This window comes from Eptesicus fuscus, chromosome 8 (assembly GCF_027574615.1).
Source record: "Eptesicus fuscus isolate TK198812 chromosome 8, DD_ASM_mEF_20220401, whole genome shotgun sequence".
NCBI lineage: Eukaryota > Metazoa > Chordata > Mammalia > Chiroptera > Vespertilionidae > Eptesicus > Eptesicus fuscus.
Genome location: NC_072480.1, coordinates 81,551,237 through 81,620,957, shown reverse-complemented (window position 1 = coordinate 81,620,957; position 69,721 = coordinate 81,551,237). Strand labels below are relative to the sequence as shown.

The window sequence follows — 69,721 nt, the reverse complement described above, 5'->3', positions numbered from 1 at the left end:
TTTTTTAAAAAAAATATTCAATCCTATATAATAAAGTGCACTGACGACCAGGGGGCAGTTGACCAGTGGCTATGACATACACTGACCACCAGGGGGAAGATGCTCTGACCGGTAGGTTGGCACGCTGCTGGGTTCCAGCCAATCGGGACTGAGCGAGATGGGCCGGACATGCCCTGGAGTCCTCCCATGGTCCCTCCCTGGTTTGATCGTGCACCCGTGGGGTTCCTCAGCCTGGCCTGCACCCTCTTGCAATCCAGGATCCCTCAGGGGGATGTCAGAGAGCTGGTTTCAGCCCGATCCCACAAGCCACTCCTCTTGGGAGGGTGCCAGATGCAGGGCTCATGGCTGGTGAGTGCTGCTACCGAAGCACGGAGCCTCTCCAGATTGGAACTGATTGGGCACGAGCCCAGGCAGGCACAGTGGGGCCAGAATGAGCAGGAGCTGCAGGTAGGAGCTGCACGCAGTGTTGGACTACGAATTCGTGCACCGGGCCTCTAATATTTATAAAAGACATGTTAAGGAAAACAGGCAGATTCTCCAAGACTAGAGAATAACAGTATGGGTGAAAAGAAACAGCTCTTACAGTGCGAAACAGCCTTGCCATTGAGTTTATGGGAAGCAGAGCAGAATTGAGAGGTATGGTGTCACCACTGATGAGCACCAAAGGGCTGAATGTTGGGAGGCCGAAAGGTACAGAGTGGAGGTATTCATCAGCCAACATCTTGGGTTTGCAAGCAGGACTATCCAAAAAGACCAAATAGCAGAGAGAAAAACAAAACAAAACAAACAAAACAAATAGAGAGAGAGTACAAGAAGACAAACATGTTAACCAGGATCCAGATGGACAGGGACCCCAAAGCCATTCCCCAAGCACAACAGGCCTCTCCAGGCCTGCTTGGGGCACCTTCATTCCAATCATATCAATTAACCTCGCAAAGCATTTCCTGCCAGGAGACCAGGCCTGCATGCCTGTGGGTGATGGAGAGCCAGGCTGCACGCAGTGATACTGCGAGTCCATCTGGAATGGAAACCAGAGCTCCAGAAGAAAGGCTCAGTCTATATCAGAGGCAGGAAGCAACGAACATCCCTTATCGCACAAGAAAGTACGGGAGCCTCCACAGGCCACTGGGGCCCTGGTGACAGGACTAATAGCTAATGTGAAGGACTCCCAAGGTTGAAGGGGGAAGACGGTCGGTCAACATCAGTAACATTAGGAAAGGATTAAAACACACACACCAGGTCACTTCTCTCCCGCTACCCCGCACCCCTCCACCCCCAGTCTCTACTTTAGTTAACTCAGTGAATCTGAAAGCAATGGCTCCTGCTACTTCCTTCCCAGGCCGCCACTCCTGGGGACCCTCTCATGGCACTTCTTCCCCACACAGGTCCAGCTCAGCTGTACTGAGACGAACACCAGAGAGGGCCAATGACTGCTTAGGGCTATTCTTAGACTGTGCCCGTGTGCCTGGTTGGCTACCCAGATACATTCCACTTAAAAATGATAAAAATCAGCCCCTTACCCCTCCCTGCCTACAGATCAAGTAGAACAAGATGGGATGGAAACTATTCACTCTGCATCCACGTCCTTATCTTTCTTCTGGAAAACATTCCTTCACTCTTTCTGCTTTTGTTCTGTGGACCTACAGCTACAAGTGCTAAAACAGCCAAAAGCTAAAAGATTTAACAGAGCCTTGAAAAGAAGACAGAAATAAGCGATTTTGGCTCTGGGCAGCTAAGCACTCAAAAGCATCATCAATGGCTTCCACATGCCATTGGTGCCACCAGTTATCTGTCTAAAAGGCAACTCTCATCGTGTACCTGCCTTATAGGAGCTGATATGTGCTTACGGACTTGACATGAATGAGTCCCTGCTCTATAAAGAGGTAGAAACCACCATAGACAAAAAGGCTGGACAGGAAACAATTCATTGGTGAGTTTGTCAAAGACATAAAATGTCACTGCTTCAAATCCATAAGTTTTGGCCATGCCAAAACCGGTTTGGCTCAGTGGATAGAGCGTCGGCCTGCGGACTGAAGGGTCCCAGGTTCGGTTCCGGTCAAGGGCATGTGCCCTGGTTGTAGGCACATCCTCAGTGGGGGGGTGCAGGAGGCAGCTGATCAATGTTTCTAACTCTCTATCCCTCTCCCTTCCTCTCTGTAAAAAATCAATAAAATATATTTTTTAAAAAATAAAATAAATTAAGTTTTGGCCAGTGTGGCTCAGTTGGTTGAGCATCTTCCCATGCACTAAAAAGGTCACAGTTCGATTCCAAGTCAGAGTGTTATAGGGACCTCTCACCGACACAAGAGAGGTGATACCAGACAGGACAGCCCTGAGTCAGTGGAGAGGGCTGTCCCCAACCTTGATCCTTGTCTTCTCATATAAACGAATTTATACAAGAAACCTTGACTGAGTTGTGAAAAGCCAATTAATTAAAGCATGCATTTTTGTTGAAAAAAGCAAAAGCAAAGCAAGCAAACCTGTATATCTGACTTACGAAGCACAGACGGGCTCTCAGCCAATCTGAAGAGCAAGTTGGGTCGAGGTCTGAGGCGTTATATACCCTCCTGTCTATAGGCCTCAAAATTTCTCTGCTGACTATTTTGGTATATAGACTAATTCTCAAGGTCCCTTTTTTAATTTTGTTGTGGTCTCCCAGAATTCATGAAAAGCACCTGTAACTTTATCTTGCCAAGCCTTGAGACTGCTGGCTTCTCTGCTTAGAAGGCACTTAAAACTGCCCTTTTTTTTTTTTTTCTTTCCCCTTTCCTCCTCCCTTTCTGCATTCTCTCATTAGGGAGGCTTTTTAACCGTTTGCTCTCTGTCCTTGGCTGGGGAAGATAATGGCTTGTTAGTTACAAGCTGGCTGCAAAGTGCCCACACTGTTTGGCCTTGTTTTAACTTTCCTGTCTCAGATTTCCTATTCCTCCTGCCCTGGAATCCTGTAGAAAGGGCACATGCCAAGGTTTTGGGCTCAATCCCTGGTCGGGGTGTGTCAGGGGTAAATTCAGGAGGCAGCCGATTGACTTATCTCTCTCACATCAATGTTTCTCCCTCCTTCTCCCTCTCTCTCAAAAATCAACAAAAACATTTTTAAAATGTAAAAAATCCAGTAAAATTTTAATTATGAAAGAAAAATAAATTGCCACTGCTGAGGGTTCTCCGACATCTTCAGATCCACCCTTCTCATCTGACAGAAGATGAAATTGAGGCCCACAAAGAGGAAGGGACTTGTCCAAGACGGAACAGCTACTTAGCAGCACCGCACCCCTCATCCCAGGCTATTGGAGCTTTTGAAGCAGGCCCCTTCCCAACAATCTCAGCCACCCAAACATGCCCACCCAACGGGGCACCCGAGCAAACCCCCTTTCAAAACAGGTCCTCCCAGGGGAGAATGGGCTACTTTGCTTTCAAGTGTGGGAAGAAAAAGACTGGCCCGGAAGGGAAGTGAGAGACTGTGTTCGAGTCCTGCCTCAGGCTTTTCACGGCTGTGTGTTCTTAGACAAACCCCTGCTCCTCTCTGGGCCTCCGTTTTTTTTTTGTTTTTGTTTATTTTTAATAAGATGGAGGTGAATATTGTCCTAGATGGCCTATAAGCACCTGGACCTGGAAAGAGCTAAAATTTGGCAATTCCATAGTTTTCTGGGAGGAAAGTTCTGGGAAGACCTATGGGATTGCTTTCATATCACCTCATTCTAGAGCTGCGCTTATCCAACAGAAATATATTACAAGCCATATGTATATAATATGTATATAATATTTCTTACAGTCCCACTAAAAGAACAGGTGAAATTAATTTTAATAATATATTTCACTTAATATAGTCAAAATACTATTTCAACATGTAATCAATATAAAACAAATTGTTGAGATAGTTTAATTATTTTTTCACACTAAGTCTTTGAAGTCTAGTGTGTATTTTACTGTTGTGAATGTGGACTAGCCATATGTCAAGTGCTTCCCAAACACATGTGGCCGGTGGCTACCTGACTAGATTTAGCTCAGGGGTGACCTGGGGCCTCACCCTCCTGCGGTCCATTCTAACTCCAAAGCCACCAATTTTCTTTATAAAAAAAACAACAACACTAGCCCTAACCGGTTTGGCTCAGTGGATAGAGCATTGGCCTGTGGACTGAGAGGTCCCAGGTTGGATTCCAGTCAAGGGCATGTACCTTGGTTGCCGGCACATCCCCAGTGGGAGGTGTGCAGGAGGCAGCTGATCAATGTTTCTCTCTCATCGATGTTTCTAACTCTCTATCCCTCTCCCTTCCTCTGTGTAAAAAAAATAAATAAAATATATTAAAGAAACAACAACAACACTAAATCATGTCGCTCCCCAGCTTAAAAGACCTCTGATATTTCAAGCCTTCATAGGACAAATTCTGAACACCCTGGCAAAATTGAAAAAGAACCTTCACAATCTGGCCCCAAATTTCCTTTTAAACTGTTCTCTTCCCTCCTTTTTCTTTCCAAGCTGTGGCCACAATGGCAGAAACTGTTCTCTCACCCAACAGGCTTTTCCATCCTCCTTGCATTTTTATCTCTCCACTTAGGGATCTCCTTGAAGAATCATTCCTTCCTTCAAGGAGTGCCTACTAAATGTCAGGCAGCCTGCGGGGCTTTGGACCCAACTCAAAGAGCTACAAGGAACCTTCTTGGATCAACTCTTACCCCTCCCCCTACTCCAGCCTCCACGATTGTCCAATCCCACCCCGCTCCACCCCGTCCTACTAGTAGGTTTTAGCCACATCGCCCAGCTGGGTGGTTTGTTCACGTGTCCTTCTCCCACCCTCTCCCCAATGCCTTGCAGCGAGCATTCCTGGCCATTTCTTCAGCGCCTGCCACCACGTGAATGCTCCATAAACCCAGGAGGGGTGAATGAGCAGTCAATCCCGACTTTCTCATCGGAGGAACTGAAGCCCATCCGGCCTGAAACCCTCGTGCAAGTCTTCCCAGCGAGGCGCGGGTCGCCTAGGACCCCCGGCGGAGCGAGGAGACACGCCCCCGACCCAGCGAGGCACTAACCCCAGCAAGCCTCTCGCCCCCCCCACGCCCCGTCCCCGCCAGCGTGGCCAGGACAGACCCAGGAGCGCAAGGGGCAGGAAAAAGGGGTAGTCGGGGGCACGTGCGCGCAGGAGCTGGTCAGTAGGGGGCCTCCCATCTTGGGACGCGGAGGAACCGACCTGCAAGGAGCCGCTCGGAGGCGGGAGGGGCGGCGGCACAGCCGGAACTACAAATCCCAGGGGCGGCGGAGAGACAGAGGCGGAAGGGACGGCCTGGGGCGGGGCGGGGCGGGGCGGGCTGGGCTGGATCGAGGCTGCAGCAGCAGGAGGGCCACGTTCTGGCTGCTGGCACTACGCGCGGAAGACCATGTCCGGGAGCAGCAGCTGCAGCCAGACCCCCAGCCGGGCCATCCCCGCCACTCACCGGGTAGTCCTCAGCGACGGCGTGCAGCTCCCCCCCGGGGACTACAGCACCACCCCCGGCGGCACGCTCTTCAGCACCACCCCGGGAGGTAGGCGCCGGCTCGCGGGGTCCGGGTGCGGGCGGGGGGGAGGACGGGCCGAGCGGAGCTTGGGGTCGACCCCCGCCCATTGGACGGGCGAGCCGACCCAGGGGCGCGGGGGGCTGGGAAACCTGGGTAAGGGGTTTCAGGGTAGCGGCGAGGGTCACGGAGATGACCACAGGGAGCGAGCGGGTGGCCGCGTCCCGTTGCCTGCTCTCTGGGTGCGTCCTCCGGAGCCGGGATTGCACACTGCCCCATGAGTTCCCTCCTTCTGGGAGATGGCTGAGCGCCCCCCACCCAAACAGATAGGCACGCGTCCAGGATTGCCACTTGCCGAGGCGTGCTGCACCTTGTGGGTGTTGGGGGGCCGTTCTCAGGCGTTGGGATCGGGGTGCCCACGGATCAAGGAGAGGACTGGCCTGGAGGTTGTTTTTGGCGGGGAGGTGGGAGGTTCTCTGTTGGGATAAATGCCTCGTGTAGAGAGTCCTTTTTCCTTCCCGAGGTACCCCCAGTTTTGCGTCGGGCAAGCACCCTCGGACGGAGGGAGGTTTGGGGCTGACTGAGGGTGCTCGCCTGCTCCAGCAGCCTCGCCGCCACCTGTGGCAGATTGCCCACTTACGTGTGTGGGAACTCCGCCGAGGGACCCGGGGTACGGGCAGGGCTGCGCAGAAAAACACGTCCCTCCCTCCGGGGGGAGGGGGGACCCGTGTGACCTCCCTAAGAGTGGATGAGGAAGAGGAAGCTGAGTTGGCACGGGTTGGTGCCAGCTTTGGGCTGCCCTCCGGAGCCAGGCATTCCCTCCCAGCCCCGGAGCCCCGGCGCAGAGGCGCTGATGAAACCTGCCCGCTTGTTTGCATAATGAAATCCTCCTCGTGGCTCACGTCCCTCCCATCCTCGTGCTGCCCTCACCTCTTTTGCCCTTCCTCCTCCTCCTCCCCCCTCTACTGTTCCTGCCCAGACTACTAGAAAACGGCCACAGATCCTGGCGCGGCGCTGAGACAAGGGTGCGGGCGGGGCGGCGTGCAGCCGCATCTGCCAGCGTTTGGGGCCACATGCTTATTTTTCCAGGCAGCTGTCCCTCCACCAGCGAGGTCTGGGGCTGTTGGATACAAAACATGCAAAGTTAGAATCGTTGGGGGATCTTAGATGTTCTCGTCCAGCCATGCCACCTTCTTCTACAGACCATGGCACCGAGGCCCCAAAGCTTAAGAACACGCGTCCATTGTCCAATTTTACACCTTTTCCCAAGCTGAGCAAGAAATAGCTGCCAAGCATAGTGGGAAAGCTGCTCGCTCTCTCTCTCTCTTTTTAAAAATGACCCCAGGAAAAGTTCCCAGGGACTCTTCCTGCCACTCGTGACTCAAATTCCCTTCCCAGCTGGCCTTTATGTATGTAGTCCATGCTGCTCTGCTTTTTCTGTGCCCCCATGTGTCTTTCAGGACCTTGCCCAACAGTTTGGGGCATTTCCTCAAGTGAGGGTGTGAATCTGCTGTTCAGGGTGGACACTGAGGCAGGCCTGAAGGCTCAGGAGGCCCTTTATTGCCAGATGGGGAAAGATCAGATTGGAAGCCATACCCAGCAGTCCTGTTTATAGGGAACTCTCCACTTCTACCTTGGACTGGGAAATGGGTGTTTTTTGGCAGACCACAGCAAACCCTCCTCCTTTCTTTGAGGGTCTTCAGTTGGGAGAGAGAGGACGAGGCTTCTGGTTCAGAGTGTAACCAGGAGAAAGCTAGCAGTGCCAGGAGAAAGACCAGTCTTTCTTGTCTGGGGTGTCCAGAGGCGCAGGCACAGCTCACAGTCCGTAACTGGAGAATCCTGGCTTGCCTCTGCCTCCGTTAGCCACGGTGTGAAATCTTCCTCCAAAACACACTTTACCCTAACCCTTTGCCAGGGCAGAGAAGCTTGAACTAATGAGAAAGGGTCATTCTGTTGCATGCTGTTTTCAGTCTTCCGGGCGCAGTTGAGTTACCGGGGACCTCATTTAAATGCAGATTCTGTAGGTTCTGGGGTAGGGTCTGAGATTCTGCATTTCTAATTAGCCCCCAGTGATTGCTTTAAACGCCACACCAAGCACAATAGTCCCTTACGTATCCGTGGTTTCACTTATCTTGGTTTCAGTTATCCATGGTCCAAAAAGATTTAGTGGAAAATTCCAGAAATAAAAAAGTAAGTTTTACATTGCACCTCATTCAGATCATGATGACATTTTATGGCATCCTTCTCTGTCCCGCCTGGGTAGTGAATCATCCCTTTGTCCAGCATATGCACGCTGAACATGCTATCCGCCTGTTCGTCACTTAGGGTTTGGTACTATCCGTGCTTTCAGGCTCCACTAGAGGTCTTGGAATGTCCCCCCCCCCCCCCCCCCAGCCTGGATAAGGGGAGGCTACTGTACTCAGAAATTAGTAAGACATGACTTCCCTCACCTTTTCACACCTTGGGGTCTGGCAAAAAAAATGATGCTTCTATCCAGGTAAACTTCTCTTGAGGTCGGGTTTGGCATCAATCTTTAAACCAGGGTCTGGAGAGAGAGCCTGGATGGGGGCCTGCACTCATTTACAGGAGATGCCAGGAGCTGTTGAAGTAAGTGTCCAGCAGTCACTCTTGCTGAATATGGTACTGCAGTGTTTGTCCCTGGAGGAAAAGGAATAGCCATCTTCATTCGAGTGACTCCAGTTTACTTTCCAGGGTCATTTATCACCACCATCAACACACACACACACACACACACACACACACACAAGCTGAGCCACTGATCTGAAGTTAAAATGTCTGGAGAACGTAAGAGGAATTTGCTGAAGGGAGTGTCGTTTATGAATACTTGAGCCCATGGAGTCTTGAAAATCTCCAGAGCACCACAAACCAGCAGAATGTTTGGAATGGGTCAGAAACCTTCCTCTGTCCCACCCCTCCTTAACTCCCCTCCATGTTCCCAGTTCCATGTTAGACATTGGACCCCAAAGCCCACAGGGGGTTGCTTGGGTAGTAGTCATTCTTAAGCCCTATACCTGGATAAACTTCATCAGAGGTCAGCAGGTAGGGCTACAGGTGTTAATGACACCTTGTTTGGTTAGACAAACTGTGTGCCCAGGAAGCTTACCTTGGAGCAGCTCCCAAGTGTTCGGCTATGGAACAGAGTGCCGGGAAGAGGGGGAGGTCACTGGGCACTGAAGCTAGAGTACCGGTGTCCCGAGGCCTTAGTCACATAGAGGAGACTACATCTCACTATTAAGGACAGGTTAAAAGTAGTTGGACATTAAGGCAGTGAGGGAAATACAATAAGCCTCTTTTCTTTTTTAATTTATTTTTTCCATTGATTAAAAAAAATTTTTTTTTAATTCTTTATTGTTGAAAGTATTACATGTCTCCTTTGCCCCCCATTGACCTCTCCCAGCCGGCTCCCGCCCCCCAGCACAGGATGGGCCTCTTTTCACACTGACCTGAGCTTCCTTTTAAAGCATTTAGAACATCCCACACTATGTCCTCATGAGAGACTTTGATGGGGTCTTAATTGTAGAGCACCCCAAACTCGCTCCGATACCCACGAACCTCCCCGTCTTTAAGACATTTACCACGTCCAGAATTGAAATTAGTCTTGACCTCAAGGGATTGTGTTTCTAGTTGAAGATGATGAAGACATACTTGAAGTAGAATTATAAGCATCCAAGTTGTATCTGTAGAATGAAGCAGTTAGACAGACACCCCCCACCCCGTGACCAGTAGAACTTGCATGATACTCAGGTGAGAATTGCCCACTCAGAGCAGTCACCCCGGTAAGCCTCACATTCTGACAGTGCAGACGTAGCTGTTGGGTTTTAATTGCATTCACAGGTTTACTTTTTTTTTTTTCAATATCCTCAAAGGTGGTGGGGCTTACTGTTTGTAAGAGGAGTTTGATTTTCTTTTTCCTGGAAGAGCAAAAAGTTTTATATTACCAAATTTGGTGAAAGGGCCAGCAGTGTGGCACCATCTTTATCCGTTGGTAGTGAGGCATTTTCTCCCAGGACAGTGGTCGGCAAACTCATTAGTCAACAGAGCCAAATATCGGCAGTACAACGATTGAAATTTCTTTTGAGAGCCAAATTTTTTAAACTTAAACTTCTTCTAACGCCACTTCTTCAAAATAGACTCACCCAGGCCGAGGTATTTTGTGGAAGAGCCACACTCAAGGGGCCAAAGAGCCGCGTGTGGCTCGCGAGCCGCAGTTTGCCGACCACAGTCGTAGGGGCTTTTATTCAGTGTCCTTCCAGAAGAGTTAAGAAAGGGATTGTATTGAAAAAAAGGATTGTTTCCCAAGGTGAAAGTGTTCAATGAAAGTGGTTCGTTTGTACACATGGATTCTTGCATGCTCAGGCAAATGAAAAACGTGTTACTTTCTGGTCTTACCTAGATCCATGCCAGTGTTTCTTCTCCATTATGATTCATCATAAATGAATCATGTGTATTTGTTTACGTGTTTGTGCCCTAGGTTGGCCAGAGAGCTCTTTCAGAGCTGTCTTACTCATCTCTGTATCTCCACAAGTGAGTGCCAGGTCTGGTGTTTAGGATGTGAAGAGTTGAGAAGAAGCCTGGAATGAAACTATTCTCAGACCCTGGCCAGTGTTTGAGTGTTGTCATGTGCACCAAAGGGGCGCCGGCTCAATTCCTGATCAGGGCACATACACAGGTTGCCACTTTGGTCCCTGGTCCGGGTATATGCCGGAGGCAACTGATCAATGTTTTTCTCTCACGTCAATGTTTCTCTCTCTCCCTCTCCCTCTCTTTCTCCCTTTCTGACTCAAATCAATAAAAAAATAAAGCATTATCAGGGTAACCTAGTTTCTTTACCACCAGGCCTGGGTCTGAGCTGGCTTAACAATAACATTTACAGGGTATAATTGTTTATCTTGGAATGTCCAAGGGGCAGAAACTCTCTGAACTTTCCCACTGATTTCAGTGTTACAGATAATAGTATTCCTGATATTACTTTCCTCTGTTATTATTGAAGAGAAAGTAGAAGGAAGTGACTTTATACTGAACACGTTAGTTTTGGGGCCAGGGTCTCAGACACTGGAATTGACGCTCCTTATTTACATGTTTGCAACCAGCATCACTGACTAGGCAGGAGCAGATGACATCTGCCGGTGGCATTTGTGTGCTGAAAGACATGGGCAGATGTCATCTCAAAAGGGGCCTTGTGATCCAATGTCTATGCCCATGAACACTCATGAGAGGCTCAGAGATCAGGCCTCGATCATCACCAGCTGCCCAGAGATACTTGTGTTGATGAGAATGTCCGTATCACTTGGCTATTGCTGTCTAACAAGCCATCACAAAGCTAGTAACTTCAACAACATTCCTTGACGATTTTGCCTACACTCACTCATGTGGCTGCATACAGTTGGCAGCTGAATTGCCCTTGGCTAGAAGGTCCAAGATGGCCTTACCCACATATCTGGGGCTTTGCTGGGGACAGTAGGAAGGCTGGGGGCTCTCTGTGTCTTCTTCAAGAGTCTAACCTGACTTATTTAGTTGGCAGTTTTCAAGGTCTCTTAGGGCTCAGGCTTAGAAGTCACATATCATCACTTACACTGTATTCTGTTGGTCTAAGCAAGACACAGGGCTAGCCCAGATTCAAAGAGAGGGGAGCCCTAGTCAGTTTGGCTCAGTGGATAGAGCGTCAGCCTGCAGACTGAAGGGTCCCAGGTAGGGGGTGTGCAGGAGGCAGCCAATCAATGATTCTCTCTCATCATTGATGTTTCTATCTCTCTCTCTCCCTCTCCCTTCCTCTCTGAAATCAATAAAGATATATATATATTTTTTTTTTAAAAAAGGGGGGGGGGAGGAATAACTGCCTTCGAATGAGGGAAGCCCCGTGTGTGAATAGGGATGGGAGGAGTTATGGGGGCCACGTTTTCAGACCATTTTCCATAAGAGCCAAAGCTCAAAAAATGGTCTTTGAGGGAACTTAACTGGCCAGCAGAGCCAAGGCCAGGGGTAGAAGCAAACCAGAATAACAAGCCTGTGAATCCGCTCTGGATTTGAGAACAGAGGGCACCTTCCAGAGAACACTGAGTCATCGATCCCATGCCCCATTTCCAGGGCCTTGTGTCCAGCTCCACAAAGCAAACCATACAGATGGGGCCATGATGCCAGACCACTGGGCAATGCATTCCACTTCCTGTCGTGCCTCCCCTTACTCACCACTACCTTCTCTTTCCCCTTCAAGTGGCCGGGCTTTGGGGACACTCTTCAGAGGAGCCCACACTTGCTCTGCCCTCCCATTTGAACATCCTTGATTTTCTGGCAATAGGATGGAGTCGAGTTTTTGAGCCCAGCAGTCTAAAAGAGGGTGGGAGTAAGAATACCAGGAGGTACAGGCGCGTTCTGAACTCCCTTTGGTTTCTTGGTGATACATATAGCATGGAAGTTAAGAACCAGGTCTCTTGTCTTAAAGAGAGTGTGTGTGTGAAAACGAATTTCTCTTCTCAGCTCTTCAGAGTAAAAGGGTAAAGCCGGCCTATGTTACTTTGCCAGAGCTGCCAGAACAAAATACCACAAACTGGATAGCTTAAACAGTAGAAATGTATTTTCTCACTGTTTTGGAGGCTGGAAGTCCAAGATCAAAGTGCAGGCAGGGTTGGTTTCTCCTGAGACCCCTGTCCTTGGCTTGCACACAGCCTCTCTCTTACCGCCTCTTCACATGGTTGTGGTTGTGGCCATGGTTTGTTCCTCTGCGGTCTCTCTCTCTCTCTCTCTCTCTCTCTCTCTCTTATAAGGACACCAGCATATTGAATTAAGGCCCCACCCCAATGGCTTCCTTTTAACTGAATGGCCTTTTGAAAGACCTTATCTCCAAGTACATTGAGGGACTAGAGGTTGGGACTTCAACCTGTGAATTCAGGGAGACACAATTCACACACAAAACAAGGCCCCTCCCCTTTCCATGTGTTTCTGTGTAACGGGAGGCATTTCAGAAGGGCACTCTCCCTGTTAGTAATGAATTTCTGGGGTCCCTTCACCCTGCTTTGGCGGCATTTTGAAGTGTTTGGGGGAATAAATAGTTATTTTAGCTATTTTGTTCTGAAAGTCTCTGTAAAAGCCTTGTTCTTCCTGTTTAATTTTCAAATAAACTGGCATTAATTCCCTCCAAGGGAATTCCTCAGAAGTGAGGGACTAACCAAGGGGCCTTTGCCACTCGATGATCACCCCTAGTTGGTGTTCTTGGGGCTTCCTGAGATGCCAGGCACCCGAGAAACGCCTGGGTCTGGGTTCTCTTTGCAGAGCTGGTGGGGGCAGAGGTGAAGAAAGATCTTGGACTGAGCACGCTATGCTTCTCTCACCAAGACTTTCTCTCCCTGGCAAGTCCGCTCCGCTTGCTAAACAGACAGCTCAGCCAGGAACGCTGCCCAGACACTTGGGGTTCCTGCCTGGTGGTCATGGTGGTGGGCGATCCCTGGTAGACCCTGGCACGTCTGTGCCCTGGCCTCCAGGTTGATCCAGAGCTGGTGAGAGCTGAATTTAAAATTGCCCGGATTATTTTGTCCTCGGGCTGCTGGCTGGCTTCTGAGCACAGGCATTCAAACCTCCCCTGACCCTGTTGTGAAATGCTCTCCCTTTCCCTGGAATGGGAACAGCAGTTCTAGGAATTCCATTCTTGTACTTTTGCTGGGCCTCATGTCCTGCTCGGGGGAGGCCCAGGGGGAAGTGAGGGATGAGCTCGTCTCAATTTACAGGAGTCGCATCCAGCAGCCTTTGGAACCCGTGCGGGTACTGTGGGGAGGTGGAGGAGGAATGAAGGCAGGTCTGTCTCTCCGGGAACATCCTGTTCTGGCCAAACACTCAGAAGAAGCAAAAGTCTGAAGACCCCTGTAGCTTTTCCAGTTGCCAGTGCGACGGCCTTGCTAACTTGAAACAGAGGTTTGTGTCTAGGACTGGAGATAAGACAGGCTAGACCTGCCTCTGGATGTCTGGGTGGCTGGTGGGGGGCAGCCTTTCTAAGTCTCAGTTTCCTGCCTATGGGTTGAGGGTAATGTATCTCCCTCTTTGGGGGACGCTGAGACCCAGCATGTCAGGCTGTGAGTGCAGGGTCTGGCCCACAGGCAGGCAGTGATGACTGGTGGTGATAGCTGTAGTCACTTCACCTGAAAATCTTAGCATTCATTTGTGCATTACTGTACCGGCTGCAGGGGCCGTCAGTAAATGCTCCTCGGCCTCCAAGCAGCTTCTGGCCTGCTTGTGTGTGCTCTCCTCGTTGATTTTCTTTTCATAGCAGTTGTGTGGTTTATTCTCACAAATGGTTTGTTCTCATAAAAGGAGTCAAGACATTCATTACCTTATTTCATCTTCATGATGCTCCTGTGAGGTGTGGATTTTGTTAGTAACCTCCTCTTAGAGCTGAGGAATGAGTCTGCCCTCGGCGTCAAGGGGCTGGTACATGGTGGGCCCCAGGTCTGAGCCCAGAACTTCTGCCTCCAGGCCTCGTGCAGTTTGTACCACTTTAAGCACCTGCCAACAAGGAGATCCTAAAAATAAATGGCAGCGTAACAGAGCTGGAACAGACCCTAGAGATTACCAGTAAAGCCTGGCCCGGGGTTCATGCTTTAAAAATAGCTCCATGAGCCTAATCCACAGCCCTTGTTTACAGGTGAGGAAACCAGACCCTGGGGGAATGTCTAAGTCACTATATACCTTCAAGCAAACTGTCCTCACCACCAAGGATGTCTTGGAAAACATGCCGTTCTTGTACTTGGTGCACATCTGGAGTTTCAAGTCCCAAAAGACACTGGTTACCAAACATGCCAAAGCCAGCGGTGGCTCTCGAGGCATGTCTCTTTGGGCCCAAAAGGGATGGCGGAGGCCTTCCCCTCCCCACAGGTCTCTTTCCAGGGTTGTTTTCCTCGCCCTTGATTTGTCCCAGTTTTGACCGTCTATTGGTCCCTGGTGTGCAGGGGACCAAATAAATGGTGAAATACGTCGCCTGAAGCCATACAGGTCATAATAGCCAGGGCAGTGGCCGGCAAACTCATTAGTCAGCAGAGCCAAATATCAACGGTACAACGATTGAAATTTCTTTTGAGAGCCAAATTCTTTAAACTTAAACTATATAGGTAGGTACATTGTTATTAACTTAATTAGGGTCCTCCTAAGCTGGCCTTTGCTTAAAAACTCAAGGGGCCAAAGGGCCGCATGTGGCTCGCGAGCCGCGGTTGGCCGACCACTGCCCTAGCTCTTATGACCTGTATGGCTTCAGGTGACATATTTCACCATTTTATTTGACATATTTCACCTATGAGGGGGTTTGTGTCTGCCACTGTTCTAATCCACACTATAACCCCCTGAAGTTGGCACTATCATCGTCGTCATCCCCATTCTACAGAAGAAGAAATGGAGGCACCACGAGATTGAGCAATAACTCGCCCAGAGTGGTGAGAGCTAGCACATAGGAGAGCTGGGTTTCTAACCACCAGGCTGCAGGAAGAGCAGCAAGTATTCATCCTGAGACGTTGCCCCCACCCCCTCTCTCCACGGGGCAGGGAACTCCTGCCGCCACTGAACTCGTATTTCCCCCACACAGGCTTGTACAGTGATTCATTTAAAAAGCCTTTCAGCCGAGAATGGTTTGGCTCAGTGGATAGAGCATTGGCCTGCGGACTCAAGGGTCCCAGGTTCGATTCCGGTCGGGGGCATGTACCTTGGTTGCGGGCGCATCCCCGGTGGGGGGTGTGCAGGAGGCAGCTGATCGATGTTTCTCTCTCATCGATGTTTCTGGCTCTCTGTCCCTCTCTCTTCCTCTCTGTAAAAAATCAATAAAAATATATTTAAAAATAAATAAATAAATGAAAAGCCTTTCAGTTAGAAAATAGCCTCAGTTCTTCTCTGCAGGCAGTTCAAGACCAAACCTTGAACTCTGCCCTCCCCCGAACCCCCATCCCCAACAGGATCCCAGCTACACCAATCTGAAACATGCTTTGAAACGTGGGGAATCCACCTCTGTCCTCCTGCCCTGCTGGGGGACCAGGTCCTGGGTTCCCCTGCTCTGCACCTCCAGTCTCTCCAGTCTAGGTCATCCCCTGTCCACCTCCCCTACGGCCCCCTCACTTTGGGGCAGTGCAGAATTGTTGGTTGTTTGGGGTGACATGGATGTTTCTCTGGCTCAGGCTGCCTGGAAGCTGGAAGACAGGGCTGATGGGGGGCTTGGTATCTCTGTCCCCGCTGGCACACACAGGGTAGATCTCTCCCCTCTCCCTCTGTGGTCCACACACACACCTCTGTTTTTAGACTTCACAGTTGACTGTATTCATTTGTTTACAGGTCTTTCTCTGACTAAATTATGAGTGTCTGAGGTCAAGAAGCTCGTACTAGAGCTAACTTGCTTGTATCCCTAGCGCCTAGCCTGGTGCTGGTACAGAGGGCTTCTGTGGGTAAGAAATGCACTCCTACTTTTGGGACATAGGATTGAACAAAGATTGATAATGTGTAGGTGAGGGTTAACGCTTGTCCCTGGGTTACATAGTCCCCATCCTTGAATGCAGGATGTGGGGGGGGTCAAGTCTAGCGTGGACAGGGGCCAGTACACACCAGCACAGAGAGGTGCAAGAGGGGTGAGCGCACCATGCCACTTCTCCAGCCCTGCAGAAGCCCCCCTGGGCTTTTGGGGGGAGTCTGCCTCTTTTAATCCTCACCGGAGGATATATTTTCAATTGATTTCTTTAGAGAGAGCGGAGAGAGTAAGGAGGGGGAGGAGAGAGAGGAACATCGATGTGAGAGAGATACATCAATTGGTTGCCTCCCACATGCACCCCAGCCAGAAATCAAGCCTGCAACCCAGGTATGTGCCCTTGACTGGGAATCTAACCCAAAGAGTCCGAGGGCCGTCACTCTAACCACCAAGCCAGACTGGCCAGGACTAACCAAAAAAGTTTTAACTTGACTTACTAGAAAAGGAAATTCAGACCCTATATCCTTATTTGTTTGCTTATTGTCCTCGTATCCTTATTAGAATTTTGTATTTTTAAAAAACGCTCAAGCCGAGGCCGGTTTGGCTCAAGTGGATAGAGCGTCAGGTTCGATTCTGGTCAAGGGCATGTACCTTGGTTTGCGGGCACATCCCCAGTAGGGGGTGTGCAAGAGGCAGCTGTTCGATGTTTCTCTCTCATCGATGTTTCTAACTCTCTATCCCTCTCTCTTCCTCTCTGTAAAAAAATCAATAAAATATGTTAAAAAAAAAACGCTCAATGTAAAAGATGTTCGGTTGTTTGTGTTTGGGTTTTTTTTGCTTTAATCCTTATCTTACCCCCCAGAGGTAGCCAAACACAAACCACATCTAGTTAGTTCTGTGACTCTTCTTCATACAATATATTGTGAACAATGTACACTTTTCTTCTTCCATACAGCAGCTTCACAGACAGCATTGCACTGTAGGTCTGTTCCATGATTTATTTAACCTGTTCTTAGTTTAAAGAAAAATTAAAGTTTTGTGTGTTTTTTTTGTTTTTGTGTATGTGTGTGTGTGTGTGTGTAATTATACTAGAGGCCCAGTGCACAAAATTCATGTGTGGGTATGGTCCCTAGTAGCTGCCGGCTGAGGGATCCTCCCTTCCCCCCACCCCTTGCCGCCGGCCCCGCCCCCTGGTCGAACTCCCTGTTGAGGGGACAATTTGCATATTACACTTTTATTATATAGGATTATTCTGTCTACTTTTGTATATGCTTGATTTTTTCATAATAAAAGTATTTTAAAGTTACTGTATGTAAATAGTTTATATATGTAAAATAGTTAAAACTCAAAAATACTAAAAGGCTTCTAACAAAACAGCAACCTCTTGCCTCTCCCATCCCCATCTCACCCTTCAGAAATAACTAACAACATTTTTCAGTCTTTCATTGGTTGACTTGCTTTTTTGATAGGCGATAATTTATATATCACAAAATTTAAAAAACACATATTCATAACTTTTATTGCTATGACTCCATGAGCCAAGTATGGAGTTTCTATTTTTTACAACTTAAAAAAAAATTGCTTCATTTAAAAATGTGCTTAGTTTTGCCTGGCCGGCATGGCTCAGTGGTTGAGCGTCGACCTATGAACCAGGAGGTCAAGATTTGATTCCCGGTTGGGGCACATGCCCAAGTTGTGGGTTCAATCCCCAGTGTGGGGCATGCAGGAGGCAGCCGATCAATAATTATCTCTCATCATTGATGTTTCTCTCTCTTTCTCCCTTCATCTCTGAAATCAATAAAAATATATATATTTTAAAAATAACAATAAATAAATAAATAAATAAATGCTTAGTTTTCATTCAATAAATCTTCCCATGCCCTTTAGCACCTCTTTTAAAAAAAAAAATATATTTTTTATTGATTACAGAGAGGAAGGGAGAGGGAGAGATAGAAACATCAACGATGAGAATCATTGGTTGGCTGCCTCCTGCACGCCCCCTACTGGGGATCGAGCCTACAACCCAGGCATGTGTCCTTGACTGGGAATCAAACCAGAGACCTTTCAGTCTGCAGGCCAACGCTCTATCCACTGAGCCAAACCAGCTAGGGCTCTAGCACCTCTTTACACACACAGTCAGACTTCTCAATTTATGAGTCCATTTTTTTCCCTTTTTTTCAAACTAATTCAGTTTGGCTTCTCTGAACCTGCCACACAGCTATGGACATAGGATTCCCTGAAGCCTCTCATCTTTCTCTAATTTTGGAAGAATACATCCTCCTATATCGCTTTCTGAAAATATCTCTATTCTACTTTACTTGATTAGTTGTTGGCTGGGTATAAAACAGTCAAAATGAATTTTCCCTCAAGCTTGACACGATGGCAAGCTTCCAGTGCTGCCATTAAAATTTTTTGTGCCATTCTTATTCCCAGTCCTTGTGTGCACCTGTTGTTTTTTCCCTCTTCCTGCAAGATTTTAGGATTTTCTCTTTATCCTTGGTATTGTGAAATATCAGGATGAACAGTAAATTCGTGTTTTTAATTAATTGTACTGGATACTCAACGGGCATTTCATTCAGGAAATTCAGGAAAACCCTCTTTTAATTCAGGAAAATCCTCTTTCTTTTTTTCTATTTAAGTAAACTCCTTTTTATCAGTTTCTTCTCTCTTTCCTGACTTCCTGTTATCCAATATTGAATCTCTAATTTATCTTTCTGCCTATTCATCTCTTTGTCTTTCTGTTCTTTAAAATCTGCTTCCTTTATGGTTTCCTCCTATTAATTTATCCAGATCTTTCTTTCAATGTTGTAAGTTTTTGTCAGAAATGTGTGGAGGCATTTGGCGGTTTATATTTAAGAGTAAAATGCTCAAGAGCTGACTGGAAGCCCCTTGAGCGTTCTGCAGACTGGTGGCTAGCTGAGGTTTTTCCCCTGGGGAACCCCCTCTCCGGATCTGTTTCTGTAGGGCTTTATCTTTACTCATTATCCTGAAGCAGGGGAGGGGATTTGAGGCTCACCATTCAGAAAGTCAGCTTTAACTTAATTTCCCCTCCCTCCTGGGGTGAGGACCACATGGCAGCCCTGCATGTTATCAGCCCCCATCCCCTTTCCCAGGATGCTGCTAACCCCTGAACCTCCCTGGGGTTCTCTGGGGTGGCCCCACTTGCTTCACGTTATAATCCCCACCCCTGCATTTAGGTGTCACCTTTCCTTCTGTTAGAACCATTCCTCCATTCACCTTCTGTCTTTCTATATTGTGATTTGGGAACAGTTTGAGCCTCACTTGCATCCAAGTTGGAGCCTGTGCTTCTGTTTCTTAGTGTTTTACATGACGTTTGAGAGGAGCCGCAGGAAAACTGCTGGGCTCTGCCATCTTGAAGCCTGTTAGATCCTCAGAAACTCCTGTTTGTAGAAACCTAGTGGAGTTGGGTCCTTTTCCCAAATATGGAGAGAGGAAGCAGGCCCTTGGCTGAAGAGGGTTGTGTGGAGACCGCCTGGCGCGATATCCACACTCCCCAGAAGACCTCACCTGACAGCACCCTCCAGCACTGCTGCTCCGCGCCTCGCAGGGACCTTGGCGTCCCCTCTGGTGTCCATTTCCGGTCCCTAAATGCAGGCCAAGGCCCCAGCACCAGGAGGCCACAGCAGCCTTCCAGCCAAGAGTTCCTCTTTTTGACAGTATGGAACTGTGTGTGTGTTTTTTAAGTTTTCCTCACCTCTGGGAGGTGTAGGGAATTTCCAGAAGATCACTGTTAACTGAAGCTGTGTAGTGGTGAATCCCATGAAGGGACGGAAGGAAAAAGGCTTAACAAGCCCAAGAGCTTCGTAGGAAACATTTCCACCACATGGATCTGTAGCTTCCGTTCCTCATCCTTCCCAACTGAATCGGAGGTGGCTCTGTGGTCTCTCTCCCTCCCCCACTTGGTGCCTTGTCAGCGGGCTTTCTGGACACCCACTGTTTACCCTCCGCAGCTAAAATGCCCCCGGGGTGGGTGTCTTAGATGCCTCTGTCATCACTTCGTTTATGGATTTTATTAGCACAAATGAGGGTTTGGCAAAAGTAGGTTTACAGTTGTGAGTACGTGAAACAGAGTTCATTCATGTATTTTTTTTTATTAATTATTGTATTATTTTCCATACAAACAACTGTAAACCTACTTTTGCCCCACCTTGTAGTAAATTATATCCTGTTATGTATTAAAAGGAAATTTGATACCACCACTATATATGGAAAACCAGATTCACTTGCCATTAATAGAAAGTAACTATAAAAAGAAATATAATGACAACAAGACAGTTTTAAATTCTAGCTGGATTCCCCTGCCTGTGGAAGGCTTTGTATTTTTTTTTTTTTTTTTGCAACTTCATCACTTTATTCAAATCTTCAAAATAGTCTTTATTCTACATTTTTAGTATAAAAAAATCCACAAGTTAAATGCACCACAGTGTAGAGAGAGAGACATACAACGCTTAACTTCCATAACAGTCAATGGTACAGTCAAGCATCACATGTACAGAACACAAAATTTAGATGAACTGAAATTATAAAAATAAAACCCAATTGCAAAAAACAAAAATTAAAATATTAAGGATCTCTGAAATATTCTTAACCCTAATGAGATTTCACTGGACTCAAGTCGTTTTGTAGAGGCATTCACAGCATGACCCCATCAACGCAGCTTAGGAATTATTGGGAGCCGTGAGTGGCTGCATCAGACGCTTGGACGATAAATGGTAACCCTTGGACAATAAATGACAACTCCACTTAAATTTGGCTCTAAAGTCATCAGGCTTATGAAATACATCCTCCTCCTTGCCCTCCCTCCCACCACACACACACATTTTAAACAAACTGTTGTTTACAGTTTGTGTTGCTATCCTTTGTTCAAATAAGCTGTTTTTCTGGCACCAAAGCAAATTTGGGTTTGGTTCATGTAAGAGACAGCCTATGAGGAGGGTCCAAAAGGCACCCTCCACTTTTGCCTGAGGAGATGCAAAAACAGAAATAATGGGGTTTCAGAGGATCCTTGTGAAAGACAAGTTAAAGATGACAAGTGGGGACAAGTGCAAGGAGAGAAGGAAATTAGTCTGACTGGCTTTCTGTCCTGCACCACTGAGTCAATGGAGATTGGCGGGAGGGAATGGAAGATGGGTTGGGCGTGGGATGTGGGACAAAAGATGGAAAAGAAAGGCAGACAACTAATGCATTTCACTTATAACAAGCAATATAAATCAAAGACTTAAAGATTAAAGACCAATCAGAATAACTTGGCAACTTTAATTCTTAGGAAGATCAAAGTTCCCTCCAAACCTAATTTGATGTTTTGTTACTAAAAGCCAAGACCAGTATGGTACAGTATTACTCCAGAGGAATTAAAGGAAGATCTTTAGGGCTGTTTCACCCACATTCATTTTATGAATGGATACCTCCCCTACCTCAAAATGCTTGAGGGAGGTACTGCTACCATTACATGGTTCCTTATTAAGTTTGAAAAGTGCCTGAAAGTTTGGGCACCAGAAAGACACCCCAACAACATGTGTCTTAAACTGCAACTTCAGGTTAATATGACTAAAGCAGTTACATTGTGAGAAGTGCTGAAGGTATGTGATGTCTTTCCCGGCACAGAGGTGGCCTTGGGTCTTCACCAGATGGTGTAGCCACCACCTGAACCACCCATGAAGAAGGTCCCCTTCCGCTGAGTTACGAGGACATTGGCTCCCTGCATGACTGCAAGCTGAGCAGCATGGGGAGGGCATCCAGGGGGTGGAGGAGGAATGGTGCCAGCAGTAGCCCCGGCTCCAAATCTGGCACCTGCATCATACCCGCCTTCCACCAGCACTGTTGAACCAGGTGGATAGATGGGGCCAACAGGATAATAAGCCATGGGGATTGTGGAGCCTAAAGGTCCAACAGCCACAGACTGGGCCATGGGGAAGATACAGTGAGGCGCCAGGAAATGCAGCTGATAGGGTGGGGACGGTGGCAGCCCCTGGGTGCACAAAGCTGGGACGATAGAGCTCTGAGTAGGCAGGTGGAGCATCCGTATAGGGTGGAGCCTGAGGGAGATGCAAGGTCTGAGGGCACACTGGATTCCCAGGAGGCTGCACAGGGTAGGTTGGCTGCGTTGGATATTGGCCTTTGCTGTTCATGGTGGCTGCGGGTCCGGTTCGGCTCGGCTTCGCGGGCGGTTATTTTTTTCGTCCTCTTCCTGTTCGTAGTCCCTTCCGTGTCCTGCCTGTGGAAGGCTTTGAACCTGAGGCCTGCTCTTGGTTGAAAGGGGAGCAATCGGCAAATGTTGGTGAGCTGTTATATTACTTCAGAGGTGATGAGGAATAACCTCTCACTGTTCACTGTCATTTGATGGATCAGCTGGGTCTCCCATGAGGACCCTGAGTCCTGTACTTTAGAAAACACCCCTTTTTAAGTATCACAGGATGGGTCCAATGTGTTGTTTTAGGAGAGTGAATAATTCCATAAGACTTGGTCCCCACCCTAGGGTGACACTTGTGACAGGAGAACAAAAAGAAAATGAATGGAATTCAGACCATCTACAAACCTTGAAGTGCGGTGACGCCTCAGAGCAATGGATAAACCAGTGCCAGGGACAGAGCAGGGTGGCACGGGGAGGTGGACGTAACCGGAGACCGTTTTGTGGGCAGGTGGAGCCCCTGAGTCACTCCTCTCCACAAAGCCCAGGCAGGGATGTTCTCGTTTTTACTAGTTGGGGAATGACTTAATTTTTTTTGTCCACACATTTGTAAAATGGAGTGAAAGATTCTGGATACCCCAGGAGGGTGCTATAAGGATGGAATTGAAAAGTGAGTAAAAAACATACCTTTTCCACTGTGGGACATGATTGTCCAAGTAATAACGCTGAGCTGCAATTAGGTCAGTGAATTGGTGGGCTTTAAGGAGCGAGCACAGGGTGCGCCAAGCTCTGAGCGGAGACAGGATGCAGTCTGGTGGCCAGAGGGCCCCTTCTTCCATCAGAGTAGCGGGGAATCAGGGCAGTTTGGTGGCAGCAGAGTCCTAGGCACCTAAATAAGTCTCGTTCCACCTTTTATAGGTCTGTCTTTTTAAAAATATATTATTATTTTTTTTTAAAATTTTATTTTTAGAGAGAGAGAAAGGAAGGGAGAGGAAGAGAGAGTGAGAAACATCAGTCGGCTGCCTCCTGCATACCCCCTATTGGGGATCAAGCCCACAACCCATGCATATGCCCTGGCCGGAATCAAACCAGCATCCCTTCGGTACACAGGATGCCACTCAACCAACCAGCCAGGGCTGTAGGCCAGGCTTTTACAGGAAAACCTGCTGCCTGTGCTGCGCCATGCCTCAGAGACGTGGAAACGTCAGCAGGCAGGGGGTTCAAAGTGGCTCTACCAGTGTCCCCGTTCCCTTCCAGGTACCAGGATCATCTATGACCGGAAGTTCCTGATGGAGTGCCGGAATTCACCTGTGACCAAAACCCCCCCACGGGACCTGCCCACCATTCCGGGGGTCACTAGCCCTGTAAGTGACGAGCCCCCCACTGAAGCCAGCCAGAACCACCTGCAGAACAGCCCTGAAGATAAGCCAGCAGGCGGTGAGTGGCCGGGCTTGGCCAGGGTCTTCTTTGGGATGGGAATGTATGTGGCCTGAGAGTCCTAGCCACTAGGGGGCGTTCCAGGGAGGGACTGATGGTGACTGTCTCACCTGTGGAGCAGCTCAGAGTCCAGAGGGAGGGGGGTAAGGATTGGGGGAATGGTGGGGAGAACTTTCATCAGTACCAACTTTCCCCATGAAAGGGGCCCAAGAGCCACAGAAAAGATGATTTGGCCTCACCAGGTAATCTAAGTGGGGAGATTGATTGAGATGGAAGAGGCCCCACATAGCAACTTTCCTAAGTGTGCCCCTTTATATAATTGTTCCTAAAGCTATACCTCGTATCTGCATCACTAGAAACACATCCACGATATTCATGTGCAGGAGATGACTTTTCCAAGACATGGTGTACTTGACCTCCAGGAAATGACATGTCTACAGGCTCAGAAAGGCATCCAGGATGCCTTCTGTCAGGGTGTCATCCACTAGTGGATTCTTGATGAATAGTAGAAATGCAACCAGTTATTTGCAGGTTTGCCATGGGGTCTCTAAGCCCTTCTGATCCCTCCTTCCTTCCCCTCCAAGTCATCAGAACAGCCCCCCGGGCAGAGGTGTGTGTGAATGTAATCTTTGTGGCACCGTGACTGGCTCATCAGCGTGTCTGAGCTCTCCCACTATGGGAGGGTGCAGTGTAAGCACTTGCAGACAAACCGAGTCAGCCTGGAACTCGCTGGCTCTTCACCCGGAAGGCAGTACACCAGGCCAGACAGGAAGCAGCTGAGACCTCGGGCTGGGCTGGCTCTGCTGACAGCAGCAGAATCCATCTACCAGGAGCCTGCAAGGCCATGACTCATAATTACCTTGGGGACCCCACAGCCCAAGACAGGAGACAGTTGCCTTGCCTTTCAGGCTTGGAGAGCAGTGGAAGGGTGGGGAGAGACACAGGGAGCAGTGAGGACGGCACCGGGTAGCGGGGTGTCCTGCGGTGTGTTAAAGGATGGAGAGAAGGATGAACAGATTCACGTGGCTGTTGGCACGGTGCCTTCTACCCCTACTTTTTGCTTCCAATCAAAGACTGGAAGTTGAGGGTGGAAATGTAACTCCTGAAATTTTTCCAAAAAATATTTTTATTGATTTTAGAGAGGAAGGGAGAGGGAGGGAGGGATAGAAACATCAACGATGAGAGAGAATCACTGATCGGCTGCCTCCTGCACACCCCATGCTGGGGATCGAGCCCACAACCTGGGCATGTGCCCTGACCAGGAATTGAACCTTGACCTCCTGGTTCATAGGTTGACGCTAAACCACTGAGCCATGCCGGCTGGGCACTCCTGAAATTGTTAAGTCGCCACTAACTGAAGGCTGTCCCTTGTCCCCACTTGCATACCCTCTTACTTCCCAGTTTCTAGAGCTGCTCTGGCCATAACAAATGCAGGGTTGGCCTAGTGGTGCCCCAGGCAGCAACCTTACCCACAATAATAGCCTAGTAGGTTCTCACAGTTGTGACGGGGTGTGATGGTAAGGGAGGGACATCATTTTTCATTTTGCTGAACTGGATGTAAGGAGCCAAGGCTCCTGGTCTTGGACCCACATATTTGTGTTAATATAACCAGAAGAAGAGGCCAGTTGTATTTCTGTGGGGCTAGAGCAGGCATCTTACTATGTAGAACAGGCGTCCTCAAACTACGGCCCACGGGCCACATGCAGGTGTTTTTGCCGTTTTGTTTTTTTACTTCAAAATAATATATGTGCAGTGTGCATAGGAATTTGTTCATAGTTTTTTTTAAACTATAGTCCGGCCCTCCAATGGTCTGAGGGACAGTGAACTGGCCCCCTGTTTAAAAAGTTTGAGGACCCCTGATGTAGAACCTTGGGCCTTGCCCAGGAGATGCTGAATGAGGCAGTTCCATTCAAAAGAAAACCTGCAGCATGAATGCCTTGGAAATTTTAGTGGAAACGGCAGTGAGGGCGGTGAGTGGCTGAATTATTGCAGGGTCATGCTATTCCATGGGCAGTCAGAGTATGCTGAGTAGGTTTTGGTATCATTTTCTTAACTAAAAGTTGGAACACATGCTCCAAAAAGCTCTATGGAATAATTAAGGACTATTTTTCTATGAAATTATATTTATGTCAATTCACAAGTAATCATTCATTCTTATAAAAAATAATAAAAAGTATACAAAATTCAGGGCTATCACCTCTATGGGAAACCTGGCCTCTGTGCTTGGGGAAGAGAACACAGCTGGACAGGGCACCTTCAGATCGATGTTTCCAGGAATACCTAGTGTAGTCCTGCCTTCCCTCCATTCTCCTTGGCAACTAAATCTGGCCTCGGCTCTTCTTGTAGGAACACCAGAATGAAAAGATAACACATCTCCCTGGCTTCTAAAATGTCAGTTCTAGTGGTTGAGTGTCGACTTAGGAACCAGGGGGTCACGGTTCGATTCCCAGTCAGGCTATGCCTGGGTTGCAAGCTCGATCCCCAGTGGTGGTGTGCAGGAGGCAGCCGACTGATTTGTGGTTCTCTCTCATCATTGATGTTTCTATCTCTCTCTCCCTTTACTTTCCTCTCTGAAATCAATAAAAATCTATTTTAAAAAAATAAAAATAGCCCTAGCTGGTTTGGCCGAGTGGATAGAGCGTCGGTCTGCAGACTGAAGGGTCCCAGGTTCGATTCCTGTTGAGGGCATATGCCGGGTTGCAGGCTCAATCCTCAGTAGGGGGCGTGCAGAAGGCAGCCGAACAATGATTCTCTCTCATCACTAATGTTTCTCTCTCTCTCTCTCTCTTTCCCTCTCCCTTCCTCTCTGAAACCAATAAAAATATATTTTAAAAAAATAAATAAAACAAATGTCAGTTCTAACAATCACCATTGCTCACCTGGCCCTCTGTCCTTTCTCTCACCAGGTGAAGAGTCACAGTTTGAGATGGACATTTAAAGGACCAGCCGTCAGAACGAGCAATGCCTCTGGGCCTCTCTGGCCCTTCTCCGGAGAAGAGTCACACCGCCAGTTATCATCCTGGGCAGCATTGGGTGTGGGGTCGACCACCCCAGTCCTCTGCTCCCTCAGTCAGGGCACCAGTCCCCCCTTCCTCTTGGTGAACACCAGCAGATACCTCTTTGTGCCTCCATTCACGCAAGAGCTGGCACCCCAAGGGGAGTGACTCTCAAGAGCACACACCCCGCAGCCTGGGCCAGGAAGTGGACTTGGAGGAGCCCTCCTGAACGACCAGCCGGCTCTCTTCCTCTGAGGGCACACTCCCCTTCCTTAAGTTGGTGTGCTTGGGGAAGTCCCCTTCCCCTACTTCCTCAGCAGAGGAAATAAAAGCCACCTTTGCCCTTGGGCCAAAACTTGGCCCCTGTCTGAGCTTTTTTCTACTCCATGGGGATAGCAAACACCAGCTACGCTGCACAGTGCATGCAAAGCACTTTCCTATACATTATCTCATTCGGTTCTCATGCTGATCTGTGACGGAAGTAGAGCAAGTGTCTTCCTCATTTTACAGCTCGGAAGTCAAAATCACACCCTAGTAAATGAGAGATGGGACTGGGTTTGAACTGTGCTCCTCTCCATCTCTTGTTTTCCAGTGGTGGGTGCCACCTCTTTTCTGGGCTTTGTTTCCTAAGCCTGGCAAGTGACCTATCACCTTCACTCTGTGCTTCATTCATGCAAGAATCAAAGGGAAGAGCCTGAGCCTTGGCCAGTGTAGAGCCTCTTTGATCCATGTGCCCTGATATTTGTTGAGTGATCCCTTTGTGTGAGCTGCCATTAGGGATACAAACATGAGACAAGCTCGCTCTCTTTTATTTTCACAAGCTCTCTGCTTTACCGTTTCATTGAAGCATACGATTTACCCATTAGGAAAAGTAGCACAAAAGAGATTATATAGGATTAGTAACCAGCAAGTGGTCCATGCAAATGGAGGCTTCATGGAGGTGACATTACAGTTGGTCCTGAGAAAGAGCGGGCTGGGCGGAGGCAGGGGCCCAGTGTTTCCGGGATCAGGTGGTCTTATGGATTCAGGGTGTGCAAGGACAGGACATCAAGTTGCCTGCTTTGGCCAGAGCAGGCAATTTATGTGTGTGGAGATGGCTTTTATAAATGTCCAAAAAAGGCCAGGTCTCTAAGGGCCTTGAATGCCAAGCAGACATGGAGGAGCCCTTCTGAATGATCTGGCTCTGTAAGCACTTTCCTAGACATTATCTCATTTTCGATTCTCATGCTGATCCCGTGACAAGTAGAGCAAGTGTCATCCTCATTTTACAGCTTAGAAGACCAGCTCAGAAGTTGAAGTCACACACTAGTAAATGAGAGATGGGACTGGGTTTGAACTGGGTCTTTGCTGAGAAATAAGGTGTTTCTCATCATAGGCTGGGGGGTGATGGCCTCTGACCAAGAGGCAGTGACTGACATGGACTTGACAAGCTCTGTGCTCATAGCACTGGTCAGTCTGCTGTTTGGGGAGCAGCAGGCCTTAGTGGCCAAGTCCCTGGCCTGGCCTTTTCTGTAGCTGAGTTGGAGTCCCCCTCCTGCAGCTGGAATCCATGTGACTGGTGATGGTATGTGGAAAGACCCAGCCACAGTGACCTGTTGACTCTAGGCACACAGCATGCCCTTTTTATTTTTTATTTTTTTAAAAAATATATTTTATTGATTTTTTTTTTTACAGAGAGGAAGGGAAAGGGATAGAGAGTTAGAAACATCGATCAGCTGCCTCCTGCACAACCCCTACTGGGGATGTGCCTACAACCAAGGTACATGCCCCTTGACCGGAATCCAACCTGGGACCCTTCAGTCCGCAGGCTGACGCTCTATCCACTGAGCCAAACTGGTTAAGGCAGCATACCCTTTTTATATAATAAGAAAGTGAAACCTTGGAGAGACCACCACCATCAGAGCAAAGAACAACTAAAGCTCCAACTAGGATCAAATGAGATCTGATCAGCCTTCCCAATCCCTTAGCTTTTCATTGAAAGCACCTTACTCTCTTCCCTCCTGACCAACCAGAGGTGTTGGCCACAAGTCCGCATGATCAGATCCATCCCTCTTCTAGGTGCTATATTTCAGGATCCAAGAGACGTGAAAAAAAAAAAAAATCAGCTTCTCTGACAATAAGAAAATTGTTCACAAGTTGTGTATCTTTCTCATTGATTGAAAGTATACTCCAGGAAACCCAGGTATTTCTTGAGCATTATTCTGGTTGGATCATGTGGAATAACAAAGACCTATGACACAGTCCTTGTCCTTGAGGAAGTTAAAATCTTGGAGAGAGAAGGCTCCTGTGGTCCAGTGTAACATCCCAGTGTATGGAGTCTTAAAGCTTCTCTAGAAAACCATCACAGTTTGGCCTGCTCACCCTCTAGCATCAGCGAAAGCACTGTTTGCAGTTGGGAAACACAGTTTGTGGGACAGAGCCACATGCGATGAACCAGGAAGTAGAAGTGTTTTAAGCTATGCTATGTGTTCCCAAGGAGCTTACAACCTGATCTGGAGATGAGAGGTTCTATGAATAGTGAAAGGACACCCAGAAATGTCATAAGACAATATGTGATTGTTCAAGGCTAGAAGGATGTGTTGATGCCACGAGTTAAGAAAATCAGATTCTGGCAGGATTTTAATTTGGGGAGCGCCTTCCTGGATCATGAATGGCCTGAGGTACAGGGGCCAGAAGAGCAGTTTAGGTAGAGGAATGTCAAAGCTGTTGGGTTTTCCATACATAAATGAAGAGGCTGAACCAGGCTGGTGGAAATGGTAATAGGCTACTTTGGAAAAGGAGGTTTAACAGCACTTGGTGAGGTAGGAGGAGAGATGTGTCAGAGATTTCTGGTCTGTGAGTCTCAGAAAACAGGTCAGAAAGAAATGCCAATTTGGGAGCTGCACAGAGTAAATAGTAAGAAGGCCAAAAACAAACTTTGGGGAATGCTCCCAGTGAGCATGAGTGGCAAAAGAGGACCTGAACTTCCAGTAATTTTCCAACCTCCACACTACTGTTGGCACAGCTGTGGGCATCCCTCCAGCTCCCAGGTAGTCAGGTGAGGTATGGAGGAGGCCATCTTTTTACTGGCACCCTTTAGTACAATATTCATCATTGTTGAAAACAACTCAAAGAAAGCTCAAGGACACGTAGCCAACCAAGAAATCCCAAGGCCTGAAACTAGTACTTCAGGAAGACCTGGGTTCTTTAAGACTCAGCAAGTGGTCTTTTCCAGATATACCCAACCTCATTCTGATTTAACAAGCCTTTATTAAACCTCTTATCCACACCCAGCATGATGCTAGATCTTAAGGCAATACATGATCATTTTAAGACAAACACCTGAGAAAAAATAATCCCAGGAGGCATGATTAAGTGCAGACAAGTGGAGTGAGAGTGTGACAGGTCAGCAGGAGAGGAGCAGTTGAAGAGTGCAAAGGATATGGAGGCTGTAGGGGAAACTGCCTGAGCAAAGGTGTGCTGTCTGGAATGAATATGGTGTGTGAGACTGAAGTGTGCTGGGTAGCCCAAGGTAAATTCAGATACCATATAGGTTTAGGTTATTGAAACAGAATGCTTCGGTTGAATGAGTGCCTTCTGTATTCTGGAGCTTTACTACCATCTTATTTATGGCCCCCATCACTTAAAGTAGGTGTTTTTACTCCTGTGTTATTACATGTCCATGGTCAGTGTATATCAGAATTAGGATTCCAGCTTCTATCTGTCCAATATAAAAGCCCATCCTCATTATACCACATAGATTGGAACTGAAATCTGGGCTGTTTGGATTCTGAGCTGTAGGCAACTAGGATGTTGGTTGGAGGTATTAGAGCAAGGCAGTAATAGATTGGGGTTGAGGTAAATCCGGAGGAAGAAAGTAGAGTCATTCAGATGTTCATTGGGTTGCTTAGACTTAGTGGGGCGGGGGTAGGGAGGCAAAGGAATGAAAGAAGAGTGATAGCATTTTCTCACTTATGGAAGGGCTATTTATTTAGTGCCTACTATGTGCCTATGTGCAGGCACTGTTTTATGCGCTAGAGAGAGCAGCGGGCAAAACTAAGCCTCTCAGAAGCTGGTGTGACACCTCTAGGAATTGAAGCTGTGTGTGTGATTCCTGTGTTGTGCAAGCAGCTTTCATTGCTGAAACCAGAAACCTGGTCTCCTCACAATGCAGTTCAGAATGTAGCATGGCCAACCCTCCCTGCCCCCACTGAGCAGACGACATGTGCTCCTTGCTGTGGGGACAATTAATCCTGCATAGAAGAGCTCTGACAGGCAACAGACACCTGTTTCTGGAAATAACTTGAGCAAAACCTCCTCAGATGCAGAAGATCAAATAGGCATGAGAGGGTAAGGACAGGCAGGTTAACTGGGGAAAAGTACAATCCCTACAGATTAGGTTTCCTTGAATGAGTGTGACGTCGACGTATCCTACAAGGAGAGCGGGAGAGGATGCCCCACTGCCAACGTGGAGGGGAATCTTTCCCTCCCCAACTGTTCAGAGACCCTAGAACAGGGAAGCCAGTTTTAAAGGAAGCCCTTTGACCCTGGCCAGGTAGCTCAGTTGATTAGAACATCCTCCTGATACACCAAGGTTGTAAGTTTGATCCCTGGTCAGGGCATATACAACAAGAAATGAATACATAAGTAAGTGGAACAACAAGAACATGTTTCTCTCTCTCTCTCTCTCTCTCTCTCTCTCCCCCCCCCCAATACTTCAGGAAGAGCTGGATTTGTTAATAGACTCAGCAAGTGGTCTTCCTCGCTCTCTAAAATCAATATACATACATATATATATATGTATATATATATATTTCATGTTTAGTAATACATTTTTTTTAATATATTTTATTGATTTTTTACAGAGAGGAAGGGAGAGGGACAGAGAGCTAGAAACATCGATGAGAGAGAAACATCGACCAGCTGCCTCCTGCACACCCCCCACCGGGGATGTGCCCGCAACCAACGCACATGCCCCTGACCGGAATCGAACCCGGGACCCTTCAGTCCCCAGACCGACGCACTATCCACCGAGCCAAACCGGTTTCGGTTAGTAATACATTTTTATTGAAGCATAACATACAGAAAAGTGCACGAATCAAAGTACAGTTGAAATGAATTTCAAACTGAATACACCTGTGTTAAAATCAATATACATTTTAAAATAAAAGGAAGCACTTTGAGCCTTAGCCCCTTACTCTTAAATTCTCAAGAGGAATGAAGGTTAGTTTCTAGTTAGAATACTCAACATAGTGCTGCCTCCTGCTGGAAGCGTTCCTTAAACCCAGGAAGGAAGCATACATCTCAGAAACAGTTATTCCATTCCATACGTTTAGGTGAAGGAAAGGGAAGGGTGCCACGTGCATTCTAGACCTGAGCACTTCTCCACATTTTCTCAGGATTTGCAACTGGACCCTCATCTCTGAGAGGAATGCTGAGGGAGCTTTGCAGACAGGGTGACCGGAGGGGTATTGCAGGCAGAACCAGGGCGGAGAACACTTGCATTGCTCCCTGGTTTGAGTCAGGCTAATTAGAACCCCGCCTCCTCCCTCCAGCCAAACAGCCATGCATAGGGCCACACTGCCCTCTGACCCTCAATTCACCAGGTGGGATGTGCTGAGAATGGGGGATGCCAACAGGACGGGGTGGTCATTCACTGGGCACTCTTGACCACTGAGCTGAGTCTGAGTTCTCACTGAAAGGCAGTAAGGCGCTTCCTAAGGAAAGATGAGGTGACGCGGAAGTGTCGAAGGACTGGCCAGGATGGTCTGGAGTAGGAAAGCCTAACTGGGTAATCCTGGTGAGGAGATAAAACTACAAGCAGTGAGAGGCAGTAGAACTGAGAAGCAGCGAGGGAGCAGTTAAGATCTTGCTCCCTGGCATATGTCATCAGTTTGGCTCAAATAAACTCTTTAAAAAAAATTTTTTTTTTTTTTTTTTAAGAAACAAAAGTGAGAATGGTAGCGAAAAGTGAGGGAGAAGACAAAGAACAATTTTTGAAAGACTTTATTTACTTTCTCATTTGAGCAACACGTGTATACTGTTGAACACTTGGAAAATATAGAGAAAGAATAAGAAGCAGTCTTTATAAACCCACCACTCAAGAATAACAACTGTGAGCATTTGAATGCTATATTTGAGGATGAGAGGAGAATGGGCTCTGTATTTTCACCACCGCCAGGCAAATAATTTAGCTTGCAGCTGTCAGCTGTATCCAGTCAGCTTTCTGGCAAGCTGAGTCCTCTGCTGGGGACAGAGAGCTTCCAAGAATGTTTCTCCTGACTGTCCATCCTAAACTTCCTGCCCAGTGCTCTATCAGTGGTTTTAATTAACTTATCTTCAGAAGGTGCCCCGTTGGGTGGATGGATACCTGGCTTTCCCATCCCAGAAATGAGGTCTGGTTCTACCTTAGCCTAAAATCTCGAAACTCAAATATTCTCTTCTCTCTCTTTTTTTTAATATATTTTATTGATTTTTTACAGAGAGGAAGAGAGAGGGATAGAGAATTAGAAACATCGATGAGAGAGAAACATCGATCAGCTGCCTCTTGCACAGCCTCTACTGGGGATGTGCCCGCAACCAAGGTACATGCCCTTGACCGGAATCGAACCTGGGACCCTTGAGTCCGCAGGCCGATGCTCTATCCACTGAGCCAAGCCGGTCTCGGCCAAATATTCTCTTCTCTTACCTCAACCTCTCTCCATCCCAGTTCCTGCCTTCTCATTGGGACTTCTGGATGCTGAATTCTCCAGTTTTTCCTGTGCCTCTGCTCTCTCACATGCCATGGTTAATCATCTGAACTCTCTCTATCAGCTTTGGTTGCCTTTGATCCTGGCCCTTATTTTACCTGCCTGGCAAAACTGAAAACTAAGATGAATGTTTCCATTCATCTTTGCTATTATAGTTACGCAGCTTAGTGCTGCTGGAAGGAAGCATGGAAGGTATAAATTGGAGCCACAATAGATGTACAGTCTCAGAGTTCAGCCAGGCCTTCACTGCCAGCCACCAATGTTTTCCCTTGGTCTCCTGTTTCCTCTTAATAATTACAAATGACATCCTTATTCCTTCCTCATGCTTTCCTCCAGTCTCAGGAGACCAATAGATTCCCCCTCAAAAATGTATACACACACTTTGAATAATTATAAAAGTAGTTTTTATTAAAATATATTTCATTTTCAAAATTGAGCTACCAGTTGTTAAAGTGTGTATACATTTTGGGGGGACACCCAGTTATAATATACTAGAGGCCCGGTGCACGGATTCGTGCACCAGTGGGGTCCCTTGGCCTGTCCTGTGGGGATTGGGCCAAAACGGGCTCTCCAACAACACCCAAGGGGTCCTGGATTGTGGAGGGCGCACGATCAGGGCTGGGGAGGGATCGCGGGAGGGCTCCAGGGTGTATCTGGCCTGTCTCGCCCAGTCCCTATCTGGGGCAATTGGGGCCAGCCAGCGGGGGAGGGGCCCTAGTAAGTTGTCCGGCTGGGGAGTGACTGCGGGAGGCCTCCAGGGCATGTCCAGCCCATCTTGCCCAGTCCCCATCAGCCAGACCCCAGCAGCAAGCTAACCTACCAGTCAGTGTCTACCCCCTAGTGGTCAGTGCACATCATAGCAACTGGTCAAACAGACACTTAGCATATAGGATAGGCAACAGACAGACTCAGTTAAGGAAAAGTGGCTTTCTCATAGATGCAAAAAGACAACAGACAAGCTCAGTTAAGGTAAAGATTGACCCTTGTCATGGAAGATACTGGCCAAGGACATGACTACCCTCCATGACTCACTTTTAGTTAGGAAGTTTTAATTTTAGACCATCCTATGTGGTTACTTTAGGTCTCTGAGTTTGTAAGCCCTGCCATACAGGCCTCCCCTGAGCTTGTCAGGTTTAATATGTCGCTCCTCCCCACCCTTTTTTAAATTTTTTTTTTAAAAATTGATTTTAGAGAGAGAGGAAAAGAGAGAGAGAGATAGAAACATCTACTGCTGGGGATGGAGCCGGAAACCTGGGCATGTGCTGGGAATCGATCTGGGACCTCCTGGTACATGGGTTGACGCTCAAACACTGAGCCACACAGGCTGGGCGATGTGGCCCCTTTTTGGTCCACACTGGTCAAACACTTTCTGGAATATCTCTCAATTTGGATTTGGCAGATGTTTTCTTTTGATTAGACTGGGAGAATGAATTTAGGGGGAGAATTCCACAGAGATGAAGTGGCTTTCTCATTGCATCATATGAGGGGGTAAATGCTATCAAAAGGACTTATTATTACTGATGGTGTTAACCTCGACCACTTGGTTAAGGCAGTATCTGCATTTCTCTCCTGTAAAAATTACTATTTTCCTTTTCTACATTTTGTTGTTGAGAAGTCAGTCACTGAATCCAGCCCACACACTCAAGGGGCGGAAGGATTTGAGCTTTACCTCCTGGAGGAAGGTGTATCAAAGATTTTGTGGCCACACTAAAACTATCACTACAACAAATACCTGGGGGGATATACTTTGAATCTGTGTAAGTATCCTGTTCTTTTCTAAAGTTTCACTCGCTACTTTTAGCATTTATCACCAACAATTTATTTTATTATTTTATTTTAGACAGAGAGAGAGAGAGAGAGAGAGAGAGAGAGAGAGAGGAACATTAATCTGTTGTTCCATCTGTTGTGGGTGGCAGGAACAGCACCATGTGCTAGACTAGTGGGGTCAGACTGGACCTGGGTTCAGCAACCTCTTTACTTGAGTCTAGCTAGGAAAGAATTCTTAGACTCAAACTATAAGAGAACATTTATTTGGAAAATCACAGCGGTAGAAGAAATGGGCTTAGGAAATAAATTATAGTGGTAAATGAAGGCTCTTAGAGTGAGGAAGCTAACGGTTATGTGCCTGCGGGGATGGGAAGGAGGAGAGGGAAGGGAAAGGAGAGTGTCCTGGGTCCCCCATCCGAAGGGTTTTAGGGTGGAGATTTTAGGGGAGGGCCCAGGGGAAGATCTCAGTAGAATATTCAGTAGCTTTCCAGGTGGGTCCTTTCATGGTCTAGGTCTCCACTGATTGATTGGTTGGCTCTGCTAGGTTTGATCAAGTAATTGAATCGATACCCCTCGCCCAGGATCTGACTTTTCAGGCCACTTCACTGTGGAATTCCCTTTTGCTGAGACCCACTTTACTTGCCGAGACCACATTCCATTATCTCTCCCCTCCGGACCCACACAGAGAATTCTCTGCCCAGAAAAAGCCCGCCAACAGTCCTTTAAAAACCACTGACTCCCATCACTGGGTGCTGGAGTCATCTGGGACTCAGCCACCTGGTGTGGATGATCAAATAAATTCGTAATCCCTCACCATTCTGGCCTCCTGCATTCCTCCTTCGGCGACCTAACAGGGTCATTATCCAATGTGGTTGCTTGTCTGGTTTTGCTGCTTTCCTGAGCCTGGATCTGAAATACAACTGAGGCCTCTATCTCTAGAGAAGGTCAGGGGGTCCAAGCTGCATGACCAGCGATATGCTGGGGGAGGAAAGGTCACCCTGGGGCAAGGTCCCACCCTACATTTGTCCTTTGGCACCCAGGGCTTTTCAGCCTGGTGACCTTCTGTACCTGGCCCATCATCCTTGCTCTGCTCATGTCTGTCTGCCTACGACACACCTGTCTATGCACTCATTAGTTGATTCTTGTGCGTGCCCTGACCTGCAACTTTGGCTTATCAGGATGAAGCTCTAACTAACTGAGCTACCCAGCCAGGGCCCAGCATTTAAAAAAAAAAAAAAATCTATCAACGGATAGGTAATTCAATTAGGTCCTCCTTCAATTTTGTCAAAAACCCATTGAGAAATCAAGTATCTACAAAATTTCATTTGTGTGCCCGGCATCCCAGAGGTCTGTACACCCTGGGACAATACATCACAGTAAGATCAGATGCAGGATTGGAGAGAAGTAGGTCTTTTTTTTTTTTTTTTTTGTAAAGTGGGACAAAAGCTTATCCTTGGGCAACTTTTTAGGAATTAGGTTGTAAACATTGATTTCCTGAAAACTGTCCTGGTCTGAATACTTACAGGGTTTGTATTTTTCTGTTTGCAGACCTTGGCTCTGAATGATTCCACTCCGATGACTCCACCTACCAACGTTGTAGCTGATTCCTCACGTTCTCACCTTTTAGACTCTACCTGTTCCTTTCCCTGAGGACCAAGCCTCCCAGCACCTGGCTCCCTAACTTCCCAGCTTCATTTTCCTCCCCTTACACTAGTACGCGGCTTGCAGCTTCTAGAACACACCGCGCTTCTCGCCTCTCCCGCCTGGACACTCCATCCACATGCCCTCCCTGGCCCTCGCCTCCTAAGCTGAGGCTTTCGGTTCAGACGGTCCAGGCTCCCGTTTCCAGAGGCCGCTCGAAAACGTGCGCCAAGTGGCCGATTATTAGGGTCGTAAACAAACTACTTCCAGGACGGAGCCGCCAGCGCTCGTCTTCCGGGAGACATTTCCCACCTTGAAAGGTGAGAAACGTTGGCAATGCACACCACGTAGCGTCCCAGTCTGCAGGCAGCCAGTGCTCTCAAGGCATCTCACCTGCGCGGTTATTTCCAGTTTTAGCCACGAATATGCGCAAGCATCCGCCCCCGGAACGGAGTAAGTGCTGGAGGAAACCCCACTACTATGTCAGCCTCCTGAGCCTTCACCTAGCTTTGCTGGTGGCTAGCCAAGCCTCGGTGCCCCGCCCACTTCTGTCAGTCCCGGGACCTTAAAGTGGGCCGGGAGCGCGCCTTACTCAGGCAGCCAGTGGGCCCACCAGCGGCCTTTACTATTTGAAGATTACAGGGGCAGGCTGCAACTCGCGCGAGACGGCTCTCGTAGTCTCGCGAGAAGTCTAGGAGGCGTCCGTGATGGCGGCGGCGGGAACTGGACCCGGACCCGGAGTGGGTACAGGACCTGGCCCAGCAGCGGCCGCAAATGCAACAGCGACGGAGGAAGGGGAGACGAAGCCGGTGGTAGCGGCAGCAGCCGCTCCAGCCGGAGAGGGGACATCTGCTGCTCCAGCAGCGGAGCCCGGTTCCGGAGAGGCCGAAAGCGGGTAAAACGCCCAGCAGTCACTGGAGGACGCGGGGAGGGAGGCCCGCCCCTCCTGGAATCCCGCGGCTCCCGGGAGTCCTCCCGCCCGCCCCTTCCGAACCTGGGCCCTGCCGCCAACGGCTCGCCCTGCCCCCTTCGGCACCGTAGTCCCACCCGCCGCTTGGCCCGTCCCCTCTGAACTGGATCTCAGACTACGCCCCTTTCCGCACCTTTTAAGGTCTGTGAGAGCCTAGTTTCCTGTCCTGTCTCTGGTCCTTGCACCCCGGCACGGGGCTGGTAACTGCAGTCTTCTAGCAGGAGCCCCTCAACTATCCCAGAGAAGAAACCACTTGGGCTTGCCAGGCTGGAAGAAGTGGCGGCCCTTCTGAAACCGAGTGGGAGAGCTGCACGTGTGCGAACCTCCCCCAGGACCAGTTCCATCCCACGTGGATTTGTCTGTAGGGCTGAAGCCATCCCGTGTGGATTTGTCTGTAGGGCTGATTAGGCTTCCCTGTGGCCACGGGCCTGCGTCTGTCTGAGCCACATTCTTCCTAACCCAGGGCATCAAGCCTGAGACCGGGCTTAAGAGAAACAGCTGAGGGTGAAGTTCACCGGTACTTTGATCATTATCTTTGGAATATGCGTTTTGAGGTTTGTTTCTCTTGAACAAAAGTTTTACTTGAGTGCTTTCCTTGTCTTTCAGGGATGCGAACTCTGTTGATGTAAGTGGTGGTTTGGAGACAGAATCCTCTAATGGAAAAGATACACTAGTACGTAGTTTTGAATGTTTGAATGGCAAAATAGGGTGGTTTTGTGTGTTTTTTTTTTGTTTTTTTTTTAGTTTTTAAGTGAGTCAAAAATACAATAGGTCAACTAACTTGATTCACTAATTGCTCTCTGGACACAGGAAGGTGCTGGGGATACTTCCGAGGCGATGGATACTCAAGCGGGCTCCGTGGATGAAGAGAATGGCCGGCAGTTGGGAGAAGTAGAGCTGCAGTGTGGGATATGTACAAAATGGTTCACAGCAGACACCTTTGGCATAGATACCTCGTGAGTATTTTTGTAGTTTTGCAAGAATCGCTTTGTGAAACAGATCTCAACATGTTCAACAGTTTAGTAGCTTGTAGGCAAGTATAAATGTAGTATAGTTTCTCCCAGTGTCTCCTAACCATTGTTTAGTGAGTGGTAGGATTTGAATCAGGAGTTGTTTTAATACCCTGAGCAATGTTTTCTGTCTACTGAGCACAGCCCTAAGAGGTACAATGATATATATTATCCCTGCTTTTGAGTTTCCAATCATTTTGAGACAAAACCATGCAACTACAAAGTATTATATAAACAGAATTAAGACAGTATCATTTAAATCTTGTATTGGGTGTTGTGGATTTGGGGGAAATATAAGGATTGATATACGAGGTGGACAAAGCATGATGTCAGAAATTTATATGACCCTCCATGCCTGAGCCATCCTTACTTTTGCTTCTAACTCCCTTTAGATATCCTGAGTTCTCCCATCAGTAAAACCTATTTTTAATCTTTCGCCTTTTTTAGTGAATTAAAATCATTTTATGGTGGATTGAGAAAGAGAGGCTTCTTTCCTTATCAAGATCTAGCAAGTGACAATTACTGACTCACTGTCTACGGTAATGATTGTTTTGCTGGCTCTCTCTGGTGTTCCATATGGTCCATATAATACAAGTAAATTTAGACAAGACTATCTCAAAATAAGGCTGCATTACTAAATTAATTTCTTTGGGTGGGATTGTGAAGAAATACCCCCATTTGTAATTTGTTGAATGCTTGCTAGTTAAAAAGTTATAGTGGGTTTTAGAAATGCTAATGGTCCAGTTAACATGTGACTGGTGACTGGGTAGAATGTTTACAAAAGAAAGGAAAGTATTGAAGGATCAGGAAGAAGGAATTGGTAGAAAGATCATTAGGGAAAATAAATTAGCTAAGCAAATCGTCACTTAGGAAAGACCTAAAATCTGGCCACTTTGGCCAGAGAGGGTTGGTTTAGATAGACAGGACCTAGGAAAGGAAATTTATCAGGAGAGAGAACTTGGAGCAATCCAGGGAAGAATCAAACCACAGTTCACAGTTTTGGTAGAGACCAGTTTGTACCTGAATTTGAAAAGTTACACCTAAAGCCCAACTAAGTGGGACAGCTTATGTTCTGCGGCTGAAAAAAGCTGTTCTAAATACCTGGTTGTGTTTTAATTAAATAACTATATACCTACCTATCTCTGGTATGAAGCTTTGCTTTCTGTAAATTAGTTTGTTACAACAGGCTGTTTAATAGAAGGTATTGTAGAGAGGAATAAAGGTAAAGGTATTTAATCTTAACCTTCATAAGAATGTTTCTCAATTTATTGAGTGGTGGCAATGAACACACATTTGGGAACCATCTTTTTGAGGCTACCTTAAGCTAGTTTCAGCAGAGTCCAAGATAAACTTGCCTTTATTTTCATTTCTTCTCTTCCACCTTAAACCAATCTTTTCTTTTTCTGTTACTTCCTTTTTTTAAAAAATGTGTTTTTTATTGTTTTTTAGAGAGAGAGGAAGGGAGAGGGAGAGAGAGAGAGACATTGATGTAAGAGCGAGATTTCAGCTGCCTCCTACAAGCCCCCTGCCAGGATTGAGCCCACAACCTGGGCATGTGCCCTGACCGGGAATTGAACTGGTAACCTTTCAGTGCCCGGGACGATGCTCCAACCAACTGAGCCACACTGGCCAGAGCATCTTCCCTGTCTCTTAAATCTGAAGTTACTACTTGGATCTTTTAAACTCTTATAGACTAACTAGTGGCCTGGTGCATGAAATTCGTGCACATTAAAAGGAGATTAATTAGAGGAAATATTTTAATATTGCTATTTGCTCTTTCTCTATAATAGAAGTGTCAGAGATGAAAGAAAATTAGTAAAATGTATATGAAAATCTTCCTCCTGTCAGAGTCTGGGACGTGTTGCGGGACCCAGAGTAAAGACCCCGCCCACCCGCAGTGCCTCAAAATAGCATGAGACCCAGACCCAGCTGGCCCCACCCTTGTCAAGCCCGACAGGCGGGGGGTGCAGCTTCAGGTCCCCTGCCCAGCACCGGTGGGGGGCGCAGCCTCAGGTCCCCTGTCAAAGCCTGCCGGGTGGGAGGGCACAGCCTCAGGGCCCCTGTCAAGCCCCACAGGGTGGGGGCGTTCAGCTTCAGGTCCTCGGTCAAGCCCCACTGGGCTGGGGGCGCAGCCTCAGGTCCCCTGGCCCAGCGCCAGGCGGGGGGCGTGGCCTGAGGTCCCCCGTCAAGCCCCACCAGGCAGGGGGCACGGCCTGAAGTCCCCCGGGGTGGGGGGCGTGGCCTGAGGTCCCTCAGCCTGGGCTGGGGGGCACGCCTTGAGGTCCCTCGTCAAGCCCCACCAAGTGGGGGACACAGCCTGAGATGCCCGGTCAAGCCCCGCCTGGTGGGGGGCGTGGCTTGAGGTCCCCCGTCAAGCCCCACCGGGTGCAGGGCTCAGCCTCAGGTCCCTGCTGATTGCTCGTTAAGGCTCATTACGGGAACTCAGCCTCCACTGTGGGTGCAGCCATCTTGTGTTACGGAAACCCTGCCTCCGCTGTGGGCACCGCCATCTTTGTGATGGCATGATGGTCAATTTGCATATTCCCTCTTTATATAGATAGATTACCATTTGTAAAATTCATTTGGTAATGAGGCAAGTAATGTTTTGTGACTTCTATGTTTTCTTCTTGAATAATTATTTACTTTTTTTTCTTTTTTAATCCTCACCCGAGGATATTTTTTGCCATTGATTTTTAGAGAGAGAGAGTAGAAGGAAGTGGGGGTTGGAGGGAGGGAGGAAAAGAGAGAGAGACATTAACTGGTTGCCTCCTGCTCGAGACCGAGCCCCAACTGGGGCCAGGGATCAAACCTGCAACCGAAGTACATGCCCTTGACCAGGAATCGAACCTGAGACCCTTCAGTCCTTGGATCAATGCTCTAACCACTGAGCAACTGGCCAAGGCATTATTTACATTTTTAATCTTTTAAAAAAATTTTAGTATGTTTTTATTATTGACTGGAGAGAGAGAGAGAGAGAGAGAGAGAGAGAAAAACATTGATGTGAGAGGGTAGTATCAATTGTGAGCCAGAAACCTGGGCGTGTGCCCTGACCAGGAATTGAACCAGTGACCTTCTGGTGCATGGGACAATGCTCAATCAACTGAGCCACACCAACCAGGGCTTTAATTAATCTTTTTATACATTCTGTCCACCCTTTCCAACAATGTTATTAGCATTTTAAAGAGATATTTAGAGGTCTTTAAATACAAATAGTTAAAGATATTTGAAGAGACTACTTTGTCTTCTTCCACAGTTCACTTGACATACTGTTTTTAGATACTCAAAAACTGTAATTAACCCAGAATAAGCACCAGAGAGAACCTTCCAAATGCTGAATTAGCCACTATGGTGGATAATGTCTTATTAAATATTTGTGACAGAAAAATCCAGGTATTTGTAAAAAACACAAATTCTACTTTGATTTTTGGGGACCTTTTTAACTTTTAAGATTATATTAATACTAGTGGCCTGGTGCCCGAATTCATGCACATTGAAAGGCAATTAATTAGAAGAAATATTTTAATATCACTATTCACCTTTTCTCTATAATAGAAGTGTCAAGCAAATTCACATGCGATTGGCACCAGCGAGAGCTTTATATGTATTGCGCATGCACGAGTCAACTTAGCCTTTTATAGATGTAGAATAAACTTGCTTAATTAGACCTGCTTTCTGATTTGCTAACCTTTTTCCAGCCCAGTGAAGCACTCCAACTTCTCTTTCAGGTAATTGTCAGCAACACAGCAGTAAATATCAACACAAAGATTATTATTGTAAATCACACAGGGAGAACAAAGGGTAAAATATTTAACTGCAGCAGTGTTTGACTATATTCTGCACAGTGACAAAACCTGAAGTCATTTTGAAGGTCCACCATTTCTTCTTTTCAATCAGGTCAAGTTTCTAAGCTTTCTAAATCTCCATTCTCCAGCTAATGAAAAGAAAATAGGATTCCACCAAGTGTCCCATCTTCCTACTCCAGGACTTCTGTGAGGATCAAATGAGATGAGGCATGGGAAAACGCTTCACAGACATTTGGTTAAAGTGTGAAATGTTTCCACCTGGCTATAAAGCAAGTTGTGTTCCTGGGCTGAAGAAACTGCAAGGAGGCTAGTCGCTAGGGAGAGGAAGCCAGGTTTTGCTATGTGACGTCATTACCCAGACAGTTGGACACTTAGCATATTAGCCTTTTATATATAGATATTCACATTACTGTGTAACTTTCACTGTTGTTTTACTTCTCATAAAGAAATGTGTGTTCATAAGTTCACTAAGTTGTACACTTTGGCTGTTTTACAGATCCTGTCTACCTTTCATGACCAACTACAGTTTTCACTGCAATGTGTGCCATCATAGTGGGAATACCTATTTCCTCCGGAAGCAAGCAAGTAAGAACAAAGTGCTCTGGAGTACTGCAAACGAATTATCCTTTAGTTAGCTGGGAAAGAAAAAGGATTTGGGCTTAGCAGAATCAGGAAACCTTTGCCTGGTATCTGGTGAAAGTTGCATCGAGGTTTAGTTCTGAATAATTGCTGTTGTCTGTTTTAGATCAAATGATGACTCTACTTCTTGTTAATTTGTTATTTTGTTAATTTGTAGACCACATGGTTGAATATTCTTTTGGTAATAAAATCTAGTGTCATAGATAACTTTTTCTTTTTGTTTTGATAGACTTGAAAGAAATGTGCCTTAGTGCTTTGGCAAACCTAACATGGCAGTCCCGAACACAAGATGAACATCCAAAAACCATGTTCTCCAAAGATAAGGTAGAGATGCAATTAGTGTAATTGCAATTATGCCAAAAAATCAGGTGGAACACCTAAATAACTCTTTCTTAAAATATATTTTTTTATTGATTTCAGAGGGGAAGGGAGAGATAGAAACATCAATGATGAGATACAATCATTAATTGGCTGCCTCCTGCATGCCCCCTACTGGGGACCCGGCCCACAACCCAGGCATGTGCCCTGACTGGAATCAAACGGTGACTTCCTGGTTTGTATGGTCAACACTCAGCCACTGAGCCACTAAGTAAATTTTTAAATGATGGAGTTTATTTTGTGACCTAGTGTACATTCATACCTACCCACTTTTATTTAAAACGAACAAGGTTCATCTAACAAAGCTTACCCTCTGATCTTTTCCTTCTACACTCTTGACATTTTCTACGCTGGAGTATAGAATAGTTCTGACCTGTAACCTACTAGTAGTTTGCAACCTACAGTTTGAAACACACTGACAAAGGATGTGTAGTGAGATCAACATAGTCAGGATCATTCTTGGGCAAGGGCTTTAATCCTGTAAGCTACAGTAGTCAGCAGAGAGACCCCTCCCACCTCTTTTTCCTGCGTTAAAAATATTTTAAATAGAGGTGTGCTGTGATAGACTTGTTTTTTTCTCTTAGTTTATTTTTCCCAAATTATTTAGAAATTTTCAAAATATAGAAAAATTCAGATAGTACAATGAGCATCTGTTTATTCTTCATCTAGAATTGCCAGTTAATATTTTGCTACATTTGCTTTATCTCCCCATATCCATATTACCCTCTATACTGTATGAGACTAAATTATAGACATTATACTTTACCCAATATTATCTCAACTACAATATGGTAATCATTCTAAAAAAATTTAACATGGATGCAAAACAACTGGTTAATAATTACAACTTATATTCTTTTGTTTATGCTTTTTTTTTTAATTCTAAAAAAAATTATTTTTTTATCCTCACCCAAGGATATATTTATTGATTTGAGAGAGAAAAAGAAAGAGAAACATCGATAGGCAGTTGCCTCTCATATGCACCCTGACCAGGAATCAAACCCACAACCTTTTGGTGTATGGGGCATTCTAACCAATTGAGCCACCTGGCCAGGGATACAACTTGTATTCTTTTAAATACAGTATGCAGAAGTGGGCAAAAGTAGTTGCCTACCCAGCTAGATAGCTCTGCTCTGCTTTGCACCAGGACGGTTGGCTCCCTCCTGTACTCTGGTGAGACATCTTTAGTGTTTCAGCTCAGCCTGGGAGACAGTTTTCAGTGGAAAGGGAAAGTGTGCTCTCAGAGCCCAAAGGGAGCTGGCTTATATGGACAGAAGTCCCCATCCAGGTCCCTGATTGGTCTGTCCCCTTGCAAATGAGGACTCCAAATCCTTGCAGTTTGATTGGTTCAAAAGGCACTACCCTGATTGGTCAGAATATAGCTGCTGTGGTTGGTCGGAGCTGCACTCTTCTGATTGGATGGGGAAAGCCTCAGTCCTATTGGTTGAAATGGGATTACAGAAAACCTTTATAAGGGCTGGCTCAGATAGCAGAAACAGTTTCTGCAGGCTGTTCAGTGCAGGCCTCTCCCTGAAGTGCAGTTTGTGTGAGAAGATCCTGTGTAGAAATGACTGCAAGACTTTTTTTTTTTTTAAGCCCAGTTAACCAGGAGGAGCCCTTCACATTTCTTAGTAGGTATCTTCTTCCTCTGGGTTCACAGCATTTATCTGATTATTTCTTCATGATTAGGCACTGATTAATCATTTTTGGCTGGAATATTATGTAGGTAATGTGTGTTTTTCTGTGAATCACATCAAGAAGCATATCAAGATACTGATTTGTTTTATTATTGGTGATCCTAAATTTGACTAATTGGGTAAAAAGGAGGTATCTACCAGATTTCTTCTTTCAAAAAGAAATCTTTTTTCTTTGTAATTAGTAACCTGTGGCGTAATATATCGAGATTGTGTGAATGTCTTGTTCTCCTAGACATTTGAAGTGGTGGTTTTAGCAACCATTGATTATCCAGGCCTGCATCAGTTAATAGAATTGGTTGTAAAACAGAATACATTTATTGGTTGCAGTTCTTCTATAAAGAGTTTTCCTTTCCCCATCTGTTTGTTTCTTTTCCTTTAGGTATCACTGTGGATTTGTATATTTTTATAGTTCAGTATTGGACTTCAGATTTCTGTATTTCTGATGCTCAGCTTTGATTAGTGTAGTCCCATCCAGGCTGACTTCTAAAACACTATGTCCCTATAGTTTTTGAACAGTAAACTATTCCGGGCTTCCCTTGTAGTTTCCCTGATTCAATCCCGGTTCCATTTAGTAAAGATACAGTTTTCATTAAGGTAAGTCTAGTGGAAGATGTTAGTGGTGGACTCTAACTCTGGTGGACTGTGGAAGAATGGTCTAGAAAGGGGAAAGTTGATGCCAGAAGATCATACTCAGGCATTGTTTTAGTCATGTGGGCTAGAACTGGCGAGGACCACGGTCAAGGCAGTAGGGATGGAAAGGAGGCCTGATTGGTGAGAAATTTCTGAAAATTTAAATTCTTTTTCCCCCAATATATTTTTATTGATTTTAGAGAGGAAAGGAGAGGGAGAGAGATAAAAACATCAGTGATGAGAGAGAATCATTGATTGGCTGCCTCCTGCATGCCCCCTACTGGGTACCGAGCCCACAACCCAAGCATGTGCCCTTGACCGGAATCGAACCCAGGACCCTCCAGTCCGAGGCCAACACTTTATCCACTGAGCCAAACCAGCTAGAGCTAAAATTCACTTGGTGACTGATTAAATATGAGGGTTATGCAAGAAGAATCAAGGATGATTCCATGGTTTCTTGTGATTTTGGGTGATAGGTGATTATAGTATTAACAGCAAGAATGAAAATCTGCAGAGCAGATTTATGAGGTAAGATACAGAGTTCCATTGTATTCACAAGAATGTTGAGGTGCCTGTGGGATGTCCAGATGGAGATGTCTCAAGCAGGTAGAAACAGGAGCTTGGGAGAGAGACTTATTAACTTTGGAGTCATCTTTCAGATGGCAACCAAGATTATAATCCAATTGTATGGTAACGTCTGTGTCGCTAAGATTTGTATATACTGTTTGAAATTTCCCACAATCTATATGTTCTTTGCATGCAATTATATATTTGTTTAATCATTAAGACTAAATGTGTATTTTTCTCTTAATTCTGATGAGGTCTTTGAAATGTTGCAGTTTCCTTTATTGTGAGCATAACTTTGAAACCAACTATATTTTGTTTTAAAAATTAGGATATCATACCATTTATTGATAAATACTGGGAGTGCATGACGACCAGACAAAGACCTGGGAAAATGACTTGGCCAAATAACATTGTTAAAACAATGGTAAGTAGATGAAAATTGGATGCAACATTTAGGCATTGTTCTTTGTACAAATTAAATTCTCTTTAGTTTCACTGAAATAATGTTATGACTAAGAAAATGAGAACAACTTAGTATTAAATCATGGAGAGTGCAATATAACTTATTGTCAATTTTAATAGTTTTTACACAAAATCAGTAAGTTACATATTCTGTCTTATTGTGCTGCATCACTTGTTTTTTTATGACACTGAAACCTTTGTCCATTGCACTCTTACAGTATAATTTTATATTGAAATTGGAGACAATTTTTTCTTTGATTTAAGAAAACTGTTCTAAACATTATTGTCCTTAGAATTAAAGAGCGTTTTGGGAGGAATCAACTGCAAGCTGTTAACAGTGCTTATCTCTCTTAGGTGGAGGGAGAGGTGGGGATTTTGAAGCACTTTGGCTCTCTCTTTTTTTTTTTATCCTTACTCGAGGACATTTCCATTGATTTTATAGAGAGAGGAATGGGGAGAGAGAGAGAGAGAAACATCGATTCATTGCCTCCCAGCCAGGGATGGAACCAGCTGCCTAGCTATGTGTCTTGGCTGGGAATCGAACCTGCAACCTTTTCAATGTATGGGACAATGCTTCAACCAACTGAGCTACCCGGCCAGGGCTGACTCTCATTTTTCTAGGTTTCACTGTTTGAATTTTTTAATGATCAGATATTAATTTTTTAATCAGAGAGAAAAAAACAATACTGTCTCTTTTGGAATTAGAATTGGTGGTTAAATATTCAGTACTTCTTTTAAGTATAAAATTTCAAGTAATAATAAAATAATGTTTCCTTTTAGAGTAAAGAAAGAGATGTATTCTTGGTAAAAGAACACCCTGATCCTGGAAGTAAGGACCCAGAAGAAGATTACCCCAAATTTGGGCTTTTGGATCAGGTACATTAATATGCTTTATATTCCCCTTTTGATTTTGGGCCACTTGGAGATAGGGAATCCGCCACATGTAACACACTGCCGTTTACATGCCCATAACATGGTGGGCTCCAAATAAATCATTATTGGCACATGTGGACAGACAGAACACTAACTTAAACCAGGAGACTAGTGTTTTAGTTCTGGTTGTTCCCCAGAATGTTACAACTTGACACATATTATTCTTACTTTTTTTAACTTTAGTTTCCTCATTTGTAACGCAAATATGCCATTCCAAGTTATTTTTTAGTTTTCTAGCTCAAGTTTTGCTCTTAAAAACATTCATTATTGTGAAGAAAATTTTCTTATGAAGAATTTCTGTTGCATCTAACATAACATGAGGAAAAAGAAAATTTCCACTCTATTCATATTTGGCATCTCAGGAAGTCAGATCTTCTTAAAATGTTTCATTTGCCAGCCTTGAAAATTCAAGGTTTCACATGGAAATTCAGATTTCATTGTTTTTTTCTAAAGTGAAAAGATGTGACTACGCTGGGCCTGAATTCCTCCAGGGACTGAGGAAATGGAGCTTGGCACTCCAATTTGCCATTGCCCCACCATCACTCCTATCCCCTGATTGCCATTCATCATCCTTTTTTTTTTTTTTTTTGAATTTTCATTACTTTTATGTACAGAAAACTCAACAGTGCACACTTAGCCCAGCTTGGTGGCCAGTTCTTGAGCCTTGGTCTTTTCCAGCTTGGCAGTGTGAGCCACCAACTTTGGGCCCAGGACCCAGTGAGGGCAGATCTCATTTTGTCATAATTGGTCCAGATGGCTTCCACCAGCTTAGCCAGAACTCCTTTGTCTTCCAAGTTAGCCTGTGTGAAGGCGACGGTGGTGTAGGTCTTCCTGTGGACTAGGCGCCCAGCCTGCCCTTCCCCTTGATGATGCAGTAGGGAACCCCCATCTTATGGCACGGGGCACCAGGAAGACAAGCAGGTCAATGGGATCCACATTGTGTGCGTCACTACCAGCTGGGCCTTCTTGTTCTCCACAGGGTGGTGACAGTGTTAACCCTGCTCCAGAACCGGTGGCCTCTTGTGGGGTCATCCCCTTGGCTGGCAGCTGTTTTCTCAGCCCTGGCCAACAATCTCTGCTGCTTCTCTTGCTTTACCTCTGGTCTGTACTTGTGGGCCAACTTGAGCAGTTGAGTAGTAGTTTGGCAGTCCAAGACCTGGGTGAACTGGTTAATGCGGGAGGCACTTGCAGACGCTTATAGAGAAGCCCTTTGCTGCTGTAGCCGAATGTAGCGGGCCACTCGGCAAAGTGGGTGAGGTCTCTTTGGGGCTGGATGTCTTGTCCAGTGCTAAAATTCTTGGGCCTTTTCTCGAACAGGTGATTTACCACCTTCTTGGTTTCCTGTGTCTTCATGACAGCAGGACTGGCGCCATCTTTTTCCCCTTAGCTTTCTTTCCTTTCGGCATCTTGGGCAGTGGGAGGAGAAAGAAAAAAAAAAGGGAATTGTCTCATCATCATTCTTAAACCACTTTGATTGTTATACTTGACCTATCTTACTTGCTGATCCTTGAAGCATCCAAGTTAGGGACTATGGCAAATTTCAGAACCTAGGATTGTCAGTTTCACTTCCCATTCTATTAGAATGTCTCCTGTGTTTTTGAGCATTGCCAGATTGGTTTGGTTAAATAGTTTCCTATCATAATTGAGTATTTTTCTCCCTAGGATCTTAGTAATATTGGTCCTGCTTATGACAACCAAAAACAAAGCAGTGCTGTGAATACCAGTGGGAATTTAAATGGTAAGTATTTAAATGTTTCATTGATGAAATTTTTGTGAGCTGTTGAATCCATATGTGCCTAGAATTGGGCATTCTTTTAGTTGACTATTAACTGGATATTCACTAAAATGCTTTAAAGTCCTAAACTCAATTTTTAGGAGCTAGCCAAGGTTGTGACAGATGGTAGTGGAGAACTCTTTGGCACTTAACAGCACAGTTTGGTCTTAAGTGAAACAAATGTAGCATAAAGGTACAATTTTAAGGTTGGATTTATTGTGTTTTCATTAGACTCCCCAACGGTATCTTCATAACTAACAATTTAGATTCAGTTGCTCTCTATTCTTTTTCCTTAATTCACTTGTTATTTAATAGACTTCTAATTTTCTTGCCCTGGAACTTCAGCTTATTTGCATGACAGCACTATCTGTATTGATCACCCACTCTAGCATGCTTATTCTATTTGTAACCCATCTAATAGCAGAAATACCCTTCATTACTAATGGTAATCTAATGAGAGTTGGGGTTGCTGGTGGTAGCTAGCTATTCATTGGACACATGTCATCATTAACTTGTTTTTGGAGTGGTCAGCATCTTAAATATGTAATCATTTCCTCTGTTATTAATATTCTATGATTGGAAATAGCTAAGTGTATTGTTTATCTTTTTACACCACCCCCCCTTCATTATTAAAGTTTGACATATACATGGTACCACTTCTGTTGTTACAGGTGGAGCCTCTTTTGGAGGTGAATTCCTCCTCTGTCTTCTTTCAGCCTCTCAGACTTAAGTATTTTGTGGTTTGAAAAGTGCTTTTTTGCTGAGTTGTGGTAGAAGCTAAAACTAAATTAAAATTTTAAAGCATTGTGAAAATGGTGGCAGTAGCATTTACTATGAAACAGTAGTTCCAGTTTAATGTTAGTAATTTAAAGCTTGTATGTTGTCATATTCTGCCTAACACGGCCACAATTGGTTTGTTCAAGATGGATCTAAAACTTCTCTCTTAAAATAATTAAAATGCAAATGACAATAAAAATCTAACAGTTTTGATTAAGGTTACTCAAACTGAGATACTAATGTTGCAACAGTTTAACATTAAACCTTTTATGAGAAATAGGAATCACATCTGATGTGTTCATAAAAGGAAGTATTGCATAAGCCTGGTCCAGTATATGCAGAATATGACCTGCCTTCAACGTCTCGATCCTTTTTATTGCAGCAGAATTGCTGATAATTTCCAAGCTTGCCCCAAATTAAGATACAGTACTATATGCAGTTGTTTACATAAAGGTGTTTTCCTGCAGTTTAGGGACATTTTCTGGAAGACTAACTGAGAGGAATGACGGCATTGGACAAAACGTTTAAAGTACCTATTTTAGAAATATACAAGGTAGTATTTCTTGTGGCCCTAGTATGTAGCTAAATTTTTAAAATTAAATATATAAATTATCTTTTAATATTTGCTCTTAATTCCACAAGTCAGGTTAGTCCAAACTGAATTTTATGCATGGTACAATTCTAATTGTAAAAATTGCCTACTAAATTTAAAGCCTTCTGTCTTAAATTTTTGTCGTGTGCAACCATAGTTGAGGCAGCACTGGAGAGAAACACCTTTTTAGTACTTCTGTTTTCGTTTTCCATGTCTGATGTACTTTTGTTTTGTTGGATATTCAAGTTAAGTGCTTTTGCAGATATTGTGCCTTTATTGTGTTTATGGAATATATCATGTGTAGTTCAAGCAAGCCAACGTCTACCTACAGTGAGGATATTCTCTCTTTATGGATGCTTGTATTGACTTGGATGGGAAAAAACAGCTTTATCCATGCAATTGTTTTTAGCTGTGGGTGTTCAGAATCTGAATGAGTAAAAATGCATTTGTGTCACATCCTAAGAAAGTGTCCTGGTAGTTGCAGTTCACTAAGAAAGGAAAGTTGAAAATGTAACACAGGTTCATTTGAGCTTACTGCCAGAACCCAGTGTTCGTGGGCCATGAGACACTCAGCACATTCATTCAGAACCAAGGAGAAATCCAATCTGCTTTTGGGAAGGAAATCCTCCTGTAATGTGACACAAATGCATGTTGGGAATGTTAGTCCCCATGGAATTTGTGTCCACACGGTGCTTCTATCACAGCTCATTGAAAATAATCTGCCTTCTCTTCAAAGGGGGAATTGCAGCAGGAAGCAGTGGAAAAGGAAGAGGAGCTAAGCGCAAACAGCAGGACGGAGGGACCACAGGGACCACCAAGAAGGCCCGGAGGTGGGCAGGAAACACTCACCTCCAGTCACCATTGTTAGAGTATTGTTTGGTGCTAGCAAAGTCCATCCGAGGGAAGAGCCATACATCTCAGTAGCTCAGAAGTCTGAGGTTTAAAAAGCCTGTCCTTTTTTCTCAAATCTTGAGCACCTTGAGAGGTAAAATAACCCCAGGCTAGGTATCCTGATTTACAAACTTGGTACTACATGAACCAGCCTCAGGGCAGCACTCTGTTGAGTAAGGCATTTTGAGAAAAGTTAGATGGGGGAGAAAGAGTGAAACCAAATATTGAACACTGGCTCTTTTACTCAACACATTGCGGGCGGATCCCAGCATTCTCGTGTTTTCATATTACACAGTGTTTTACATAAATGTTAAAGGCACGCCTTAAAATTAAATACCCATTGCATTTTGAAGTTATTTATTACATGTTCTTACAAGCTAATATCTTTTTAAAGTATGATACTTTGTAAAACGTTTTTTGTACTTGTTTAATAGAAACTTATCTGGCCACTGGGTAAAGCTAGCAATAAAACTACGGGTGCACAATGTGTTAAGCTTTTTGCCTCTTTCCTTCACTTTTTTCAGTATTGAGGTGATGAAATCCAGGTCAGTTCTCATTTAGGTAACAGATAGTAAGTGCTCATATTACTGAGTTTCTGTTCATTAGTTTATAATAATAAATAAACTAAGGAAAATTGCCTTCATTCCTCTTCTCCCTTTCTTCCCTATGATGTACTAGCTCAGTATCAGAGATTCAGATAACCCCTACAGACAAGTGACCAAAACTATTTTGCTAAATAAAGCAGATCCTTTTCATTTCTCTGTTTTGCCTGCAGAGGGCAGGATGGTATATATGAGTAATGAAAAGCATTTGTGAAGTTGCTTGTGTTCCAGCTGAAATCTAAAAGTTAGAGGCCTTTCTTACAGAATTGAAGGCATTTGAGCTAGAGGGGGCTTTAGTTTCTTGATATTATTTTTTCCTTTCTACAGTGACCCTTTATTTTCTGCTCAGCGCCTTCCCCCTCATGGCTACCCTTTGGAACACCCGTTTAACAAAGATGGCTATCGGTATATTCTAGCCGAGCCTGATCCCCACGCCCCTGACCCTGAGAAGCTTGAACTTGACTGCTGGGCAGGAAAACCTATTCCTGGAGATCTCTACAGAGCCTGCTTGTATGAACGGGTTTTGTTAGCCTTACATGATCGAGGTATGTAAACTGTTAATGTTCATGTTAGACCCAGTGTTACCCTAACCTGTTGTCATCAGCTTTGTCCAATCTAGAATTAGATATACGTGTCAGTCTTTAGCCGCTCCTCCACACCCATCTTTGGACTCAGCCAAATATGTAAGAAGTAATTTCCTTTTTTGTCTCTTACAAGCTCTAGCCATTATATAAACACATATACACACACATGTATACACATATACATATGTATAGTTTGTGAAAACTTGCTATTTTGAACTAATTTTAGACTTACAGTAAAATTGCAAAAACTATAGTTTCCATACATTCCTCATTGAGCTTCCCCTAGTGATAACATCTTACCCAAACATAGTACAATGATCAAAACCATGAAATTGACATTGGTAAAAGCTATTAACGAAACTAAAAACTTTACTTAAATTTCAATAATGCCTCTTTTCTAAGATCTCACATTGCATTGTTATTTCTCCTTAGTCTTTTGCAGTCTTCAACAGTTCTCAGTAGTAGCCTGTTTTTCATGACATAACACTTTTAACTGTATTCATCAGTTATTTTATCCAGTATTTCTCAGTGAGGGTCTGTCTTTTTCTCATAATTAGACTGAGGTTATGGGGTGGGTTTTTGTTGTTTGTGTGGGGTGTTTTTTTAAAAACACTACAGAAATGAGTCCTCATTGCATCACTCATGGAGTTCATGATGTTAATATGTCTCCTGATGGCTTATGTTGACCATGATCATTTGGTTAAGATGGTTCTGCTGGCTTTCTCTACTCTCTTTCCCTTTATACTTAGTAAATAACTTGGGGAATGGTACTTTGAGGCTATACAAGTAACTTGTTTCTCTGTAAAGTTTTATGTAGTAATTTTAGTATCGTAACTAGTGGATTTTATCTGCAGTGATTATTAGTGTGGTGTTTGCCTAATGATTTTTTATTTTTTCCTTTCTCCAATTATTTACTTGATTATATCAGTATGGACTCATGGATACTTATTTTAATCTGTGGGGTGTACTTTCTTTTGTTGCTTCAAATAGCATTATCATTTGGAATGTGAGAGTGAGCTTATTTATTTTTAAAATATTTTTTATTGAGGGATATTCTACAAGCTAAAGTGACCAGTACTCTTCAAAATGACACTGTCATGAAAGGCTTGAGGAACTGTCCCAGATTGAAACATGACAACTAAATGAATTGTGGGATCTTGGATTAGATCCAGGACCAGGAAAAGGATATTGAATTGGTAATTGGCTTATTTTGAAGAAGATATGTTGATTAATTAATAGTATTATAAAAATGTTAGTTCTCTGGTTTTGATCGTTACATTATGGTTATAGATGGTGTTAGTTAACATTTAGGGAAGCTGAATGAGGACTATACTATTTTTGAAAATCTGAAATTATTTCAAAGTAAAAAGTTAAGTCTTCCTGAGACTAGAGTCACATCTTGACAGCTATTGTCCTGGTGTGCTAGAGTTCTCGGAGAGAATCTGCTGGTCTTGATTCACTGATGTGGGCCGAAAGTGCCCCCGGTAGTGCCCAGATCAGAAACATAGGCTTCCCAGCTCCTAGGTGGAATGGGTTGTCTGTCACCTTTCCTCATACCCATTAGGGAGTTGGTACCTGCCACAGTGTGTTATAACTCTTTTCTCTATTCAAAAAAAAAAAAAAAAAGTTAAGTCTTAAAGGATGATTTATTCAAATCAGGATTTAAACACATTACAATTGGTTTGTTATATTTCAGGGAATAGGCAGTATAATTAATTTAATTTGTCCTCTTCAACAAATAATAAAACTGGATTATCTAACAACTTTCTTCCTCTCTTCTCATCTTTGTCTTGAGATTTTTAAACTCCTGAACTAATATTTCCGATTCCTGACCTGATGTTCCTGATCTTTCACTGGGGTGTAAGAGACTCATGTTTTGTGGCAGTTGTCTCCCAGTATCTCAGATAAGTTGCAGGCCTTTGTTTTTATCTCCATCTCTGCAGCTCCCCAGTTAAAGATCTCTGATGACCGGCTGACTGTGGTTGGAGAGAAGGGCTACTCTATGGTGCGGGCTTCTCATGGGGTCCGGAAAGGGGCCTGGTACTTCGAAATTACCGTGGATGAGATGCCACCAGACACTGCTGCTAGACTGGGCTGGTCTCAGCCGTTAGGTAAGCTGTGGTTATAGTATGGACAGTGAAGCAGGTAGAGAGGTATAAGACTCTCTGGCTAATAAGTTTTACTACTTTGGAGCCTATCAAATTATGGACATAAAATTGAGTTCCAAAGGGCTTAGGCAGTTGCAATTCTTGGAATCCTACCTAATAAAATAGTAATTTGCAAATTGACCGCACCTTCGCTACACCCAAGCCATGCCCACCAGCCAATCAGGGTGAGTATGCAAATTACCCAACAAAAATGGCGGTTAATTTGCATACACTGAGGGAGGGAAGAGTGAAGACTGAAGACAACTTAGAAGGAAGAGGGAGGAAAAGCGGAAAGCAAGGTGGCTGCCAGAGGGAAAGCCCAGTCGGGGCGGGCGGGAGTGGCGCGTGGGTGCAGGCGCAGAGGCCGCAAAGGCGGCAGCAGCGGCAGCGCACACGGCTGCTTGCAGGATTCTTCCTGCAAATGGGCTACTAGTATTTTTATAATTCTTTGCTTGTGAGAAATAGTCTATAATAATAATCTATAATAATCTATAATAATATGCTAATTAGATCGGATGTCCTTCCTTCCGGACAAAGCTGCAGCACAAAGCTGCAGCGGCGATGGGGGGCGGGGATCGGGGATGGAGTCCTTGATGACTCTTCCTGCCCCCACCAAAAAAATAAAATAATAATAATAATAATAATAACATTTTTTTTCCCTTAGCAAACCAGAAATTGGGTTGCAGTCTTCTGACTTCCTGTATATCTTTTTCTGGGGATAGGTAACCTTCAAGCTCCCTTAGGTTATGATAAATTTAGCTATTCTTGGCGGAGCAAAAAGGGAACCAAGTTCCACCAGTCCATTGGCAAACACTACTCTTCTGGCTATGGACAGGGAGATGTCCTAGGATTCTATATCAATCTTCCTGAAGACACAGAGACAGCCAAGTCGCTGCCCGATACTTATAAAGATAAGGTAAGTTTGTCCTCCTGAAATATTCCTGGGTTTGCCGACCAGTACCTGCAGCTTTAGCCTGTGGCCTCCTGTGATGTTGACCCACCATTCATATTTTCCCCAACATTTCATTATAAAAATTTTCAGTCATAAAAAAGTTGAAAGAATTTAAAAATCTTCGAATACCAATCACCTAAATTCTATTAACATGTTATGCATTTATTCTCCACCCACCCGTCCATCCATCCATCCATTCCTCTTTAATACACTTCAAAAGAATATTGCAGACATTCACTCCCCACCAAATACTTCCAAGATGCACATCATTAGCTAGAGTTCAACCTTTGTTTAGTTTTTTCTTTTGATATAAAATTTACATAAAATGAAATGTACAAATTTTCACTCACTGAGTTTTAAGTTTGCTCCAAACCCCTGTTGAAACATAGACTCTATCATCACGGTGGGAAGGTCCCTCATACCCTTTCCCAGTCGTTCCCCAGTCCCACCTACACCCCATAAAGGCAACGACCTCTCTGGGTAATTTTAAGAAATTTTTTCCCCATCATATTTCTATTCTATAGGCCAGTGATGGGCAACCTTTTGAGCTTGGTGTGTCAGACTTCGCCAAAAAACAGCATAACTCGGGTAGTGTGTCACTTTGAGGAAAAAAACATTATTTCGCAAATGTTTCATCCTCGGCATGCAGCCGCTGGCCGCGTGTCATCAGAAATGGCTACGCGTGTCAGTGCTGACACGCGTGTCATAGGTTCACCATCACTGCTACAGGCTTTACTTGTTCTTGCTCTTATATAAATGGAATCATGCAGTATGTTGTTTTGCATCTGGATTTTGTCATTTGGCATACTGCTTTTGAGATTCATCTATGTTATGTTGTTGGCTTGTTCTTTACTACAGAATAGTATTCCATGGTATGAATATGCCACAATGTGTTTATTCATTTTCTATTTTTTCCAACTCTGTTGAAAAATAATTAACATATAACACATTCATTTTCCTGTTGATGGACACTTGAGCTCTTTTAAGTTTGGGGCTGTGCACATTCTTGAACAAATCTCTTTGTAAACATGTTTCCATTCATTTTGGAATAACTGGGTTATAGGGTAGTTTTATATTTATTTTTATGAAAAACTGCCCAACTCCATTTCCACCAACCATATGTGAGAATTTTAGTTGCTCCACTGTTGTGGTGAGAGTGTATATGTATTTAAATGTATGTGTTTCCTCAAAATTTATTAGTAAAGGTCTTTTTGAAAATGTTGAGACCTGGTACTTTTTAAGGAGCACATAGTTCAAAATCTAGCAAAGCTAACTGCAAAGATTTTTAATTTCTGTTGCAGAGCGCATGACTCACTGCTATTTGTGTGATGTTGCTGATGCTTCAATGAGCCTTTTTTTCCTTTCTCTCTTGTTTTTCAAGGCTTTGATAAAGTTCAAGAGTTATTTGTATTTTGAGGAAAAAGACTTTGTGGATAAAGCAGAGAAGAGCCTAAAGCAGACTCCCCATAGTGAGGTGAGTCATGGTCACAAAAAACGTCAGAACTAGGAGACCTTGAAGATTGGGACCAACCCCCTAATTATAAGTGAGGAAAATGAGGCCCAAAGGGGAATAAAGGGATTTTTCTGCTAACAGAGTAAGCTCACACTCTGCCTATTGTGTTTGTGCCTCTTTCTGTGATACCATGCTGTTGCTATTAGAGGGATAACCATGGTTCTTTCAGGGACACTAGAAAAGAGGTAAAAATAGTGGTCTAACAAGGAAATCTACAAATGGTTGAGGAAGCAAGTCAGAGATGGTTATTATTTATCAGAAGAGGTACCAAGAACAGAGGGAGGAACACTGGAAGAGGAGAGGAAAGGAGAGACCTGGCTGTGTGAGTGCAGGCAGCCAGAGCTGGAATGGCTCTTTCAGTGTCCTCTAGAACTTTCCCTACCCCCTGTCTCAAGGTTGTTGGGGACATGTCTACGCAAGGTCATAGCACAGTTAAAGAAGGGCTGACAAATCTGGACCAGCCACAAGGGCCAAAAATAAAAGGGGAAGGGAAGGAAGGAACTTCTGAGCTGGAAACATCTATATATATAAAAGCCTAAGTGACCGAAGGACTGAACAACTGAATGACCGAATGACTGGTCGCTGTGACATGCACTGACCACCAGGGGGCAGACACGCAACATAGGAGCTGCCCCCTGGTGGTTAGTGCGCTCCCACTGCCAACTTCCCGCAGCCCCCCCCGCCAACTTCCCGCCGCCCTGATCTGCCCCAATCACTGGCCAGACCGAGGGACCCCACCTGTGCATGAATTCATGCACCAGGCCTCTAGTTTTTCTATAAAAATGCTGTGAATGCACCTGAATCAATAATAGAAACTAATATAGGAGAAATTAAAACTAGGGTTCTAGTTGAAAAACGAGTAAAGGGAAGCAGTTAATAGATCTAAGGATGATACAGCCAGAAAATACAGCAAGTCCTCGAGTAACGTCATTTTGTTAAACTGATGAAGTGCAGTAGAAACTTCACTCAGTTATATCAATTAGCCAGTGGTAAATTGGTTTCAAAATGTATTCCACCACAGTTCCAAGAACCTATCGATGATGTTAAGTGAGGAATTATTGTACAGCAGAGAGAAGATTGTTCTTTCTGGGAAGAAGAGATAGAAAGTTACTTCAGAAAAAGGAACCTTTTATTTATTTATTTTTAGAAGTTTGAATTTTTAAAAATAGTATATTGATTTTTAGAGAGAGACAGGGAGAACTTGATGTGAGAGCACAGCATTGATTGGCTGCCTCCTACACGTCCCCTACCAGGGATTGAGCCTGAAACCCAGGCATGTGCCCTGACTGGGAATCGAACTGGCAACCTTTCACTGCATGTGACGATGCCCACCCAACTGAGCCACACTGGCAAGAGCAAAAAGAACCTTTCCTGGGGAGAAAAAAATTATACATATATATATATAAAATAAAAGGCTAATATGCAAATTGTCCCCTCAACTAGGAGTTCGACCAGGGGTGGGGCTGGCCAGCCAACCGCCCGCAACCCCTTCCCCAGGTGGCCCCATCTGATAGGCCCCAATTGGGGCAGGCTGGTCAGACCCCACTCATGTATGAATTCATGTACCGGGCCTCTAGTATACACATATATATCTTAATGTGTATACACATATATATATTAATAGTGGAATATGCAAATTGGCTGGGGTGCCCTCATGCAACGACCAAACAGCAGGCTGCGTGGGTCGGCCAGGCTGGCAGGGGGGGCAGTGAAGGGCAACCAAATGACTGAACAGCAGGCTGCGTGGGGCAACCAGGCTGGCAGGGGAGTGTTTAGGGGGTGATCAGGCAGGCAGGTGAGCAGTTGGGAGCCAGCAGTCCTGAATTGTGAGAGGGATGTCCCAGATTGGAGAGGGTGCAGGCTGGGCTGAGGGTGACCCCCCCCTCCCCCCCGCTGCACATGCACAAATTTCATGCACCGGGCCTCTAGTAATAAATAATAGTATAACTGGTAGAAGTGGCATAAGAATGCAGAAAGCAAATGTGAACATCAACTAGAATAGTGCTTGTAAATAGGTGAGAAACTGATAATATGATGTTATTACACAAGATATATACTATTCTTGGAATATGTTATCACCAGTATGGTGGCACAGCACTTCTAAAGGGTGCTTCAAGTGAATTCTTTTTTAGTGTGTGTGTTCTGTTTTTAAATTCAAAAGTAAAAGCGTGCTTTTTTTCCCCCCAGATAATATTTTATAAAAATGGTGTCAATCAAGGTGTGGCTTACAAAGATATTTTTGAAGGGGTTTACTTTCCAGCCATCTCATTGTACAAGAGCTGCACGGTATGTACCATCTGTTCATCATGTGGACAGAACTTAAGAGAAATAGGTAAATGGCAGTGGTCAAAGAGCCACTGACTGAGTTCTAGAAAGAAATCTGAATTGCCTAAGGGAGATGGGAATGTTTTCTGACTGTCACTGTTCCAAAAGTGGTTGGGTGTTTTACGAAGCATTTGCTTAGATCATGCAATTAGTGTGCCCCATATTTGTCCTTTGAATGTACTGTGTGGTAATGTTATTGTTCAGTGTAATAGCAATAAACTATGTGCATAAATCAGTTTGGTGTTGTATATATCATGATAGCCTACCATTGTTAGTTTGTAACTGTTGCTATATTGATTTTAAAATCCTATATAATAAAAGCCTAATATGCTAAGTGTCCAGTCATCTGGTTGGCCATTGAACCAATCAAAGCATAATCCTAATATATAAAGAGCCAGGGTTCGTAACTTCCAAAACGACCAAACGGATGACCGAACGCCAGGCTGCACGTGCAGCAGGCTTGGGTGGGCGGGGACTGGTGAGCAGGCTGAACTGCTGACCTCTCAGTCCCTCTTGGGTCACGGGCACCATGGTGACCCAGCACTATCTGCCACCGCCAAGGTGGGTGTGATGTGATTGGTCAGGGGAGCCCACCATGCCCCACGATTGCCCCACAGAGGGAGGCCCAGGGGACCCGGCTGGCGGCAGTGGGTGTGGCCTCCCTCTGCGGGGCGATCAATTGTGGGGCTCCCGGACTGTGAGAGGGCACAGGCTGGCCTGAAGGACCCCTTCCCCCAAGTGCATGAATTTCGTGCACCGGGCCTCTTGTGTGTGTGAGAGTGTGTGTGTGTGTGTGTGTGTATATATATATATATCAGTATGAAGGGGACTATCATTAGAGCCTGTTAGTTTTTTCAAAAAAGTGATTTGGAAAGGTAATGCCTGGATGTTTCCCATGTACTTTTAGCCTGTTAATTAGGCTCCATGGAACTAAAATAAGAAAATCTTTATATTATAAATAGAAATCAACATGTCTATTTTACTTACCTAATTATTGATGGACATTAAGGTGTTGACCAATTTTAGCAATATTAATATATATCATTGTTCCAGTTACACCCTGAATGTCACAGCTACCTTCAAAGAGAAAAACGTCCCATTAACTTTTTCACTGTATACTTACTTTGTTTTGCCATGTCTGCTTGAATTGAATTTATCCCAGGTATCCATTAACTTTGGACCATGCTTCAAATATCCTCCAAAGGATCTCACTTACCGCCCTGTGAGTAACATTAAAAATGTCCACATGCATCCTCAGCATCTTTGTAACTTCTTGTTGTAGTTATTCTAATCACCTCCTTTCTGTTTCTCATTCCCCCCACAGATGAGTGATATGGGCTGGGGCGCTGTCGTAGAACACACTCTGGCGGATGTCTTATATCATGTGGAAACAGAAGTGGATGGGAGGCGGAGTCCTCCGTGGGAACCCTGACCAGGTCCCTCTTTCTTTGCAGACATGGACTTTCTGGGGAATGATATTGGGGGATTTTCTTTTTGTTTTTAACTGTGACAAACGTTATCCCGAAGATACTGCAAAACATAGCCTCTGCTGTTAGCAAGGTAAAAGGCTGGGTGGGACTGGGAGAGACTCCCTGCCCTTCAGTACTCTCCCTGCTTCTAGTGACTGCTTTCATTTTGTGCGCGATATGCCAACTGCTGACCCTAGAATCCCATAAGCTCCCTGTGAAACTGGTGCTGTACCACGTTCCCCACTACTGGGGCTTGTTATCTTACTGTATTCTCTAGGGAGTGGATAATGTTGTCCAGGTAGCTAACTTATTTAGAGACTTTTTCCCCTCTGTGGGCATTGACTCCTTCCCACCTGATTTGCAAGGATGGTGGGCCTATTTCCGAAAACAGCTGGAATCAGTGGCTGTGCATACCAAACCGATCTAAGAGCTCTCATTTGGGTGTGGGTTTGTTTGTTATTAATTTTGAAATACACTTTGAACACTGAGATCTCTGAAATTACCATGTCTCCAGAACTGTAATTGTGAAAGGAACTCGCTTGCAGCTTTAATAATTAGAAACTTTTTCCAAATAAAACTTGTGATCACGCATGTGTGGCATTTTGCTTCCCTCTTGGTGACAGAGCTGGAAATGTGGGCAGTCTGAGGAAGGGTAGCCAGCAATGGAGGAAAGAGACAGGCTTCTGACTTGTACCTCAATCCCTATCCTATTGCTTCCTTTCCAGCCAACTCAACCACCTCCTTTACCCTGTGAAAAATAAGATTCTCAAGAGGTGAAGAAGGGTAAAGGGTTAGTGGTCTCCCTCCAGTTCAGGGTCCTCAAACTTTTTAAACAGGGGCCCGTTCACTGTCCCTCAGACCATTGGAGGGCCGGACTCTAGTTTAAAAAAAACTATGAACAAATTCCTATGCACACTGCACGTATCTTATTTTGAAGTAAAAAAACAAAACGGCAAAAACAGCCGCATGTGGTCCGCGGGCCGTAGTTTGAGGACGCCTGCTCCAGTTCTTCTCCTTGCGCATGTGTATTAATACGTGCAGCTTGTTTTCCTGCCTTGCTTCTCTTCCTTTGTGTAGCTGATGATTAAAGGGCAGTTTTCAGAAACTAAAAACTAGAATGTAAGAATGACTGTTTCCTTAGGGTCCCTTTTTTATACATCAGTGGCAGTGCAGCCCTCCCAGGATGGCCCTAAACTCTCCTGCATGTACTGGTAAATTCCTACCTACGCTAACAGGTAGAGTGGTTCACCACCAGGTAGTAATATGTTGCCAGGAATCACCATATATTAAGAAATTCCCCAAGTTTCAAGTGACTGTTGGTATCGTAACACAGTAGTTTTGACTGATACGTTTTTTTTCCTAACTAGAAGACAAATATATTAATTTGGGCCATCCCACATCTCAACAGGAAACCTAACACTGAATCAGTATGATCTTAGACTGGAGTCTCAGTCTGTTACCCTTAAACACCTGTTCACTTGTGGCTGGTCTTAAAGGGCAAACATGGCTACAAAGTTTCTGCATCATCAGAGTTTGAAGAACTTTTAAGATGAGGGTTGTGTTATTTAGAGGAAGCTGGAGGTAAATTCTTTACAGTATAAATTACCACATATGTAATTTTGTAAAATACAAATTATGAAATATAATTACAACCTACTTTTTTTAAATTATAAAATTAGTTTTTGTACATTTGGCTTTCATAAATCAGAGATAGCAGGAATAAAGGTTTTTGTCCGTTTATACTTCGTGTTCAAAACGTGTGTTTTGATAAGGTTCATTTGAAGGGCTCAAAGAATACTCTTTATAGTCTTGTATAAAATGGTTTCTGTAAGTAGATCATTACAACTTACTTTATTCAAAGTTAAACAAGTGGGAGAATCTCTCCCCAGTCATCTCAAAGACACAGTTGCAGTTTGAAGAAGGCAAATTATAATCAAGCTCAAAACCATGTTGTGTGTTGAAAGCCCATTTCTTTACTATTGCTGTGTTCTCTTTTGAAACCAGGGTATATATGACTATATATCTTCAAACAACTATTTTCTCTTACTAGGGAGTAGATGATAATTCTGTTCTAGAAAATACTTCTACAACTATCGCCTCTCATTCTGAAGCTCCTGGACAGATAAACAGTAATTTTACCTATGCCAAAAAATAGACCAAGAAACAATGAAACAATCAGAATAAATAATAATAAATATCTCTAATTGTAAATTTTCAATACCTCAATAAATATCAGAATTTCTGCTGTTGCTAATAGTTTAATAAATAAGATAGAACTCTATTTCCAAATGGTATAAATCATCAATGCTATTAGCACTAGAATGGGAAAGCTTCAAGTTGTATTCATTTTAGCAAAATAACCCCATCCCAGTTTATATTTTTAAAGCATAAGTCCTCTGAATCTTAGAAGGGGAATTCGCTATCATATTACCCCTTTTTCCAGCCATCTCTCAAAATAGTAAAATATTGACCTACTAAAGCAGAGAAATTGGCATCCCTGAGCCAAGCTGACAGCTGATACAATAGATTGAAGTAAAGATTCAGTTGCCTTGTTAGGTCTAAATAGTCACTAATGAGAAAATAAAATTTGTTTTTAATGTTATCTTAGTAATACTTATATAGGTTTCAGGTGTACAGTTATATAATATGTCATCTGTATATTGTATTGTGTGTTCACCACCCAAAGTCAGACTATCCTTCCTTTTAATTAAGTAAATAAAAATCCTCAGTCATGATTTTCATCTTTCAATACCCATTAATCAGGTACCAATTTTAGTGCTCTTAAGATTTAGGCTTGTGCTTCTCCTAGAAATTAAATTTTATGAAAAGTTTTGCTAACAGATTCTAAATAATTGAATAATATAAGTCCCCGGTATTTTTTCCTTTTAATGAGTTAGGGGATTTAAATTTAAGATTTTTATCTAGAACTCCTTTATTATGAAGTTGACATTTACTCAAATAGATTTCTTAAGAGTAAAATTTTAAAACAGGTACAGACTGAAGTTTTTGTATTAGTTATGATTCTTTATTCTGACTGGTGTGCATAGAAGAAGTAGGGAAACCAGTCTAATAATTAGTTTGGTGCTTTTTTGGTCAAGAAAACTTGAACTAGGTCTCTGGAAGGCACCTGCTGTGGGGAGTTGCCCACACTTTGGTGCAGCTCTCTGCTTGCTTGGTGGAGGGGCAGAGAGTTGCTGGAGCCCCTCTTGTAAGACCCTAATATTCCACACACACTGCCTGCAGGGAGTGGAGCTCTTGAGCCCATAAAGCATGAGGTCCCAGTCCTTGTATTTAGCACCCTCTGAACCCTCTCTCAGCTAGTAGCATTTTAAGGTGTTGTTAGGTAGACATGTAAGGGCCAGAGAAAAATTTTTACAGATATTTTGAGACCCTTAACCTTCATTTCACAGCTATTCAGTGAATGAAATTAGAAGGCTTGTCCTCTATATGAGACCCATCCCTATTTTCTTGGTACTAAAATTTGACCAGTCTGAGTCCTAGTATCATAATGAAAATACACTGCCACCCCAACCCACAGTCCCCAGATGATCTCAAGCAGACTCGCAGGCTTCTGGGAGGGATTTTCCTGATGAGCACACAAGCCAATGCAGCGGGAACAGTGGGAAGCCACAGGCTGGCCTTCAACACCTGGCCTCGGGAGCAGGACTGGACTCCAGGTGCTTGCGCAGATGGTTGGCAAAGTCCACCTGGGTCTGTGATAGGACTTGGTTGATGATAGTCTTTGGCAGCCATCCCTAGAGTAAAAGATGAAAGAATTTGGCCATCTTGTGGGTGGTGGTCCACTCTAGACACCTCTGGATCCTATCACAGTACAGTTTGGTCTTAGTCTTCTAGCTCTGTTTATAGGTGCAACCTTGTAGTTGACAGGTTAAGGGCTGGAGGGACCGCATTGCCGCCCTGCTGTCATGAGAATGTCAGAAGCACAGCATATGTTCTCAAGACAAATTAAGACCTGTCTTCCCAGCTTATGTGACCCTGAGCTAGTGAGCACACATTTCTGAGCCTTAAGTTTCCTTTTAAAAAAAATAATTATAGAGTTGAGATTTGATATGAGAGGTAAGAGGGAGCCATTGCAGGCTTTTGAGAGATGGTGGAATATCAAGCCATCACTCAAATCTCTTCTCTTTCAACAGGCTAATTCTCTCTAAATGGAAGGATTTTTCCTATTCCATGTGGGAGTGGTAAGAACCTATTTTTCTCTCACCACCTTCCCACTGTGCCACCTCCCATGCCCCTCACCTTGAGGTCAATGCTGAGCAGCCAAGTGAGTTTGGTCTTTGACGGACTCCCAGCCAGAGGGTGGAGCACCATGCAAGTGGGGCCATGCTCAGCTCTGGCAATTAAAGAGAAGTTGAATTAGGAGGCCGGTTCAGTTCGCTCACGCTGATGAGTTCTACTAGCCACACTTCTACTAGCCTTGTCTTTCCAAATCTCATCAGAGACATGGCCTTTGCCAAGGGTGGTATTTAACAGTAGGCATGGTTACCAGCTTATCAGAACAAATGCTGGTTAGAACTGGAGCTGGAACCTGGAGGCTCCCTGTCATCCCTTTTAGTTGCTGGATAAGAGGGAGGTTGGGGAAAGGGTCTAGGGTGGTGGCTGGGGCCCCTGAGGAACTCAGGGAGCAGCTGGGTTCTAAGTGGAGCGGATTATGTTTTAATCACTAGTACAGCCACACCTGACCACACCAGCTAAATCTCTTTAGAAAATTATTAAGGTCCTTAAACTTTTGGGGGAAATCAGGATAAACTGGCTATATAAGGAGGGCTAATCTTACCTTCCCTGCAATGGAAAATGAGAATCTTCCTTTGTAAAAGGAAGTTGATATTAGGGCCCAAGGATTGGGTTTTTGGAGCCATGTTTGGCCCCCAGGCCTGTGTTAGGAAAGGGAGCTTTTGAGCCTGCCACCAGTATTACCTGATGACACCTTTCTGCTCAGGCATCTGCCCGAACTGCGTGGCCATGCCAGCCAGCACGCAGGTGGAGCCTCGGCGCTTGGCACAGCGCACACTCACGAAGTCCCGGGGCCCCACGAGGTTTCCTGCTGATTCTGCAGCCAGCTCATGGGTGATCACTGTGTCTTTTCCAATCTTCTGCAGGACCTACCAGGCCACAGGGAACTAGAATCACTGCTTAGCCAGTGCTGGGGGTAAGGCACCACCACTCACAGCTTTGGCCACCTTTCCAACTGGGCTCTCCCGGTTCCCTGTCACTCACAGCTGGGCTCTCCTCACCTTGATCTCCTTGACATTGGGGTTCCACTCTCCCATTGCCTCCATGCGTTCCACAAGCTCTTCATAAAGCCTCTCCATGGGCTGGTCCACCACCACCTCCAGCCGGAAAACCTTGCCCACGTCTGGGACCACTTTACTCAGCACTTTGTCTCCATTGGCCTGTCAGGGAGCGAGAGGAGCCCCAGGATAAAGTTAGAGGGAAATACTAGTATTCCTACTCCAGAAAACATAACAACTCCAGGCAAGGCAGGAAGGAGGCCGTGAGAAGAACTCTTCAGTATCAGGAGACCTGGAAGTATTTGAGTAAAACTGCAGGTGATCTTTCCTGCCACAAGCCTTACACATCTGCTGAAGACCAGAGGTGACCCGCCTGCTCCCTGGGCCCTTTTTTCCTGGTGGCAAGTATTGATGGGCGTGGGCAGGACCTTACTTGACTTCAGAAGCTCAAAGATCGTGGGAGTGGGAAAAACTGGTCTACAACCAACTAATGACACACACACAAATGGTGGGTGGGATTTCAAAGGGTTTTTTAGTCCAGTACCTCATCCAAGAAGGATGTAGGGCCAGAGAAGGCCAGAGATTTGCCCAGAGACCCTTAGCCAAGAGCAGTGCTGGGCCTAAATCCCAGATTTCTTGACTCGCAATCTAGTAGTCTGTTAACTTGGGGAAGGAAAGCTTTTACCTAAACTTTAGGCAACGGGCAGCATGTAAGCTTCCAGTGAAGATAAAACCAAAGTCTCAATAGATCCACTGGCCTCTAACATGTGCCTCATTATTGGTTCCCAGTGAAGGTGCAGTGCTCAGGAGCAGAGAGGCCAGAAGGCGTGGGCCATCTGTGTTCTAGTCCAGCCCAGTCGCAGGGGAGTCCAGGTCAGGCTTCCTTGGCATTGGAGCTGCTAGCCCAGGCTCCTTGCTGAATAGGTGTACAGCGTTATTTGGAGGGTAGGATATAGGAACAATGTTTCTCAAATGCCAGTCTACAGGATGTCTTTGATGGGGGAGGGCATACTTGAGGATATGTTCTTGGGGAAGGAGATTCCTCAAAACTACTTGTCGCCCAGTGACTACTGCACAAGGCAGGAATTCTGATGAGCAGGGACCCCCAGCTGGCTTTGAGGATGGCAATGGCAGGGTAAGGAGCTGCGCGCGTTCCTCCACACACTCCCTCACCTGCTGGTTCTCCTTCTTCCAGCCCTCCTGGCTGCTGAGGATGCCCAGGGCCTTCTGCATGGCCTCCTCTCCTTGGTGGATATAGGCCAGCTCCCGGTCGCTATAGAGAGTGTCTTCCAGCCGGGAACCTGGGTACACAGCCAAGGAGAGACCCAGCTTCCTACCGGTCCCCTAGCCTCCCACCAGCTTTCCTCCCTTTGATCTCTGGACCTGCTCTTTCCTCTGAAGAGCCAAGATCAAAGCCATAGGATTCAGCCTGCAGGTCAGGACACGGCAGCTACAGGTGACAGGGAGAGGATCTGGGGGTGGCGGGGACAAGGGCCACATGCACAGTGTTTGCACCTGGGAGCCTTGTGCCACTGGCAGGAGCCCAGAAGCCTCAGCACTTACCAAGCAGAGAACTCCGCCTCCGGACCTGATTGATCCATGAGCTCGGGGTCGGGCCCCCCAAGGCCCTCCGGTTCAGCTCCTGGCCAATGGCCAGCACAGCCTGGTGCCTCAACCCTGCAGGAAAGGAAGGAAACTGTTGCCTGGGCATGTGAATGCCCCTTCCACCTCTTCATCTTGTTGCAGATGAGGAAACTGGCTGGGAGAGGGAAGTGACTTGATCAGGAACATACAGATTCCTAGCAGGGACCTGAACTAGAGCCAGGTCAACTCCCAGTCCAGGGCTCCCTACACTGCACCAGGCTGCCTGCAGGGCCCAGAAATCTGCCTTCCACCTGGGCTGGCTTGCCTGGTCCCACCTGGAGGCAGGAGCCGCACCAGAGTTTCCCTCTTGAAAGAGAGAAGCTTTGTTCACACCAGAAAAATCCCGCCACAGCAGAATTGAAGACACCAGTCCCTGAGGGTCTGTGTAGCTGCCAGCAGCTGGGTCTTTGCTCTTCTGCTGTCTTACTCCCCTTTCTTTCCCTTCTCTCCACCCACCTCTTCTTCCCTGCCCGTGTCTTAGGCTTGCCAGCATGGCTCATTGGAGTCAAGGCTTAGTCCTACCTCTACCACTGTGGCTAGTCCTTCCTGCTACCCTTGGACCAATCCTAGAGGGGGAGGCTAAGTCAGGAAGAGTTCAAGGAAGATAGGAGCCCTGGAGGGGAGACCAGACGTTACAGAACCCACAAGGGACAAAGGCATCTTGATCTCCAGCCCAGTTCTTCCAGTGGGAAAAGTGAGGTCCAGAAGGGGTAAGACTCGCCCAATAAGGGGCACAGCTGGGATCGGAACCTGAGTGGCTTGCTCCCCTCCAGTGTTTTCCCCACTAAGCCAGGTGCCTGAGAGTCCGGTCACCACCACAGGCGCCCTCTCCCCCAGGGAGCTCACCCTTCATGTTGCGCACGTGTCTGTAGGAGCTCCCAGCACACAGCTTAAACGTGGCCTGGAGCATCGTTTCCTGGCGGCTGGTAGCGGTAATGTAGCTGCTGCGGCTGCTGTTGCCTCTGCTCTCAAAGGCGGCTCCTTCCGTCCTTCCCGAGCCCGTCAAGGTCTGCCTCTGGGTCCCGCAGCTGTGGCTGTGACCTGTGTTCTGCGTCTTAAATGCTCCCCGCTGAAGGCTGCGGGTAATCGCAGGAGATAACAAAGCCATCACTCACTGCTCAAAGGAAGGGGTCAAGGAGAGAGGGATTGCTTCACACTGCTGCTTTGGCCATTTGTGGGGAGAGAAGGGGGTGGAACAGGGCCAGAAGGGAGGAAAAGGCTGGAGCCAGAGTCAGTGGATGGAGGGGAGAGAGGAAGCAGCCGAGGTAAAGGCGGTCTAGAAGAATGCAGACACCATCCGACGCGGGGGCCTGTTTGAAACAGGTTTCTAGCCCTCGTCTTCAGAAACTCCAGACTTAAAGGGTCTAGCATTGAGGCTTTGAAAGCTGTATGTAAAACACATTCCCAGGTGATTGCTCTGCAGGGGCTCTGTGAACTGCACACGGTGCTTAGGGAGATGCCGCC

At 45.4% G+C, this 69,721-nt stretch overlaps 3 protein-coding genes, 1 non-coding gene and 2 pseudogenes across 8 annotated transcripts; 3 read left to right on the top strand and 3 right to left on the bottom strand.

Moving 5' to 3' along the window:
- Positions 1-5,290: 5,290 nt before the first annotated feature.
- Positions 5,291-26,865, top strand: EIF4EBP1 (eukaryotic translation initiation factor 4E binding protein 1). Its single transcript, XM_008146174.3, has 3 exons — positions 5,291-5,515; positions 23,335-23,514; positions 26,421-26,865. Exons 1-3 carry the CDS (start codon positions 5,371-5,373, stop codon positions 26,450-26,452), a joined length of 357 nt encoding a protein of 118 aa, XP_008144396.1. The 5' UTR covers positions 5,291-5,370; the 3' UTR covers positions 26,453-26,865.
- Positions 21,393-22,168, bottom strand: LOC103290262 (DAZ-associated protein 2-like; annotated as a pseudogene).
- Positions 26,866-37,352: 10,487 nt separating the features above from the next.
- ASH2L (ASH2 like, histone lysine methyltransferase complex subunit) lies at positions 37,353-61,952 on the top strand. Of its 5 annotated transcripts, none has more exons than XM_028152514.2 (17): positions 37,353-37,541; positions 38,223-38,289; positions 38,427-38,572; positions 42,926-43,014; positions 43,298-43,392; positions 46,669-46,764; positions 47,583-47,678; positions 49,398-49,473; positions 50,181-50,198; positions 51,615-51,708; positions 52,699-52,916; positions 54,899-55,066; positions 55,825-56,018; positions 57,436-57,528; positions 59,755-59,853; positions 61,055-61,114; positions 61,217-61,952. In XM_028152514.2, exons 1-17 carry the CDS (start codon positions 37,354-37,356, stop codon positions 61,322-61,324), a joined length of 1,905 nt encoding a protein of 634 aa, XP_028008315.2. In that variant the 5' UTR covers position 37,353; the 3' UTR covers positions 61,325-61,952. The 5 variants fall into 5 exon arrangements, with proteins under 5 accessions (XP_028008315.2, XP_008144390.2, XP_054576019.1 ...); XM_054720045.1 differs by lacking the exon at positions 37,353-37,541 and adding an exon at positions 37,696-37,757; XM_054720046.1 differs by lacking the exon at positions 37,353-37,541 and adding an exon at positions 38,114-38,133.
- Positions 48,369-49,141, bottom strand: LOC103290260 (60S ribosomal protein L7a-like; annotated as a pseudogene).
- LOC114233291 (small nucleolar RNA SNORA3/SNORA45 family) lies at positions 54,335-54,463 on the top strand. The gene has a single exon (XR_003619440.2). It is a non-coding gene; the product is annotated as a small nucleolar RNA SNORA3/SNORA45 family (small nucleolar RNA).
- A 1,227-nt stretch (positions 61,953-63,179) lies between the features above and the next one.
- On the bottom strand, positions 63,180-69,293 carry STAR (steroidogenic acute regulatory protein). Its single transcript, XM_008146167.3, has 7 exons — positions 69,104-69,293; positions 68,177-68,290; positions 67,787-67,914; positions 66,617-66,775; positions 66,300-66,484; positions 65,622-65,715; positions 63,180-65,116 (listed from the first exon to the last, which is right to left on the bottom strand). Exons 1-7 carry the CDS (start codon positions 69,165-69,167, stop codon positions 65,003-65,005), a joined length of 858 nt encoding a protein of 285 aa, XP_008144389.1. The 5' UTR covers positions 69,168-69,293; the 3' UTR covers positions 63,180-65,002.
- Positions 69,294-69,721: the final 428 nt, after the last annotated feature.

Excerpts from the sequence above, each read along its gene's own strand:
- ASH2L (XM_028152514.2), top strand. The coding sequence starts at position 37,354 with ATGGCGGCGGCGGGAACTGGACCCGGACCCGGAGTGGGTACAGGACCT. Across the intron at positions 43,393-46,668 it reads CCATGTTCTCCAAAGATAAG|GATATCATACCATTTATTGA; the intron begins GTAGAGATGCAA and ends TTTAAAAATTAG. Across the intron at positions 51,709-52,698 it reads ACCACCAAGAAGGCCCGGAG|TGACCCTTTATTTTCTGCTC; the intron begins GTGGGCAGGAAA and ends TCCTTTCTACAG.
- EIF4EBP1 (XM_008146174.3), top strand. The coding sequence starts at position 5,371 with ATGTCCGGGAGCAGCAGCTGCAGCCAGACCCCCAGCCGGGCCATCCCC. Across the intron at positions 5,516-23,334 it reads CTTCAGCACCACCCCGGGAG|GTACCAGGATCATCTATGAC; the intron begins GTAGGCGCCGGC and ends GTTCCCTTCCAG. Across the intron at positions 23,515-26,420 it reads TGAAGATAAGCCAGCAGGCG|GTGAAGAGTCACAGTTTGAG; the intron begins GTGAGTGGCCGG and ends TTCTCTCACCAG.
- STAR (XM_008146167.3), bottom strand. The coding sequence starts at position 69,167 with ATGCTCCAGGCCACGTTTAAGCTGTGTGCTGGGAGCTCCTACAGACAC. Across the intron at positions 66,776-67,786 it reads GGAAGAAGGAGAACCAGCAG|GCCAATGGAGACAAAGTGCT; the intron begins GTGAGGGAGTGT and ends GCTCCCTGACAG. Across the intron at positions 66,485-66,616 it reads CCAATGTCAAGGAGATCAAG|GTCCTGCAGAAGATTGGAAA; the intron begins GTGAGGAGAGCC and ends GTGGCCTGGTAG.